The 72089-nt window shown below is 29.8% G+C and overlaps 2 protein-coding genes across 2 annotated transcripts; both read left to right on the forward strand.

Annotated features, from left to right (window-relative positions):
- Window positions 1-27638: 27638 nt before the first annotated feature.
- On the forward strand, window positions 27639-34770 carry LOC116766579 (cytochrome P450 4d2-like). The gene is made up of 10 exons (XM_061522795.1): window positions 27639-28082; window positions 28230-28339; window positions 31349-31442; window positions 32186-32371; window positions 32471-32540; window positions 32847-32973; window positions 33083-33295; window positions 33399-33642; window positions 33823-33990; window positions 34500-34770. Exons 1-10 carry the CDS (start codon window positions 27923-27925, stop codon window positions 34664-34666), a joined length of 1539 nt encoding a protein of 512 aa, XP_061378779.1. The 5' UTR covers window positions 27639-27922; the 3' UTR covers window positions 34667-34770.
- A 9814-nt stretch (window positions 34771-44584) lies between these two features.
- On the forward strand, window positions 44585-49167 carry LOC116766376 (cytochrome P450 4d2-like). Its single transcript, XM_032656218.2, has 10 exons — window positions 44585-44807; window positions 44933-45042; window positions 45321-45414; window positions 46636-46821; window positions 46891-46960; window positions 47030-47156; window positions 47350-47562; window positions 47639-47882; window positions 48142-48309; window positions 48602-49167. The coding sequence occupies exons 1-10, from the start codon at window positions 44648-44650 to the stop codon at window positions 48763-48765; spliced, it is 1536 nt and encodes a 511-aa protein (XP_032512109.2). The 5' UTR covers window positions 44585-44647; the 3' UTR covers window positions 48766-49167.
- The last annotated feature ends 22922 nt before the right edge of the window (window positions 49168-72089 follow it).

The raw sequence follows: 72089 nt of genomic DNA on the forward strand, positions 1-72089 counted from the left end.
TACGAGTTTCTTTTACAAATTTGTATATAAATTAAATATGTCTGTAAACTCATAAATACAAAACTGTATGAATATATCCCAATAAGTAGTAAATAACGATAATTACATTTTAAATTCTTCAATCGCGAATAAAATTTGAATTGCAACTTGCGAGTATACGTCCAGAATAATTTTGTTCATAATTTTATGACAACTGCGTCGATATTGATCAAACCTAAAGCGTTGTTCTGGCAAAATGTCCTCCGTTTCATACGTGTTGGACGTGTCCGTTTCTTATGTTAAAACCAAAAGCAGTCGCTAACAAGACACGTGCGTTTGCTTGCTGTAAACGAGCTTAGAATTCAATGACGACCCTCCAACTTGACGAATTTCCGTCAAATGAAACAATCGACAAGTATGGCCTTTGTTATGTTATTTGTATTAAAGCTAAATTGGTATTATATTGTGAAAGGTTTTCGTGACTAGACTTCTTTTCAAGACTCCTTTGTTTGTTGAACAAAAATAATAAAGATTAAATTAAAGCGTATAAAAGAAAAGCAGTTGTATTTAATTTATTTTGACAAAATTATAAAACGTAACGATCTCGTTATTTAAAATAAGGTATCATGTTTCTGTCATCTCATTTTTATCGTATTGAATGTTATAAAATATTAGACTTTGGAGATGAAAAGGGAAAATGTTTTATGAGTATGACTGGGATGAAAGAAACAGATACGATTGGTTAGAAAAAAGTATTGATTTATTTGTTACTTACGTAAATGTTACAAATTATTTTCTTTAAATCAGAATTCGGTTCTGACTGTTATTTGAGGTCGATATAGCATTTTCATCAAATGATTTTTATATGGTTATTTTGGTACTCCATTTCTTGACGGTTTGAGATTCTAAAGATTGTTTTTCTAAAATTATTAACATATAGTATAAATAAAATAATTTCATAACATAATATAAAATGACAAAATATACAACATCTTCCAGCTTTCCACCTGTCACGAATGAAACGAAACTGTACAGGCCATTCCGGAGTAAATTTATTTTTTATATTTAATAATTATGTTATTATAACCTGTGATTTTCATATACTTTTATTTTTGCTAAATATTTATAGTCATTTAATACAAATTATAAGCACTTTTATCAGCACTGAATTATATAAGGTGGCAACTGGAGGTTCCAGGAAAACTACGAAACTTACTTATATGTATATTATAATAAAAAAATTACATATTAAAACTTATAACCTATACCTAAGACTACATGATTGCCCCGATGTTAGGATAGCAATGCCATTCCATAGCTTGTGTGGTATCAGGAATCTTCTGGTTCACACGGCTTGGTGTTCGTTCCGAGGAGTCAGCGGCGTCACTTGTTATATGATATCTTATCCATACAACGATGTTGCCCCGGCGATGTTCATTTATTTTATAATATGTAGCGCGTACGTAACAACTGTGTTAACTTTTACAAAACTGTGCTGTTAGCAATATATACCTAGTGTAAAGCAATATGTTATATAAAAATTCTGATACTCTTTAATCTTTTTAGATATAGAGATTTAAACGAAAAAACTGTTAAAATGACAGACGGAACAGGTTTAATTCATAATTTAAAAATCTCTCCTTCTCTAAATTTTCTACAATAATAGAAATGCAATATTTTCGTTCAAACAGATAAATGTACATTGTACATACACACACACTCACACCGCTGATTTGATTCATACCTACAAACGTCTTCCCAATTTATCTTCTTAGAAGTTGGAATACGCTATATACTTTACAGTTCTGTATCATACTAAAAACGCCTGCATATAGAACCATGTGACTTTATAATGCAAAATAAAGTATTCGATGACATTAAATTATCAGGTATTGAGCAAGTAAGTAATTTTAAAATGTTCCACGTTAAATTCCTCACCGTAAAGTTTAAGAATGCGGGGTAACATAATCTCGTTAGGCAAGCTTACGTCTGATTTTAAATGTTAGTTATCACTGATCGATGCTAGATGAAAAAACTACTCTTCATAGCGTTAACTCCAAAAAATCTTAAGGAGATGCTCCAGATACGGCTCAATACAGTACAATATACAAATATATACAATACAATGAATCACATAAGTAGTGGCATTTGAATGTCCTTTCTTTTTATATCTTCCAATATTTTTTGTAGCCAACTACTATTTATTTTTCTTGATGATTTTATACAATTTTTTCCAGATTTATCCAATGAAACAAAAGCTTAACAAGAGGAAATGACTTATAAAATGTTCATAAAAACTTTATATAACAAACAGACCAAGAGCCTACTTGATGGAAAGTAGTCACCCTCACCCATAGACATCTCCATTTTTATTGTGGATGAGGGAGGCAAGGGAAGAGGAAGAGGAAAGGGCGGGAAAAGGGCAGGGCAACCGGCTTTCTTACTTATCAGACGAAAGACTGCCATTTAAGACTACTTCACGCCGATCTTCTGTGAGAGGTTGGTATTTCCCCGGTCGAGACAGCCCATGTTCGATCTGTAGAAACTTGAACACGGCTAGTCCTACCACCTTAAAATAGATTTAGTAAAGCACCTAGATTTTATCTCTTGTAAAAAGATATGCTTAGATTGAGAAAAGTATTTCTAAAATTCTTAAATCAGTTATTCGTAAAAGTGAAACTCTTAACAACGTTATCACCTCAAAGCTCAATATTAACATTAAATATTATGTTTAAGAAATATATTATTTTGCTGAGAAGTATTTTATAACAGTTTTGTTGCTTGACTAAGATTTTGAATATTGATTTAACACATGCAGTATCCAGTTTTTATTCTTAAATATATCCAGATATATTGATCATTACAAACGAAGTATATCTATATTAAGTTTGAAGAGGCAACTTTACATGTTCTAGAACCTATTCGAGGCTAGAATTCTACAACACTGTCATTAAGAATTTATGGGAAACAAAACTTTCTTAAAATAATGGAATATTCTATATAAGTATATTACTCTGACTTAATAACAGAATGTGGAACTTTTCTTAAAACAATGAGCGTAGCATTCATTTACCGTTTACTCATAAATCATCTAATGGTTATATCGACTGTCTTCATCTTAGAAATGTATTTAGCTTAACAAGTGCAAAGTATATTTTTCAACTTTTACCTCTCTTTAGCTCAACTACGTCACGTTCATCAGTCTTGAAAATGTGATGAACTGTTAATACTGATGCTATTGATTTAAATGATTCTTATTGTTTTGTTTATATCTAAATCTTTTGTTTTTACTGGAAATTCTATTTGTATATATAGATATTTATAGGTAGATATGTATAGATTTTCTAATAAAACAAATTATATTAAACATATTGTGTACTTATGAATCATTAACATTATATATTTATTATTCTGTGTTAAATTCGTTACTTCTCATGTTATGTGCGAAAATCGCTTTTTTACTTATGTGTATGATGATGATTATTTCTTTATTTCGCCTTATTTTTATTTCAATTTAAGTTATAAAAATTTTAACATATGTATATTTATAATCACATGATTTTCATTTAACATGCCAGGGGTTACTCATTTGGTATGCATCCGAAAACACTAACTTCCCAATTTAATTACTTTATGCAGAACTTATACTATATGCAGCGTCTGCGCTTTGAGACTCGCTGTCTTTCCTCGCTAATAGAATGAAAATTATACAGCTAGATTATATTAAAAAGTCTTCTATAACTGATTTCTCTCTTTTGATTTAGGAACAAAAATAGCTGTGTTTCTTATCTTACATAATAATTCTTATCTTACATAATAATTCTTCAAATATGGCAGGTTATTACGAAATAGTAAGTAGCTTTGAATCAGTTCTTTTGCTATCATAATCCAAAGCAATTACAAGCATAGCAAGCCATTGAGGATGGCCACTTTCGACACGGACAGCCCGATATGCTCCGAATACGAGTCGTTATCGGAGACTTTTTCGCTGACTTCTGACGCCCAAGAGGATAACGACGGGTTCAGGCCTGTTGTATCCAAATCGGGAAAGAGGAAGGCAGCAAAGTCGCTGAAGGCGCCGCCGAATGTTAAGAAAATAGTGACGTCACCCGCAGCTGCTAGCGCAGCTGCGTGCGCGCCTGCGGGCACACCTGTGTCTGTACCTGTGGGCACATCTGTGTCCGCACCTGCTCCCATATCTGTTCGCGCAGCTGCGGGAAAAACCCAACCGACCACCGCAAACAATAACGGATTAAAATCAAACTACCCGCCGCCGCTCTATATTTGAGCAAACAAAAGCTGGAACGATATTTCCAGCTTATTAAACGATAAGAAGATAAATTTTATGTCAGCCCAAAATAAGGCAGTAGGGATCAAAATCTCTACGGCCACTCCAGCTGACCACCGTGCCCTGACCGCGATGCTAAGAAAGAACAACATCGAGTTTTACACCGACGCCCTCCAGGAGGAGCGTAGGCTTACCGTTGTTATCAAGGGCTCCCCGCGGAGATACCCGTGAAAGTCATTAAAGAGGACCTTCAGTCCCAAAACCTGCCAGTGTTGGAAGTGCATCGCATGCACAGGCTCAACAAAAAACCATTCGACATGGTCTTAGTACATTTGTCCATTAACTCGGAAGCCGCTGAGCTGCATCTTGTGCGGCCAGTAGGGTCATCCCGCGAAAGTTCGCGGATGAAGACGAGGTCCCGTTTCTTACACGTCGCTCCGGCGTTCTGCCGTCGGGGGGCGTCATGCAATCCCATCTTCCGATGCCATCCTCCACTTCAACGACGTCCTAAGCCGAGGTCCGGCCTCTTAGAGGCACCCTTGGGATGGGCATATCCCTCCGTCAGGCCCTTCGGGCCCGAATTAAACGGGAAGATCCCATCGGGCCACCCACCCCTTCCGGTGACGCTGTAAAAGCCAATAGGGCTAACAGCTACAGTCAAATCGAAAAGAAAAGGAATTTAATACTGATAACGATAAAATAATTTTACTTTTGTCAGTATTTGAGTATGTCGGTATAACAACCATAACCTTACTAGATGAAATGTAAAAATAAATTTTGATTATTTTAATTTATTTATTGTGTTATTTTGACAAGTTTAGTTTACAATACAATTTTATGAAAATATTACACATAAAAACGGTGCTTTGTTCTTAAAACCTTTAAAATGATACATAAACTTTTAGCTTTTGTTGGACATTTGCATACTTTTCAGGGGCTTTATTAAATATAAAACGCCTAAAAAATTACGTGAAAATTTGTTCATAATAAACTTGTAAGTATGCACTGTAATATATATAGTTATAATATAACAAGTTTATAAAATTGCCAGGTCACGTTAAAATTTGATCGTAAGTCAAATTATACTTTATTTGTATACACCAATATAAATAAATCAATTAATTGATTACTATTAACCCCAGTTACATCACAATAAAGTATAATTACCAAAAAATATTAAAAATAACAATAAGTAAATCAGTAAAAAGCTGTCAGTTTTTATTTATTGACATTTAAGGAATAAAATTGACATTACGATCAAATCAATAACAGTAAGACAATATCATCCTATCATTGATGGTTACTTTACAAAAAGCACTTAGAATAAATAACTACAATACACTAAGGTCAAAATTCTGAGACATAAAGATAAGCACAGCTGTTACAATAGAGTGCAGACCTGCCTCATCGCAACTTGCCACAATACGACTTTCCGAAACCTTTCTCATTTCGTTTTTGTTTCACTACCGGAAGGCCGCAGATGTTACTTTGAAAGCGACGGCTCATCTACGGATTAGTATCCGTTAGGTTTTCATATTATGTGTCGTATAACAAACAGCGATATTCTTACAAGTATGGTAGCTGAGATTAAAATGTTTTGATATAGATAGATTTCTGTAAGTAACGCTATGACACCCGGATCTGTTCTTGTTCTGTTCTGATCTTATTAATTAGTTTTTACTTCTTGAGAGAGAGACAAAATAAACGAAAGTAATGCTCACATTTATTACAATTAAATTCTATTATTTTATTTCTATAATTTTATATTTTAATAGTAATTAATGTATATTTTATAAAATGAATAAAAAGTTTGAAACAACTAGTTACTTTCTTTTACATGAAAAAACTCTACGGTAATTTCAAATGTTAGCACCGAATAAAAATATACAAAGGAAAATAATTTCAAAATTAGCTTACCATGTCACTTTGGCCCAGCAAAGACAATGTACCGTTTTACAGGACATTGTAAAAATGTTATGAAGCCCAAACAGCTCAGGTAAGCATTAACGAGGCAGCGCTCGGGTTACAAAGTCTGTCCAGTGTCGGAGAAAATTACGCGAAAATTTGCATAATAGAGAATCCGCGGCTGCCCTCGTCCTTTGAAAGTTCCAACGGGACCGCGTCGGGTGACACTGTCGCACATTGAATTAACGTCCCTCTCACTTTGTGTGAGAATCGCCAAACTAATTTGACACGAAATATGTATATGTTATAAAGAATGGCCATCTAAATGACCTTAATACATAACACATAATAGCATAACATATAACAGCCCAAACGATGAATAGTAAAATTATTAAAATAAGATAAAATTTTAATTTAGAGAAAAGTGCGCATTATATAAATATTCACCATACCACGCTAATGTTAATTTAGGTGTACAATATTAATATATTTACGGATAAAATCACAAAAACACGATAAATATCAACAGTATAGGAAAAACCGTAAATGCAGCAGTTACCCTAATTGGGTAACCGTTGTGCATCATTAGGTAATTGCAGCTGCGGCTCAGAGCATGCCTCACACCTACAAATAGAATTGAACATACTTGTCCGCAACATGTTTTTATTTGTAGCTTTCTCTCTATAAAAATAAAATTTATATTTGTTATTGGTGACTTTATCGGTTTTTATTCTAGTATTTATTTTATCTTTTGATATGATTTTAATAAATAAATTATTATAAGGATGATTGCAAAGAAATGAAACAATATATAGTATAGTGTCTGTTTGCAATTTTTTCCAGTCAGGCGTTTTATCTGTAACTATGCCAAAAAGAATTCATAATTCTAAGAATATTCGTAGAATTGAGGAAATTTGTTTTAAAATACAAAAAAAAAAATTGTTAATATTTTATAAGAACTTTTATAAAGAAATACTTTTGACAATTTCAAAATCTTTGTATCTTATAATATTTTATTACACTACTTGACTAGTTTTACAGTCACCTACATATAAATAGCTCAAATGAACTTCTTGGGTCCTGGATTAATATCTACTATTAAAGCAGTGTTCTGTTTAACTATAATATCTTTGAGAGTAAGTTACGCATTCCATTTCTATAAAATTATCTATGTTGTTAGTTTCAAGTGGCAACAATTTTTTGACAAAGACTCGATACAAGAGTATTAACATGTTTTATAAAACAATGAAACAGTCTTTGCTATATTTTATCCTCGCAACAGTAAACATCGCAATGAACTCGGTGATAAAGTTCTACTTTTATAGTTACATAAATAATCCGTCAGTAATTGGAAATCTGTTACACGTGTAGCTTCAACAGGCGTTACAGAACATTTAGTAGTCTCAAGTGTGATAAGGTTTTACGAGATTGAAATAACATCGTGGGCCTTCAAACGATAAAATGAAACGATATTTTTATTGTTTAATTTATGTCAGGGTTTTATGAAGTGTTTCCTGAACATTGACAACGAAATTAATTATAGATACTTTTGTTTAATTATAAAATTAATGCCACTGAAGGACGTAAAGCTCTTATAATTATAATTAATTAAAGTTTGAATAAATTTGTTTGTTTATGACTTTTGAAATGTTTATGGTAATTTGTCTTTCTTTCTTTTTTCATATTGTAACAAAGAAAACTTAATTAATAGTAAAAGTCACGAATTTTGAGTTTATAACAACTTTCACAAACTATTATTTATTTTCTTCTACTTCTACGGAGCAGCGAAGACCAAATTTCTACGATTTTCATAAATTGATGTATAAATACAACAATATATTTTAAAATGACTCTTGAATTTATTTTAACTTTATATGAATGTTTATTTCGATGTTTCAGTTACTTTACAGCCAGCGTTATCAGGAACAGACGAAACTAAAGTCGATTAGTCTCGTACCGCAAAAGATTACTTCATTTTCATCATTTTGGTCTGAATGCAAGAACAATTAGTTGATTGTAAGAAATAGTTATTTCTTGACACCTTGAATTGTAATTAGGGACAAGAAGTTTTATATTTCTGATAGGTGAATTCGAGCTGTTAGGTAATAAATTGTCGAAGGTCCTTACTAAGATAAGGTTTTTTATTTACATAGCCTCACGAATTAATCTTTCCATCATTCTGGAACATATGTATCATGTTCCTATTGATTGGAACTATATACGTACATATTTATAATAAAGATCTTAATGTATTTCTTTTTCTTCTTTCGAGTCACTTTTTGTAAGCTTTTATTAACTGTTATTTTTATCAAAATATACAAAGAATAAATAAACAACTTTTCCAATTATTGCTATAATTATTAAAGGGTTCATTAATATTTATTAAAATATATCATATCTATAAAAAAGCTATATTTTTAATATTCAGTAAATATTTTTTAATATTCAGTCATACATATGGTCATAAAATCAGTGTCTTTTGACGAGTAGAAATAATTTATAGAGTTAAAATTCAAGCCATATTAATTTTATATGGAATGATATTTAATGGTAGTACGTATCACTCATAAAATTAATAAAGCTCAGATATATTGATTACAATCAATATATATTTTGAGGTAGCAATACTAATGAGATTTACCACAACAATTTCGGTGTTTGTATCATATAGGTTTTAATATTTGCTAAGTATTTTGTGTTTTGATATAATAATATTAATTTTAATATTAATCTTTGATATCATTGTTACCTATTATTGAAATTACTGATTTGGAATTTTGTTTATTTAAGTTGGTATTCTATATATATCGGATTGATTGATTGCTTCAAATTCGTTGCTTAAAGAGAGAGAGACGCCAGCCTCGCTGACGTCACATTAGTGAGGCTGGCTGGAGTCACTACTGTCACTTCTTTCAGTACGTTCCACTTTATTTTAAAATGAAACTTCAATTCTTCTAAATGTCCTTGTATTTCTCGAAGGTTCTTTATAATCACATTCTTCGATTGTCCGCACTCACTGAACTCTGCTGTCGTGCGTCCAGACGTCGTATTTATACCAGAATTCAAACATAGTTCTATTGTCCTTTTAAATAGTCTTTGATTTTGTTTTTCTTTTAACAATAGTAACGACTAACAATAAGTTTTTATAATAATTGATGACAGCCTCGTTATTTTTATGTTGCATTCGTCATTAAAGCTGATAGCGCCGATATATAGTATATTGATATTATTCTATTTAATAATAGACTGTGTGAAGACTTAACTTAATTAAACTTTCAGTATAATAATGTCTAACAATGACTATGAAAACAATGATGGAATAATTTAACATTCTCAGCAACAGAAGTGATGAATGTATAAAATATCAAAACATATCCGATATTTATTGTTCATTTTTGTTATCTCGAATTCATTAAATAAATTAAAAAGCTTTGTTGTGAAATAAAAATTGTATACCATTTCCTATAAATGTTTTTAAAGTCAACATTCCACTCACAATATTAAAAATTAAATTTAAACTTGTTTTGTATGGTTATATTTACTCGTATATATTTACATATCCTTGCCTCGAACTAGCAAGATATATAAAACTAGTTTAATTAAAAGGGAATCAAGTACTCCGATGCAGTTAAGCTCTTGTTTTCTCTCCACCTACATTTGTATTCACAACCTTCAAGGCGAAGTAATATAAAAACAATGTGATGATAAAATTCTAATGTACAAGTGATTTGTCAGGGGTTCCAATAATCCTTTCTCTGAGGGAGTAAGTCCGGTCTTTGCCAGGACCGGCCAGTCGCTGGTGTGCCCTGTTGCTGACAGATCCGGGGTGCACCAACATAGCGGCCGATGGCTTTCGCAGTGGTTTTAGTGAGTAGGGGCCTGCCCAGGCCGAGTCTCACACATCCTATCCGGCCCCACCAAGGCCGGTTAGACGGCTCGTAAAAAGAGTTTCCCTGCGTCATCAAAAAAAAAAAAAAGTGGTTCCAATAATATTGTGATTAGCAATCAACGCGATTGTATACCTAGTAAATATTTGTAGCCTACACTAGATTTACTTTAATAACACTTATTTAAAACATTTTAATGACATTACAAGACAAGAATTTATTTTACTTTTTATTTACTTTAGATCTTCTAAACCTATATCGGTAAATTAGAGGTTTCATTTAATATTAAAATGAATGTGAATTACAAATTGGCGAAATCTATAATTAAACGCCGATAACTAAAAGGAGAGAGAGAGTGGATTTCAAATGCCATGACCTAATTGTAACTGCGAAATCATGACATTTCCTAGGACAAGATACGTTTGTTTTATTTAGTAACTGATTAGCAGAATTTTCTTTAAATGAAAATGTTTGCAGTTGGTTTAATTGGGTCATTTCTTTTTGGTGTATATCTTTTTGTTTAAATGTGACTTGGGCTGTAGAAAATTAAAAAAAATCTATGGTTTTGTTAAATCAAGGTAAAATTATTTTAAATAGAGGTGTTACGCAACGAATCAAGTAATATACGTAGCTTGAAGGAAAAAATTAACTCTTATTTAAAAGATAATTAAAAGGAATTATTTATTAATGATACATTATTTTCGCAATTGATTTCAAAATGTGAAATTTTCAATATAAAAAATATATACCCAATTTTTATTTCGAGCTCCAAGAATACTACAAAATAATTTTAAGTTCGAAATGTAATTAATATGTTGACCATCCAAAAGACGATTATAATAAGTCACTTTTTACTGGAATATAATTTGTGAAGATATGGATAAAATAAATCTATGACACACAGTCACATATATTCTACCTTCTTTCTCAGTTCTACGCTATATAGGTATAACTTAGTTTATGATTTTAAACCGATAGATTTAACGGCTTTATATGAATATGCAGGACAAATGGTTTGTCATTTTATTCAATTGTATAAAGGTTTATTTAAGTAGGAAACATGTTTGAATCATGAACAACGTTTTGCCATAAAATTAAGTGGGTTTCCGTCTCTATTCTGCCTTGGATTACACTGTTTCCTTAAGCGATAATATCCAAATTGATTTCTTTTAAAACATAACATCATTGAAATTTGAAAAAGTGAAATAGACTTATATAATATCTGCAATTGACAACATCTGTTTTATGAAAATATTTTCTGTTGATAATGCTTTCTTTTTTTAATTTAACTGATATGAAACTATATTATTAATATTTACCTAAATTTTAATTACCTATATATTACAAATCTAAATTGTACACTCGTATTACTTATTAAGGTAATTTACAAAACTTATTTTATCTTATTCCAGAAAAGAACCAATCCAAATTCCAAAAAGGACCAAGGATTGGTTTTAAAACCGCAATGTATTCATACCATTTTTATTTGTAAAATTAATAATTTATCAGTCACTATTCTAAAAATTGTAATAGTTAGTATTATGGTTCGTCAGGCAGTTTAAAATAAATACTCCACCAATACACTTAATTTTAATAATTTAAAACCTTTTGCGATTTGCTGCTAGAACTTATCTTCGAATCGTAATTATGTGTATAAAAATTCCAATTTTGAATTTGAATTAAATTGATACCTTTTAAAAGATAAAATCTTCTGATAGACAAAAATATATAATCTCTACACAGTTGTTTATAGAATGGAAATAATTGCTTACCTTTATTTGTAATTCAGTTTAATATATTGCTCTACTTGTTATTTCATTTCAGTCTGTTAAAGAAGCGGATCTTTAAAAGTAAATAAACAGATCTACTTTACTTAATTTACCTACAACGCCGACAACACATTTATAATATTAAATTTATATTTTAGGTGTTCCGTTTAAACTAACAACAATAATTAAAAAAAATATAGGGTAAAAAAAATTTCAAACCTAAAAATAATTTTATAGTTTTACATAAATTCAAATATTTAGAAGGTTAGACGAATATTTTTTTTATTTTTTCAAAAGTTTATTTACTTTTAATTAAAATTAAAATTTTGTTTACAAATAAAAAAAAATGGTGTCCTTTTGATAAAAGCCAATAAACTTGTATAAAACCTCAAACTGCGAACGATTTAAAATGGTCTAAAATTTGAGACTATTCAATCTAAAAATACAATATTGATAACAATAATAGAAGCTGCCTCTTCGCGGATGGTTTAATTTAATTTATTTGATAGCATTAAAATTGTAGGCGTTCTAAACGAGAACGATGAAATGTTAACAATGTTATTATTTTACTGGATTAAATATTACATCGGGGGAGCTGATCTTGATGTTCATGTTTGATGTAAACTACACAGAAGGTTAGAAACCTTGTTAGAAATATACATAGATAAAAAGTTAGTTTACCAAAATAAATTGCTTAAATTTTCATAAGGTTTAAAAGATAAATTCCGATTAAATGTTACTAAAAGCATGTACGTGTGTATATTTAACTTTTCAAAACCATCTTAAAGTTGTAAGATAATGTTGATTTAGACATTTTTTATAATACATAATAGTTTTTATAAAATAAATCTTTTCAAAGGCGTTCTTATACGTTTTAGTAAGATGAGTTGAAGTTATTCTCGAGGAAGAATTTTATTATAAAAATATAAAGTTGAAATCACAGTTTTTGAAAACGTCCAACGATAGAAAGAAAATTTCCAATCGCTGAAATTATCTATATTGTGGCTTTGAATCATAACGATCGCATTCTGCCCACAACGAGAGGGACTTGCTAAGCTCTGAATGGGTTTTAATGATCTTATCCCGTTTAATGCTGCATACTAAAAAGCAAAACCTTGGGGCCCTGTTTGATGCTGCAATATAAAATATATATATTTTTTATTGCTATACAAATAAATAGCCGATGAAAATTTAAATTCTGATTTAAAGAAAAATTAAGTAAAAATTACTTTATTGCACACTCTTTACTGAAGTGACTCGATAAACATTAGAATTATTTATCAAACAAAATTTTAAAACGTAGTCAATTATTTTACATAAAAAAAAGGAAAAAAAGACTTACTTCCGGATTTTATTTTCAAATTTAGATACATATTAATACTCATCAAAATTTATATATTTTCTAATGTTTGTTAATTTTCGTACTCGGAGTAACTTAGTTGTACTGATTGGGTTAAGTTTGTTTAATTTTTGTGAATAACCTATTCCTTATGTTCCTATTTGTATCAAGGCATGTTGTATTTTATCTTTCTTGGTACCTAAGAGTGTTAATTTATTTACAGAATTAAAGATATCTGGGAGCCTTATATTTGTTCATTGTGACAGTTATTATTCTTTGGACCTAAGTGTTTTCTTAATTGTTGTGTTCGTACGTTTTCTTATTATTAAAAACAAGTGCAAGTTATGTTTATTATGATTATGTTAATAATATAATAGTTTTGTCTTCATTTATATATATAATTTTTATTTTTTTTACTTTACAGTGGATTTAAAACAAACAAATCCCAGCATCTTTAATAATTAAACATAAAAAATATTTGTGTTTTTGAAATTAAAGTATTTGTTTTTATATTTATTACAAATCCTTTTTCTAGTTTAAGAACACCACACAATGGAGTCTAATTTATTCTCTTATTTGTTAAATTATTATTGTACATACTTCTTTATTATTTAGGTTTAGTGCATAACAAATTTCCTTTGATCCTCTGAATGGTGCTTCTCTATGATCTAAGATAAATTTAACTATGAGGATACTTTTGGAAATATTCAGTACTACAAGGAACAGTACATGAACATAATGACCCGTGAAAATGTATATATGGCAAATGAAGTCAAATTGCTAATATTTTAAATAAAACTATTAAAATAACAGCAGTATGTTTTTTCTATTTGGCGACATCATAATACAACAATAATAACATGAAAACACCTTTATTAGGTTTAAATTGCCATGGAAATATAATCGTCTTATAAATAATGGCTCCATAAAATATAATAGCAAAATAAATATTTTTTTGATTAAATAATTTAACATTCAGATTTTAAATATTATGTTTTAGTAAGAAAACCACATGGACTTTATCGTCCCCTGGACTTAATGGAGAATGTGTATATGATGTGCCTGACTGCTAATTGCTAAGCTCAACACTAAGGATATGCTTAATGAATGATAAGTCAAGGAATGATAAGTCTATTTCTGACAGAGAAATAGAAGCCAGACAAAGTCCTTACTGTGCTAACCTTTTATTTCAACATATCTCAACTTCACTTTTTGATACCATATCATGTGTCTTCCAGGTACTGGTTGGATCGCTGGAAATTTCTCTTTGAAGAAGCCCAACATTTATATACCCACTATTGTACCTACTATTTAAAAAAAAATATTACAACTAAACCACTTATACTCCCAATTCAACCCTTCAAGGTTACATATCTTTTTATATTAGTTGCTATAAAATAATACTTATTTTTTAAGAGATGGAGGTAAGACAGAACTATGAACACAATTACTTAAATAATCTGGAAAATTCCCTGTATACATCCTCGGCAACCGTGATCACGGTTGTTGCAAATTAACCGAAACGTCGGGAGTATTTAATTATTATTATTGTTAAAGAAAATAAAGCGTAGTAATCTTCAAATCTTAGTTTAATTTGAAACTTATGTGTTGTTTTTTTGTGATAATATTTGGTTTAGCAATGTAAAACTGTAATATTTCCTCTCGTATTGAGATTGCTTTGACAAAGTCGAACAAATTTTATTATGAAAATTAAATTTAGACATAATATAAAATGGTTACATAATAAATTTGCAAAATAAAATTAAGTACAATGGTTAATAAATATGAATTAAAATATATGAAATTTATAAAATATGTATTGTAATTTACAATGAAATTATTTTATTAATTAAAATATATTGTCAATAGTCATTCATATACTGGATTTAGAAATCACACTTTATTTGTCAGGTTGAAATAATAGAAATTTTGTTTTTGTAAAAAATGACATTCGAAAATACAATCGCTAATGAAATCAATAAAGCTATATATAATGCACTACAATCAATATACATTTTTAGGTATTAGTACTATCGTTGATATACCACTACCACTTCATCGTCTGGACAACGTTTATTTTAAATCTAGTGTATTACGTACTGAACTAGTAATATAATTAGTCTGGCTATAAATGCTGTTACATAAAAAGTTTTCTTTTTTCAACTTTTTTATTATGTTGAATTTGGAACAAGTAAATTATTCCAAAGAGATTCTTTTAATTATCAAATAACAACATGAAATGAGGTGTTAAAGAAAAATGAACTGCAGTGATCGCTTTGGACATAGTGCATATGAATCCATCGGTCATATTCCTGATATTTCAAAAACTTGGTATAACCCGTAAATTTGTATATTGTACTATCAACAGATGCAATGACACTTTGTCTCTCGATGACCAGAAAAGATCGAAGCAAACACGTGATATTAGAACTACAAAGACTGTTAAAGTTAGAATTCAGCGAAACTCCATTAAGATGCCAAAGATCTCATTGCGAGAGATGAAGATTACCTCTAGGATTCTGGAGAGTATTATAAAATAAGACGAGAAGATCGGTGCTTATTGTCAATATAAAAGACGTCAATATAAAAGATTTCACTTATAAAAACATTTTCACTACTAAAGGACATTACAATAAGCAAAATAATAAAGTGTACGCTCAGAGTTGTGAGGGAACTGCTCAAATGGTCAGAAAGATACAACGTGGTTCCCATTTTGCGTCAGTAATAGTTTCGTAGGGCATATTTTATCAAGATATCCAAAAAACTACGTTTTTGTGAAAAAGAAGCGAAACCTTCAGGCAATGTGTATCAAGATACAGTCTCAGTTTATCTTGTGAAACCTATCAGCAACACACTTTTTAAATATAATTTGTAGATTATCCAGCAGGACCGCATCTATTCAAAAGGCATGAACTTCTCAAACTTTAAATTACAGCCAGTTGAAGAGGCCATGTCCTGTTCTAAACGACACCTTGAAATTGTCTCATAAAAAATCATTGGACCATTGATTTGGCGACATTTCCCTTGGAAATAGTGAGCAAATCCATAGATTTTTGGCCTGATATATTAAAGGCCTGTATAAAAGCCAAAGGTGAGCATTCCGAATATTATTGTTTTTGCAGACACTTTTATAAAAGTGTATATTTATAAAATAATTTATATATTCAGGTATATAAATATTATATCTAAATTGTATATTTTAATTAATTTATTTGTATGCTTTTCTAAATATACCCCTTTTCTTTATTCTCTTGGTTATCCGTACCCACACCAAAATTCCCGCTCTTGTTTCCTTTCTCAAAAAGGTTTCTTGCAGAGTTCGCTGTTAATAGATAAATTATCCTTTGTGCATCATATTTCTTTTAAAATATTGTAATTATTAAAAATTTTTGGAACATTAATGAACTATTAAAAATATGTAATTTAATAATTAATTAATTAAATATGTAATTTGTAACAATAGGTATAACTGCACTAAATAAATTTCATTACTATTTTAATATTCTCGTGGTTTGTTATAGAAATTTTGGATATGAAAATGCTACGTTTCTTTCAGCGGATTAAGTCACTAACAATTTTTGTATAGTATTAAAAGTGACGGCTTTTTGTTAATCCTCTTTGTTCGTTTAAATTTTTTTAATTTTTTTGTAAATAAAAGTATGTATGATTCAAATAAACAGACAAGATCTAACAATATAATTTAAATACATTTTCCAACATATATAATATAGACTCATATACCTTTAATATGTTTGAAAAGGTTTTTCTTGGGAAATAATAAATGTAAGTCATCCCTTGGAATAAATGTTTTTAAGAGCATCTTAAATTAAAACTTACCTTATATCTTTACGATTCCTTGTATCTATTTACATATCCTTTCCACTAACAAGCAGGATATCTGAAACTAGTTTAATTAAAGGGGTATCAACTACTCCGATGCAGTTAAGCCTCTGTTTGCTCTCCATCTGCATTTATTTGAGCAAACTCCTTGGCGGAGTAAAATAAAACTTTCCATGGTCCTTACAAATATGTAATAAAAAAGAAATATAATACTTTTTCTTTAGTATACTGTAAATTATGCAATGAATTACTTTATTTTTTGTAAAACTTTAAATTCAGTACTTTAATTTCACATATCAATATAGTTGCAAGAGAAGAATTTATTCAATACAACTTATTTTACCTATTTCGTTTTTCCTTACAAAGCTAGTAATAAAAATTCTCGTTTTGAATTTATGCAATCTTTAAAAAACACGAGATAATATCTTTATACTAAATAAATATGAATCACAAATCGGTCATTGCCTAATTAATTTCACCTGAAAGATCGTAAGATTTCCTTGACCGAGAATGGTTTTGAATAAACGACATTTATTTTAGTTAGCTACGTAATAACAGGGAACAACAATTATGCACTAGATTTTTTTATAAGAAATTGAACCTAAAGACTCTTATTAACATGAAATACTTCTTCCCCTACATAATTTTACTTCTAAGATTAGTATTTTGTAAAACATTATAAACAATTACTAACCTGTAAGATGTGTTCACATTCTTTTTTCAGTCCTGTACTACCAAGCAAGCTTAGTATATAGCAAAATATAATTTTAAATTTATATATTCAACAGCTACGAGGCTGCGCTGGAATATATAGGTCAAACAGTTTTGTTTTCATATCCAATTTTAAGACTTTTTCGTTTAGTGAACAGAAAGGACTAAATTTCCTGTGGTAGTGGATTTAATGAACTGGATTAAATTTCTAATTATTGAGCAATTTTGTTATAAGAAAATAAATTTGTTTATGGGTTTATCCTTATTGAAAGAGAACTAGAAATTTTCTTAATTTCTATACCACATATTACAGTATTTGAATTTTCAATCTAATAATTTATAAAATTGTTTAATAATTACAAAATTATTGCTTTTGAGTATAATACTTATTTGCCACTCTCAATAAGATAAAAAATATATATATATATAAAAAGTTATTGAGGTGAATTTTGACTTTCTTTTACTTCCCGCAAGATTAGTAAGACTTAATATTAAAATAAACACACACACTAGTTTTATCGATAATAAGATAGATATTTATAGATGTTTTGAAGTTGGAATTATGGTATTTTTTTTTATTTATATCGTGAGATAGACCGAACTTTAAATGGGCAAATGCTACATTTATTTTTTATCCCTTGTGCTATTTGTCATAAATGCTTTTCGACGAATAACTGCAACGCGATTTACTTAACTCATCAATATTTGTTCCCTTATTAGTCGGTAAAGGAAGCCAATTTTTTAAAGTAACTGACAATAGTTCTGGAGCTATCTGAAAGGTTGATTACACATTCCTTACATCAATTCTATATAGAAGAAATTTTAATAGTTAAAACTAAGTCATCTGAAATATGCTTTAAAAAATATATATATTTTATGGTATTATTGTGCTTGAATTTAGCTTCATTCAATTCATAAATTCATTCAAATTCATCAATAAATATATATATTGTAGGAATATGAGAGGGTAGGAGAGACCCGGACGACATATAAGCAGTTGTCAGAGAACATCAGGGCTCTTTTTCATTCGTAACGCGCGTTGGTATGATAGATTAGTCGTTAGTAGATTTTCGAAATGTGTTTAAATCTATCGATTGTGTTATATTCGGATTTCATTTAACGATTAGTTTAAATCAAGATAGTTGAAAGTTATTCATTCAGAATTGTTTTTATTTTTGTGTAAATTTAATAAATTAGTAGTGGAATTGTATCGAATGTTATTTTTTAAAAAGTCAATTCTTATCTTGTTTCTAAGAATATATATGTGAGAGCGAGGGGATCCTCGTGGAACCTTGGCCAAGACCCTAGTCCTTTAAAAGGCTTTCGAGTCTGGGCGTTAAGTACCGATGACGATGAACAGGCTTCCATTTTGAAGCAAAGATAGTCTTTACTCAAAATGATACTTGTTTATTGCTAACAAATTCTTACAATGAATGTCAAGAATTGTATAGCGGAGATTCTACCACTGTGGCTCCTAAGAGCGACCAATGTAGAATGAATTCAGTACGATTATGCTTTGACTTTTATATGGTAAATTCTGTATTACAATTGTGGGTACTTGGAAAAAAGTAATCACCTGATGTATTAATAAAATTATTAACATCGGTGAAGTGGGTAATTTGAAAACAATTATAATGAACGAAAACACGAAAAGGAATATTTTCGATACGAGAAGGCTGTCGGCGCGACATATATATATACATATATATTTATATTTTTGTAATAACACTCGAGTTTAACGAACCTTTCTAGGTGTTTACCTTAAAACCGAATAATATTTGGGACTTCTGAATCTAATGTACATCATTCATATGATAATAGAGGCTGCCTGTTCGCGGGTGGCTTAAATTAATTAATTTGGTAGTACTAAATATTATAGGCGTTCTAACCGAGAACGTTGAAATGTTAACAATGTTATTATTTTAGTGGATTAAATATTACAGCGTTGGAGCTGATCCTGATTTACGTGTTTGTTGTAAACCACATAGAACGCCTGATAGTTGAAGCACTAATAGTGATATAACAGTAAAAAGTTTAATTGTAAATGTATAAACTGGCTGTTTAAATATATTACGTTACTGGTTGAAGCACTTTAAAAATAATACAGTCCTCCGAACTATTTAACTGACAAAAACGTTTGCAAGAAAATGTTGTATCTTTTATAAAATTGATAAGAATGATTCTCAACTCCAAAATCAATTATGCATATACATGTGTTGTAATCAAATAAAATTTAGCGGTAAAAAAATGGAAAACAAATAAGATGTTGACATTGAGGCTCTGAAGTATAACTATTTATAGTCCTTCGCGAACTACTGACTAAGCTGTGAATAAGGCTTAATAAAAAATAGTTAAAAATAGAGTACGTCAATACTTTTGTTGGAAAAAATGCGGGTTTCCAATCCTTTTCATCTCTATATAAGGGACATTTAATCAAATATATATTTTATTACTCTATTTTTATACTCATTTTTTTTTATTCTGGATGAATATGTTAATCAACTAATAAAAGAGAGCAAATAAGTACGTATTTCAAATAATAACTTACCTCAAACGAACGTGATTCCTCTGAACTCAGAATAGCATAATATGGTAGAAAATCTTCTTGTTCATGCGGCGGGTTGATACTTTATTGTATTTGTTTCCTTGACTTTATTTCCATTTTTAATACGTGTTAAGTTATGAAATTGTTAACAAAACCAGGTTTTATTTATATAACTTGAATTCACAAATGTTATCCTCTAGCTTCCCATTAAACAATTATCTTATTCCACCAGGATATTAAACAGATTGAAGAAAGAAATTCAAGGCAGTTAAACCACAACTTTTTCAGGCAATCGCTATTGAGGTTTAAAACGAGAAAATCATTCAAAAGACAAAAGGTATCGTTAAAAGTTTTATGACATTTTGTGCTGAAATTTTATAAGGCGTAGGTTTTTTGAGCTTTTTTTACGTAAAAGGTAATAATAAACATAATTTACATATGTAAATAAATTCAATGAATTTTATTATGCGTCTTTAAAATAAAATAAAATATGTTCCGGTTTCTTAATTTTTATATTAATTCAGGAAATACTTAAGAGTAAAAAAGAGAAGTTATGAACGGATAATTTTAATTTATGTTTTAATAAACAATATGTATAAGCTGGAAATTATGGTATACCTAAGCTATGCATGTATTTTTTATCTGTGAACTATTAAAATTTATCAGTAAGAGTACAATATGAGCATATACTTGGTAAAATACTGACATAAATTAAAAACAGAAATTGCATTATACTTTCTCCTTATATTATATTTAACTTCTAAAGTCTTACATAGCTTGGAAGCATTAAAAGTTCTGTAAAACACTTATTTATATATACCGAGTACATTATCATACAACTCTTTTGTGAATACAATGCTACAAAACTATAACTTTGGGAAACTGTATTATTAACTGAACTGATGCCTTTGTCACAACTTCTCGTGATAAATTCGTTATTACTTCAAACACAAACCATTGTGGAGGTATTCCTAGAAATGAAGATAATCTTATGCACAAGGATATTAATGCTGAGTTGTTCAAAACGTGAACTGACTAATAAGTGTTGATGCAGGAACTATGAAGTTCACTTAAGCGTAATGGTAAAGTCGGTGACTGGAGACCAGTTGAATAATATTATAAGACTTTACAGACTTTATAATAATGAAAACTATTTCTTTGTATATTATTTACTTTGTACACATTTCGATTATATTATTACATATATATACCTATGCCAAATCAGGCGGCTGATTAGGATTGACGGTAAAACCGATGGACATATACATACATATATTGCGTATTTATTCCATAAAGCTATTTGGATCTTCCTGTTGTCATATTATCTACAAAGTAATAGAAACGGTTAGTCAAGTAAAAGGTAAAATAAGAAAATAAGCAAAAATAATCCGAAGAACATAGTTTTATCTATATCAATGATGAATTTATGGTTTTATTTATGAATTTATATACCACAGTCTTTTATAAGCTTTAAACTGAAAGAATTTTTTTTCATATACACTTATATAAAACTATGATAAGGTAATTTCATCGGGATACATCACAATCATCATCATCATCATAGCAGCCCATAATGATCTACTTCTTTATAGAATAGTAATAGCCTACTTCTACCACGCTGGTCAGACGGATTGGCAGAGGGTTTTATTTAGAGTTTTCCTTCCCTTGCACAGATCTTAAGTGCGTAGTACCAAGTAGTAGCTTCTACGACAACCCGGGATAGTAAAGAGGTGGCGACACTGTATTCTTACGCAGTTACCACTCGGGACGTACAGACGTATAGATTTTGTTATACAAGCATGCAACCCAATAAAATTGTAATAAGAAGTTACATAAATTTTTATATTACTGAAAAGTATAATAATATTTTTCAACGACATAAATATAACTCTGAAACCATATTGCACCTGCGAAATCAAAAGATTTCCCAGCTCAAGAAATGTTAATTTGACTCGGCTACTGATTAGCAGAACTTCTTTAGACGGGAAATGTTTTGAAGTGAATAGTTGAAACATTTTTTTCGCTGCACTGTTTTTCAGTAGACAACATTTAAAAAGTAAAAAATTTGTAATATAAATTCAGGACTTGACTTTAATTTTTAATTATAATTAACATTATACATACTGGCTCATAAATTATTCATTCATTACGTTCTGAACTCCTAGTAAAGTAATATTTTATGTAACAATGTGTTTATGCATAATTTTATATATATATAAATACACACACACACATCTATATATATATATATATATATATATATAGGTTAGAAATCAAAAAATTTTTAAAAAATATTTTAGCAAACACACATCTTGTAAATCATTTAAAATATTTGATATTAGTGTAAATATAAACTAATTTGTTTTGCGCCAACCTGCTTTAAAATATTTTTAAGAAAAAATATCTAAAATCTATTGATTTCTTAATAAATTACAGTATTCTGGCTCGGTATATAGTCCCAAAGTGACTTTGTCATTGATCACAGAGCTATAGGACTTGATGGTGATATCCTAATAAGTTGGGGAGTAGCAGCAGTCAGAATAAGCCCTTGCTAATACTTAAAGCCACTTTGTCATAAGTTACATAGGGTTTCCGCTTTATGGTAACTTGGTTTTTAAAATTTCTAAATTTAGTTATTTTATTATGGTTCTAATTAAATAAGACAAACCCAATATAGATACAGTGTTATTGTGAATTAATAATAGAAAAAACTATAAATACTTTGTTTGTGCTACTTTGATTTTAACTCCAGCGATTCTTAAGATCAATTTTAGAACAATAAAGATTATAAAAAGAGAATGTGAATTAATTATAAGTTTTAAAATAGCACTGTTATGTTGGCGTCTCATAAAGACCTAACAGAAACATCCAAAAGAAATTAATTATAATTTAGATTATCTCAAAATTTTGTGAAATAGGCAATGAAAAAAGTTAAAAAGTTTACCTTCATTACAAACAAAGTGATTTGAGGGACTTCTTTAGAGAGTCAAAGAAGATGTGCCAGGAAATACAAAAGATCATAAAGAGAGAATCTAAAGAAATGGTAAACAAATATAAAAGATACAACGGAATGAACTGAATTATGTATATGATCATAAAACGAACTGGTTTGTAATGGACACAATCAATCAATCAATCAATCAATCAACAATAACTACTGAATGTTGCTTTTGTTTATGATTGTGTCCGTTATGTGCCATGTAAGAGAATGTAGTACATAATTTACATTTACATAATAAAATTAAGAGGCACCTATAAAACATTATTAAAAAAATTTCTGAGAAAAAACCATTTCAATTCTCTAGAAATTATAAAAAAAATAAATAAAATGTCAATCCGTTTTAACTATAATTAATTCAAGGTTTAAATTCGCAAACCAAGAGGAAGACGAAATTAGCGACATGGAGACATTGAAATTGATTTTATTTTGCACATGACTTAGCTGTAAATAAAGTGTAATTTTCTTATTACTGCCTCACTATAAAAATAGTGATTATTTATTAATTCAAGAATTTACCAGGACAGAAGTTTAAATATATTTATGTCTTTTAAATTTAAAGTAATACAAAATGTATTTTACTTTCGTAAAATTTTGGTGTTATCAAATTTTATATTAACAAACAACCCACTTGCCAAACATAATTTTCTTAATAATATATTAATAGATAGAGACTACAAAATAATGTCTAATATCAAAATCATGCAAATATCTTATCGAAAAGGTATTTTTTTTGTGAAGTTCATAACTACAGCGACGATTCAATGCGATCTATTCCCGACCATTGTGACACAGATCTCCATAAGACGTGCAACATTAGCTAGAAAGCCTTTACGTCACCCCAACCAGTTCCCTTATGAACCAGTTCCATCGTTTTGAATTTTTTTGACTAAAAATAACAACATTTACTAAGTTACTTTTATAATTGAAATCTTACTTTTATAATTGAAATCATTAAATCGACTACATTACACTGACAATTACTAAAATTTATTTTTTAAAGAAATAACTCAAAAACACAATTTCAACGGCTCTTCTGAGCTAATCCTTAAGAAATCACTTCCATTTTATATTTATAAGATTCGTCCGAATCAGATCATCATTAGGAATCCTTATAATTTCTTGCTAGAATACTTTTTGCATAATTTTACTTGGTAGTAAGCAAACCATGTCATATGTTTGTCTGTTTTAGCTATTAATACTAAATTTAAAATACAGGCTATAGAGTGCATAGACACATTGACATTTTTAACCTACAGTGTTTAATACATAACTTCTGTTCTTTATATTAGGTAAAGTAACTCTTTTGTATCATTTTTTTATTGAGTCGGGTTATATAGAGTAACATAGATAGTTGCGCTTTCATCCCTAAAGGCTATGTTTTATTTATAAACACTTGGAAAAAAGTATTCCAGGTATTAAATCAAACTATGAAAGATATAATATTGAATGGACGTAATAGAAAAAATTCAAACCATTGCTTAATTTTGTATTTTGCTTGTTGTAGCTCACAATATTTGTAAATATTACCTTACAAACGTTGCTCCGGTAAGTTTTTTCCCTCACATTTTTTGAGTCGCAAAATGACTTGGAACATATAACCATTAAATTATTTTTCCTTCATAAATTGTTCTCCAAGAGTATTATTATAATAGAAATTAAATCGGAAAACTTCTTTTGATCTTTTTGATCACCGTATCACGGATTCCCATTAAAATACGGACTCCAGAGGTATATAATCACTACAAAAACATTCATACCTATAATCACATTAACAAGCTATATGTAATTTTTCTCTTTTGATCTCTTTTAAATTCTTAAAACTTTAAAATATTTTGTAATACAAGTTGTGGGTTACAAGCTAGTTCATATTTAAAGTGCGGGGTACATAAAAGTAGAGAGGCTTGCTTGTTGCAATTTGGAATGAAGTTTTAATGGTATCATCTCGAATTTCCAATGAAGTCAGCATAACTATCAAACTCTAACTGCCTACTAACCGTAAAACTAGTTTTTAAATTGTTGCTTTACTACATATTCCAGCATCAAAAGTAACATTAAGTAAACCACAACAAGAATTTTGAATATTTGGATTATTTACTATAAACCAATCATTTCACTCGTTTTGAAATAAATAAAATAAAAAATGTTTAGACCTAAATATTGAAAGGTCTCTAAAGTTATTTGTAGTAACATACGTTAGTGATATAAAAGAGGAATCGATTTAAGTTCGAACTGAGAACATACATAACAACAGAGATAAGTAGAACGGTCCTGACTATACAGTGCAATGAAGTTTTAATCGCATCAGCTCCAGTTTCCAATGAAGCTAACATAAGCATCATACTCCAACTGACAACTAACTCAATTATAAATTGTTGCTCTATATTATATTTAACTTTTTAACGACTTAGACAACAAGACTTCCTACGAGCGTCCATTTGTTTTATTTTATGAAATCTCCAATCTACAATATTATTGTCTCCATACTATTTTGTAATAATTTTCTCTTTGCGATAGTTACTCTTATAAACCCTTATAAAGCGAACAGAGAATATAATATATAATATTGAGCTTTTACCCTTATACATAAAATTTTCAGAATGAAGTTAGTCATAATTGAGATACGGCTTTGCCCTGCGGCGCACTTGTAACGAGACGCGTATCTTGCATATTGAATATATTTAATACTAGAAACTCTTTACAATACATTAAGATTACCGATTAGTACTGAATAAGTAATTATTAGTAGCATCCTGTCTGAAAATGGTATTTCTGGAATCGTTTATGTTTTGTCTTGCTTTAAACTCTCATCGTTTCTTACAACAAAAAGCCATCAACAGCTACCCAATGTGAGAGAGAAGATTTTAAATGAAAGAAATAACTACAAAAATATTTTAAAATAGTACTACGCTACTAGTAATTAATAAAAAATATATGATATATACTTGACATAATAAACAAAATAATTAATAAAGTAGAATACAGAGAAATTATAAGTATTAAAAAACATTACATAATAAAACAAAACGGACAAAGGTAAGATCTGATTTAAAACAAATAATATAGCTTTAATCTTCCCTTAAAAGTAACAATAGAAGGTCTGTTTCATATATGGCCCAGTTTGAAATTTCTTAACCACTTTGCATGGACTGTAAAGTATAATTCAACAAAGTGGGGTTGTATGAGGGAGTGTTGATAGCCTTTTCCGACATCTAAGAACAATTAAGGAGGTTAAAAAGCTGAGTCAAGGCGAAGTCGTTCAAGTAAATAGTAAGCCGATAATTTTGTAAGAACATTATAGATTGCATTTAGTATATTTATATATTCCCCCGACGGAAAGGAAGGTTGTGAAGTCACTTGAGTTAACATCGAAAATTAGAGCCGTTGTCAAACTTCCGCAACCTGAAAATAAAACTTATAGATAAGTGAGTCCAGTGTACAAAGTAGCTCCTCGGAGGCATTCAAATAACAAATATCAGAATATTCAAGAAAGCATCACAAATAGTCCACAACTACCAAGGGTACCGCTAACATAGCACATTATTAAGAGTTACTTAGTTTCTAAAACAGACGTTTCGAAAAAGTTTGATAAATTTGCGTGGAATCCAAGTGCAAACAGAAAGGTTCGTGAACTTTACAAAAACTTATTTATTGAATCGCTAATCTTGCCAACAAGCCAAGTGCTCCCACCACAAGCGGGAATGATTCTCTCCTTGTTAGTGCCAGAATCCGTGAAGGCATAGCTGTCACACTTTCTATTCTTCCTGAAACTAAGTTCGCAAGCTTAGGCTTGGTGCACGCATGCCTTTCGAATCTGAAAAAATCACAGGTTCTAAAGGATAAATTCAAATGTGCTCTTATTCATTGGACAATCGAAATTCCTAAAGCCATTTCCAACTTCTTACTATGGCCCCCAACACACGCTCTTGAAAATGTTCTTAGAAAACTTTAAAATTAAAATCCACTTCTTAAAATGTTCAATAATTGGCTCCCCCCCTTTGTTAAAAGTCCTTCTTAACTATATAACGTTCTTAAATTTTGCACTGAAACTTTGACTATAAAAAAAAAAACTAACAATACAGACTACCTGTGCATTCACACCACACATCCAAACCGTCTTCGTACTCACATAAGATGTAAAATTTAAAGTATTCTTTTATTTGCTGATTATAATTATAAAATAAAAACCAAAAGTATGTTACAATAAAGAAAAACAAGTGATAAGATTTTGTTTTTGTTTAAATTGTCGACGTTTTTATCACAACTTCCTCTTGCCTGATCTGTGTACCAAGATAATTTATTACAATGTTTGGTGGTTGTGTAAATTAAATATTTCATTAAACAATTTTGCTGTTTTATACGTACACAAAGTTGTAAATATTATTTATTCTAAATTTATCTGAAATTGTATTCGTAGATTAAATATATCAAATATCCGGAAAGTAGCTGTAAAAACAAGAACAATGTCATTGACATTGCTTATCAGCTAAAATAACTTGATTTTTTTAACGAGGCAATTCACACTTTGACAATACCGACATTTGGTTGATAACGGTCTAAAATAATTAATACTGATACATTTAATATTTTGGACGCCTGTTCTGTTCTTATTAAAAAATATTGTGTATGAGTGATTTTTAAATGATCATTATTTTCTAAAAATGATTTTTCTTTTTATAGTCAGTCTTTTAATTTTTTTTGTAATCTGTCGTGAATATCAAAGAAAATCTAGCCTCCGTTGGAAAAAACTACAAGCATTCCCAGGTGATAAGCCTTTGCCCTTGATTGGAAATAGCCTTCAACTTGGATTTGATTCCGATGGTAAGCATGCAACAATATGCATATAAATATAATTATATATCTAATTTATTGTTTGTGCAAAAAAACTTTTATATGGTCTTAGTAATAAATTAATTTATGGTTTAATAAAAGCGATTTTTAAAGAAAGACAATCTTTAATTTTCACAGAGGTTTCTCAGAAGTTAATGGCGATGTGGGAGAGACACGGGAAACAAAATTTCCGTGTGTCGGTGGGCTCTGAAGACTGGATAATGATATCAGATCCCGATGATGTGGGGGTAATCTTTTATGTATATTACTTTTAATTTAAAAAGATAAATATTTATCTATAATTAATACAATATAAAAAATCATCAAATTTAAATAAATAGACAAACACGTTTTCGTGAAATTAACCAGTAACAAAAATTAATATAAAAAATCATACTAGCATCCATTCTTAAAAGGTATAAAAATGAGTTACAGTAAATATATAATAATATATATTTATATATTATTATTTAAACTAACCGGTTTTTCCTTTATTAGTATTAACATTTTCTGGTTATCAGTATAAGAGCACATGTACAGTGATAACAAATAGCTCTAGTTTCTATTTCATTGCTAAACACCATATCATTATCATATTCTTATGTGATATAACAAAATGATTTGTTTATTTAAATTGCGTTCTTAAATTTACAAAACAAATGATTGAAAAACATTTAGTTAGTTTATATCAAGTCATCAAAATTGTATTCATATAAAAATTAAAAATAATATATACGAAATAAATAGCCGTAAAGTAAATTTGACCGTTGCCTATTTCAGACTTACATATTTCATTCAGAAGAATCCATAGAAATTAGTTATCGTGTGACGTCAGACAAAATTATTTTCTGTTTAATCTTGTCGGTAATTATCGTAGATGTAGTATAGCTTTCAGATATATCGTAGTAAAAAAAAAAGAATCAGTAATAAGTATATAAATTAGTAATTACTTTTGAAGAGTGATAACGCCAATAGATACATGCATCTTTTATACCTTCTATCTGAAACTGATTATTTGTTAATAAATAAAAAAAGTCTGTATTCCGAAGAAACAACGTAATGAATAAAGTGACGTAACCCCGTTCTTTCAACTGCAATGTTAGAAAATTATATTAAAAATATATAAGAAAAATATAGAATAGAAATTAAAAAATCAAAATCTCATTGAATATGTTGAATTTATTTACCTTGAAAAAGTAGTAATATCAGTGATTAAGTTTTTTAGTAGAAACGATGGTATATTTTAATTTTCTACAAATTTTTGATTTTTTTTTAAATATTCCTAATGTTTGAATTTAATAAGGGATTGAAATTGAATTCAAACAGAAAATAAAGAATAAAATTTAAATCGTCACGAGAAGTAGTCAAAAACTGCAACCTTTAGAATATCGGTCTGATTGACATTTGAAATAATAGAAGATATACTTCACAAATTCACTTCTATTAATTAGCTAGCCGTTAGATCGATAAATATTATATAACGTTAAAAACTTTAATAAGAAAATTAAATTAAAAAAAATATATATTTTCATACGTGACCAACTATGACTAAGTAATTAGTATCACTCGTAAACATGCAAACTCGTCTTTTTATTAGACAGATTCCAAAATAATTTAAATTATTTTGGTCAGTCTATCATGCCATAACACTTTTCCGCCACACTTATACCGCATGAATAGATGTCATTTATTTCATGCCACTCTCCAAACCAAAACGAAGAAATATAACAATCAATCTTCAGCGATATTCCAACGAGCTACATTATGAAGTCTTTCAGATTTAAATATCTACAAAATAATAAAATATAACTCTCATAGTATAGGGTTTTCCATTAAGGGCGCTTGATCTTTGAAATGCAAAAAAAAATACATGTTGGAAAGATATTTGCAAAATTTTTTTTTTATTTGGAAGGTCTATCGACCCCATTATGTATGGAATATGATATCATTCAAATGACCGCCACGGCTTCGGTTGGTGGCGCGCACACGAAAGGTCCAATTTTCGATGACTCTGGCGCACAAATCGGGCTGTATTTGATCGATGGCGTGGCGTATGTTGACTTTGAGGGCATCGGTGGTTTGCGGCTTGTTGGCATAGACCTGCGACTTAAGAAAACCCCACAAGAAAAAGTCCAGCGGGGTCAAATCGCACGATCTCGGTGGCCAGTTCACGTCGCCTCCGCGCGAGATGACCATGTCCAGAAATTGCTCGTGCAGAACTTCCATCGTAGCGTGTGCTGTGTGGCACGTAGCGCCGTCCTGTTGAAACCACATGTTGTCCAGATCCATATTCTCGATTTCAGGCCAAAAGAAGTTGGTTATCATCGACCGGTATCGCTCACCATTGACGGTGACGGCCACACCATTATCGTTTTCGAAAAAATACGGACCAATCACGCCTCCGGCCCAAAATCCGCACCAAACAGTCACTTTCTGCGGGTGCATTGCCACTTGGTGAACCTCGTGTGGATTGGTCTCGTCCCAAATACGGCAATTTTGCTTGTTGACATAGCCATTCATCCAAAAATGCGCCTCGTCGCTGAAGATGATTTTTTTGCCAAAATCGGCGTCAACTTCCAACTGCTCTAATGCCCAGTCAGCGAACACACGGCGCTGTCTATGGTCATTAACCTTGAGCTCTTGGGTCAGCTGGATCTTGTACGGGTGCAGGCTCAAGTCACAATGCAAAATTCGCCAAGTTGTCGTCTGCGAAAGGCCGAGTTCCTGTGCGCGACGCGGAATTGACTGCCGCGGGTTTTCGAGGACACTGTCGCGCATAGCGGCGATATTCTCGGCAGATCTCGCGTTACGTTGACGCACGGGAACCGGCTGATTGTTAACTGACCCGGTTGACTCGAATTTGTCCACCAATCGACGGATAGTCGACTCGGCAGGACGATCATCGCGACCGTAAAACGGGCGAAGTGCGCGGAACGTTGCTCGAACTGAAGACCCATTTTCATAAAACAATTTTATGATTTGCACGTGCTGCTCGACACTGTAACCTGCCATGGTGGTTTGGGAGGACGGAATGAATATAACACACTGCATTTAACAGCTGTCACTCAAACAACATGGCCGCAATCAGCTGTCAAAGTTTAAGCGTCCCTATTGGAAAACCCTATAACTAACGAAGATGCCACTAAATAAAAATTCTAAAATTTTTTCATCATCCCTAAATCTCAAATCAACAATATAGTTTTTACAATAATTGTCCCTACTTTAGCATGTAATATTTAAAAAACATTTTTTTTCAGGCACTTCTAAATCATCCAAGTGAACTTTCGAAACCATTGGAAAGAAATACAGCAATAAAACCATTTTTTGGAAATTCTGTGTCATCATCGGATGGTATAATTTCATAATTTAAAATATATATATGTATATACATATAAGCTCAACTTTTAAACCAACCTTCATTGCTTAAATACCAAAAGTTAAAATAAAAATGGAATGTTTTTACTATTAATATTTTTATCAACATATTACTTCAAGTATGACCCAAATATTACAAAAAAAGGACAAGAAATATTTTAAAAGTGGAAATTAGAGTGCTGTAAATATTTTTTTTATATTAAGTCCATATTAGTAAAAAAATATATAGATTTTAACCAACTTAACTTTCGTTACGATTAACGAAGTCAGAGCTTGTAGAGTTGGATTACTTAGAGTACTTTTTCCACGAGATTTAACATTTCCTGAACGTCTGACAGCTCCTTACAGTCTCGACCTCGATAACGTTTTACATGAAAATGGTTTTGGTGGAACAATAATTATTTGTGATTAGCAATTTTCGTATACGTTTGTATTATTGGTTTGAATAAGAAAAAATATATGGGTCAAATGAATTGCTTAAGATTTTCTTAAGGCAAGACCTTCTATTAAGTTATTACTCACAGAAGAAAGTACGTCAATTTATATTATGTTACTTATTAAATGCTAAATTTCATTTATTCATGAGTATTCTGTGCTTTGATATTCAAAATAGTTTTTTTCCGACTTAATGTAAATTTAGACTAGACTTAAGGACATAACGTAAGCTTAAATAATAATAATTCCTGTTTTGGTGAACATAAAAACAATGTACTTTTAAGGTGAAAGATGGAAATCGACGAGAAAATTGATGACGCCTAGTTTTCATTTCAAAACATTGGAAAAGCGTGTTATGGATATAAACAACCACTGTGATAATTTGTTTAACATCTTAGACGTCTTTCAAGGGAGAAGCTCCGTAAATTTATATACTTATCTAAGACCTTACATGTTTGATATTTTATGCAGTGAGTGATAAAACATTACTTCTAACATTTTTTTGTTTAGATAAATAATAGAAAATCTCATTAGCTATTATAAATTAACATGAACCATTCAACTTCCAGGTACACTTATGGGAGTTGATAGTAATTTCCTTAATAATCTAGACCATCCATACTTAGAAGCGAATGGAGAGTATGAATAAATATTTATCATTTTAAAACCTTATAGAAATGCAAACGTACACACTTTAGATATCAATTAAGATGTTCAAAAATTTTGAAAAATTTGTCTCCAATTTGTGAAACAAAATAAGTCTGGTATTTTAAGAGTTTAATTAATAAGATTTATTTTTTATATTGAGTGTATTCGTCTGATCCTCAAAATGAAGGAAAACTTAAATACACAATCTATAAACATTTTATACAAATTAATATAGGAAATAAATTTGTCTTTTTATTTTAACTTTAACAGGCACTTGAATAATATATGAGTTTTCAGGGTTGTAAACATAATTACCCAAAATTATTTCTCGTATTGGAGAAATATTCCTACATTTTTTAAGATATCACCGCAGTATCGCAGAATGATGAAAACTGTTAAGACCATTATAGACACAAGCACCGCCGTATGTTTAATTTAGTATATTTGTTGTCCTATTATGACCTAAGCCATTAAATTTATCGTGAATCCATGAAAGTGTTTATCATTTATAAATCAGAGAAGTTACATTTTAGATTCTGAATCAGAGAAAAAAAAAATTAAATAAAATTAAAGAAGCGATGGATCCAGATCATAAAATTTCTGATATAGAAATTATTACTCTCTTGAATAAGAAAGCAGATGATGATGGATGTATGCTAGACAAATTTTTACTAAACAAATTATCCAATGGAAATCCGATTCCAGATGATATAATTGAAGAGGAAATATCACTAATCTGTTTTACAGTAAGTTTACCTTAAAGGAGAAATCAATTTTTATTTGATAATGTTAAACAAAACTGTGTTCAATTATGCTCTTCTCAGGCTTATAAAGTCAAATTTGTTTAAGGGACATTATACTACAACATTGACGATTTGTCATACATTATATTATGTGGCAAAATATCCAGAAATACAAAACCGAATTATTGAAGAACAGCAGTGTATATTTAAGAATGATATGTCAAAGAAGCCTACTCATAAAAATCTTAATGATATGAAGTATCTCGAGGCCGTGATAAAGGAAAGTATGCGGGTACTGCCACCAGTGACTAAAATCGGAAGACAATTGAAGAAGGACTTTCGATTCGATGGTATTTTTTTTAAATAATAACAGTAACCTAAAATTAAATAGCTATGGAATATGGATGTACGAATGTTTGTGTCACTTTCAGTAGTTATTTTTTTTATTATTTATTTTTTATTATTATTTATTTATTTTTTATTTGTTTATTAGTATAAAAAAGATATTATAATTTCACACCCTCTTTCAGATGGTCGAATCGCACCCGCGGGAAGTTCAGTCATAGTTTTTTTCGAAGCCATGTATCAAAATCCAAATATATTTCCTGAACCGGAAAAATTTGATCCTGAAAGATTTTTCAACAGTATGCATTTATTTTCCTTTGTACCATTTAGTGCCGGACCAAGAAACTGTTTAGGTATGATTAGTATTATATTAGTTTAGTAAATTAGATTATTCAATAGGAAAGAAATAAAAATTAATAGTTTAGAATTTAAATACTTACAGTGTTAAGCGCAACAGTTGTCTATTGAAATAAAAGAACAATTGTTTTCAAAAGCTGATGAACTTAAAATAAAAAACCTTGTGTATAGACTTCACCATGGTGGCCTGGAGGTTAAATGTCCGCCTCTCATACTGGAGGCCGCGGGATCGAAACCTGGAAATTACCAATGTGATCTTTTCCGAATCATATGTACTTTCTAAGAATATTTAGATCCCACTGACGGTGAAGGAAAACATCGAGAGGAAACCTGGACTTATAATTTCAAATTATAAGTTTGAAATCGCCAATCCGCCTTGAGCAAGCGTGGCGATTAATGCTCTAACCTTCTCCATGTAACAAGAGGCCTTTGCTCAGCAGTGGACTCCGATAGGTTGATGATGAATATACTTCATAATTTCAGTAGTACGCATTTATTTTTTTAGGTTTTCGTTACGCTTGGGTGGCCATGAAAGCAACACTATCCAACATGTTACGAAGGTATGAAGTAGTCCCTTGTGATCCTGCTGACGAACCACAATTTGCATATCGTATACTTACAGAATCAAAAAACGGAATTCATCTTAAGCTTAAAAAAAGATATTTTAATTAAAATGAAACAAAATATGTTTAATAAGGGTTATTTATGTGTATTGTGTTTTTCAATTTTAGTCGTAATTTATAAAATTTGGATACACCTATCGTACCCAGAATTTATTTATTTGTTTAAAACAATAAGATCATTTTATCTTCTTATATATCATCGCCATAATAAAGAAGTTTGGAGCACTCACTGCATAATTAAGTTAAAGCTTTGAAGATGTTTGAAGGACAAGCTATATTGTAAAAATAAGCCAAAAATAAAAAGTTCCTGGCATATATATATTTAAATTTTACTGTTAAACATATTTCGTGTTTATTATAAAATAGATTTTTTTATCTGTTCGCACAATAAAAAGTAGAAAATATTTTCTGAGTTGATTAAAAAGATTATATATCATTCAGGATAAATAGTCTGCTTTAAAGAATAAGTATTGTTCAATATTTCGTAATTCAATATGAGACGAATAAAATAAAAAAAAAAAATTTAAAACACTTGTCAAAACAAAATTTCTTATACCGTTAATACAGTTATCACCATTTTTTCTATTAAATTTAAATCCTTAAAAGATAAACTTTTTGGAATTAGAACTCAGAACGGAAATATATAACACATCAAACATTTTTGGTTTTTATTACAAATAGGATTTGGGGATTAAGAATTTGCGTTCTCAATGAAGATTATAAGTACTAATATAATCCGGCTATAGTGAGGCACAGAATTATGTGGGATTATACTTTTACACTTAATGGATCATTAAATATGATTAATTTATTCTTAGAATTGAATACATATTTAATATAAAAATAATCCAGGCTCATTTAAGCGATAAGCTAATTATTCTTAAAACGTGATTAGACAAAAAATATATTAGCCTTAGTTTTATGTATTCTGGAAAAAGGCCCAAGGTCATCAAAGTCTATTATAGAAGTATATTAGTAAAATACTAAATACTACTTCACCTAATAAAGTAATCTGCATATTTGGCTTTTGAATTAATAACTACAATTAATAAATATCTTAAAAAATAACAAAAGAAAAAATCTAACTGCTTTTTCTTCTCCATCAAAGACAATGTCAAAGACATTTTCTGTTTTTAAGGAATATAATTATTTATTTGTTCTGAGTTAGTTTTTATCTATTGCCACTCACTGGTGAACTTAAACTTCAAAATGCCTACAATGTTTAATATATTTTGATTTTAAAATACTACCACTGTTACATTGATTCTGTGTATTACAAATACCATGAATTATAATAAAATATTTATAAACTAATATAAACCAATGACATTTAACACATTTTTATAAATTACGAAATAAATGTAAAGTTAGATTTAATACAATAGTTATTGATAAAATTTATCTCCAGACAATAATTTATTATTAAAAATATTTTTTAAATTAAAAACAAAATAATACTTCTTACGTCAATATGAATCATAAAAATGTTTTGTCATTCACACTTATAAAATATAAAGATTGTACTTATAAGTAAGAATTATCAATTCAATTAATTATTAACAAAACTCATTTTTGTGTTGTGAATTTGAGAGTTGTTATTCAATTCTGAATTTTTATTCAAACCAGCATTATGTATAACCTTAATACAGTTATACTAAACTATTTAAGACAGCAAATAAACAACTTGAAAGTCCTTAATTTAGAGTAAGTTCCCTAAATAATTTCATCATACCTTTGGAAATTGCATCTTCGTGAGCAGTTGAAGCTACACTAGAGAATTCTGTTTTGAAATAAATTGGATAATTTAATCCTTTGGTTACTTACTCTATCTACTTTTGTACGTGTTACAACCGAAGGAAACTTTAAGAGCTTATTTTGATGATTAAGGTTGATTGCAATGAAATACTGATTTTATAAATTATTCATTATTTTTCTGACAAATGTTATTAAAAGAGAATGAAGATACGGTATATTGATTACGATCACTATTATCGTTGACTATAGTTCTCGTTGTTACAGTTATGATATCAACGTCTTAAACAGTTATTCAATTCTGATGATTAAATTGTATGAAATCATTTAATTGTATTAGAATAATCATAATGTAATAATTTTTTTAGAAAAACCAATAGCAATTTTTTCATCGTGTAACAGTACCTTCTGTTTATGTAATTTTGAATTAATATATATTTGTTTTTGCAATTTTTCAGTTAATCTATCGATTAGTATTAAAGATAAATTAATTTTTTCTTGATTAGAATTGATAATTTTAATTCCGGTGACGCTATTTCTCGCTCCACTTAACAATTTAATCTTAATCACAAGAATGACTTGTATGTATATATGTGTATTTTATTTAGGTTTCAAAATATCATCTTTTTTGCTTTCTGGCTCGTCAGAGTGCTTTGAATTTAAACATTGTAGGCGTCAATAAGCAATTTTACAACAAGTTATCAAAATTAATAAAATGTGAGTCTTTATAAATAAACTTACACTTTATAAAAAGAAAAACTTTTTATTTGCTCCAAAACTGATCAAGCTAGCTTCATTAAGTTCTTTGAAGTTTGCACTTATCCTCACAACTTTCAAGCTTTACTCAGACAATTATGGCAAAAATCTTACATTTAATTACAAAGAAAACTTAAGCCATTCCTTTCTAAATTAAATTCATTTAAATTTAGATTTATTTTCATAAAAATATCATACAAGCTATAACAACAAAGGCTTTTACAGAAATTTTAATCAAGCTTTAATTTCAAGTAATATTTTTTTTCCATAACATCGGTTCTAAGACAAGACTATCGGCATTTTTAACACTTTTATCAACACAAGAGACCCACATTGTAGAAGTTAACATATGAACCAGTATGTAATATTCTATGTGTTGTTTTATAATTTAATTTTTAACCCAACGTTTCAGTTTTATGTATAAGCGTATAACAAACTTTTTTTAACATTCTGCAAATTAGATCCAAATCTTACACTACGAATTGAGGCGAAAAAATTATTTTTACTAAGAGCGTTATTTGTCTTTCTAATCACCGACAATAACATAAGTTTTCAAGCATAAATTTGTTTCAATATATTTGCAATGTTGTTATCTCTGATGTAAAATATTAAACTCTAGGTGCTAAGTTGACTAAGTAAACTATTACTGGGTAGAAAAAAGTCCTCAGGTGCAAATGGTATGTGTGTTCAGGAAAGTCGTCTTAAGGGTTAGTTATTTTGATACAAATTTTATAACGTTAAATTATAAAAAAAATAATTAAAAAGGTCGTAATAATTATTGATATATTACTTGCCTGACTTTTATCATAGTATAAAAAAGGGTGGAAAATCTTCAATCATATCAAGACTTGTTTTTTCTTTAGTTATAAAACGTTTGTCCGAAGACATTGAATTTAATTTGCAATATGCCTAATATAGTGAACCCATCCAACTTGCTGAACGAGTACTACTACTAATGTGGGAACTCGGGTTTTCCTAACATAATTATAAACTTCAGAGCAACGAACGCAGATTAACAACGATAGTAAATTTAGATAAAAAGAGGACAGGTATTTCTGAGTTCTGATTGTCTGTGATGATTGATGATAAATGGATACTTAGACTGGCAAAATTTTCTTTTTTCAGAAAATAAATTTACTTTTACTCTTGTCGCTCTCAAAAGTGTATTTTAAATTTTAAAATATATACGTTCGAAAAACATTTACATATTTGAGATATTTATATTTTATCAAGGAGTATTAAGAGTTAAATCACCGAAAAATTAAAGATATTATTGACAAAAATATGACACAAGCAATATAGACCTTAAATTATACATTTTGAAATATGGCAAAGATAAATAAAACGAAATTGAAATATGTCTAGAATAGAACTCGTCAGATATAATCATTTCAATATAAATATGATATATGTCAATATTTTTTTTAATAATACCTTAGTTTCAGTGGATTCTTAAACTTTTAAATATGCCTAGTAAATTTTTTTTTTTTCAATAGTTTTTTGAAGTGAAACAATTTTTTTTTGAGCATTTAAATTATGTTGATCTGAACATAAGCAACATTTGTCTCATTTTTCTTTAATTTCCCTCTCAAGTTGTTATCACACTATCCAATTACACCTGTATTGGCTTTAAAATAACATAATGTTTAGTATTTTTTTTTTTATATTTTTTTTTCCCTATAAATCGATTACAAACAAATTTTGTTTGTATACATTTTGTTTTACCTCTTACAAAGGCGCCTGGTAGATATTGCTTAAATACAATAGATTGCACTTTTTTCATATATATAATTAGATGTATGAATAAAAAAATTATATTCTTATATTTATGTTAAATCTCGTATATTTAATAAAGTTCCACTTTTACGCCAAAGTAATAATAATGTAGGGCAGAACAATTACAAATGTAATCAATAAGTGTAAGTGATATCTAGAAATAGAAAAGTGTACGGATTTTATGTTTTCGAGTTCCAAAAATAATGTAGGACTTAGAACTCAAGCTTGAATAGCTAAAAAATACAGAAAAATATTTTCACTTAAACGTTTTTTTTATAATATTAGTATGGAAAAATATTATTCATGATATTTATAGGAAGATTGTTTATATAATGGTACGCCAGGAAATTTGGAAATCGTTGGCGGAAGATAAATAACAAGACCAACTGACAGACATTCACATCTCGTCTGCCCGTGATCACGGTTGCTGCAAAGTAGCCAAAACATCGGGAGTATGTAGTTTTTTAGAATAATAAAATACGCGTAGTATAATACAAAAAATATTAGTTTCATTTACTTGACTTTTTCATGTACCTAAGAAGTAAACAATAGAATATATATATACATATGATATATAAATTACTTTTTAACAGAGACAGGTTTTATAAAACTTTTAATTTTTAATTCCCGATTATTTGAAGTGTATAAGAAAGCCTAATTTCGCAATGTATTCCAGTCACAAGTGCGGTAAATCCCGCGGCGTTAGCTCGTTGTAGTACGTTCTAACTTTCAACAACAACTGCCGCGGGTCGAGACCGCAATGGGATTACCGACAGTCCTAGAAGCCGTGAGAACTGAGTTACTAATTCGATTTTATTGTCATTTTGAAACTTTTTAAAAGCTTTTAACGTTCATATTAAATAATAACTAACCTGAAGAAATTTATATTACTCTTAACAAAATTTTTCTTTCTTCGTTTTAATTCCAATTTTTTTTAAGTTAATATAAATAACATAAAGCACATGTTAACGATAAAAATGGAATATTTAAGACATAAGTTTTTAAAAAAGAGACAAATTATTCGAAAATGTCCCTCTTTCTAGTAGTACAATCTAATAATATTAATTTAATTATAAAAAATAGTTATAATTTTTGTTAAATAATCTTTTGTTCATAAATATAAAAGAAAGGAAGTGTAGTACCTTACTTCCTTATACCTTGTACCTTGTTCCTTAATTGGTAAAATACATAAAGGTGTCAATTTGCATTTACCATAACTTCTTTGAGTTTTAATAAAAAAAATAAACGTGGAGGCTACTTTTATATGTAAAATAAATAAAATAAATTTACCACCGAGTATGATTTAATCTTATGAAAGAATGTTGACATGTGATTACAGTGTATGTCCTTTATGAAAGCCAAGGTTTATGAATTTATTTTTTGAGATATTCGAAAAAGTTTTTTGAATTGCGAGTTAATAAATTTTTGATTCGTACTTACAGTTATTTTAACGATATGAAATGTTTTTTATTCTACTATCGTTTTGTAAATTAATGAAAATAGTCTAATAATATGAAAGAAATCATCAATCTTATATTAATCTTATGCAAAATATAATTAGTAAATATTAGATAATGTTCATGTCTTTCTGGTATTAGTTGCTTTAGATTAATCATTAATAATATTGGGGTTTTTCGGTATCCTAAAACGATCAGTATAATAGTTATTCATTTACTTAAGCCTTTAAAACTATTAAAATATTTCATTAAAAAGAGGATAAAGATACTAGAGAATAATGAAACACAAATGAAAAGAAAAATTCCATTCAATAATTATTTATTTAAACATAACATGTTGTATTAACGATTTATATTTATAATGTTCTTTACACATTTTGAATTTGGAATTATTCGTAACAAGATATCCAGAAAAATTCAATCTTCGAACAATGGTATCGTATTAGCATACAAGAGGCTTCACATATTTCACACAAATCCGTTATATTTCAGTTATCTTTCTCATAGAGGTTCTGATCTAAGAAAGGAATTGTGTTTCGGTGTTATATTTGCAAAAGAGTATTTATTATATTTGATATTTTTGTATGGATTGCTGGGTCTAATACAATAATATCAATTAACTAATATACAATTATCTTAAAGCAACAAAGCACTTGTATATTCAATATAAAATATATAATCAAACCTTATAATGCCTAAATTAAAAATAATCGCTTAGAAGTGTTTGATAAACTTAGTCCTAATCTTTCTAATAAAATATATTTTTTGATCTTCACTTTGAAATAGCTATTTCATTTTTAATTTTATTTTATGATACGAGACGACACAACACGGCACTTAAAGATATGGATGACAAGATATGATATGATATTATAATATACTAAAATCCTATTATTCCTATTAACATAATAAATTTGAAAGTGTATGAGTTTATATGCATATTTTTCACTCAAAAAATTGTCGAAGAATTTTAGATGAAAGTTTACAGAAACACCTTATACATTTCTCTCTGAGTCTTATTCCGAAGACTTGGGACTGAAGTCGAAGATCAAAACTAAATTCTTATAATATATAGATATACTTAAACATGAGTTTCTTATTAAGTTTTTTTTTCAAATTCTAGTGAAACAAATAATAATAAAGTTCATAGGATTCATTTTAGATTTATTGATTGATGAATAATACATACGAGGATTAACTGTAATGATTTCGCTACTTAAAAAACAGATATAAAGTGAATTTTATTCGTTTTGCATTATAAGATGATATGATATTAAAAAATGAATCACTTAGATAATATTTGGTTTATATGAGATTGAACTTTCATTGGAGTAATGTTAGAGAACTAAAAGTCATTACATGTATATATCTAAATATATGTAAAGTTATATCTTAATTATTTTGCAAGAACACTGTATGGCTATTCTCCATTGAGAAAGACGAGATTTATATTACAAAATCTTTTAAATTCCACCCAAAATGTGCTGAGGTAAAATCAATATCATTAAACTCAATTCATCAACTTTAATTCAATATTAATAATATTTTCCTCTCATTAATATATCATTAATATTCTTCACCACAAGTGTTTATATACCTAAAGCTGATGGTACAACCACATATGTATATCCAGAATAATATTTTGCAAACGCTTCTCAGACCTCAGTTCGTTATATTTAAACGAGGAAAACAAGAGCCACAGAAATGTATGCGGTGTCTTTTCAACTAAACTCGCACGCTTTTATTCCTTTTATTCAAATAATTTTGAATTTCGTAATACTATTTTTCATTTTACTACCAGTTTCAGTAAATTAAATTCCAAGATTTATAACTAAAATATATACATTCATGTCTATTAGTTATAGCAATATATACTTTTTCTATGAAATAGATATATACTATGAAAAGGATTTTTAATAAATCTTAACGAAACAATACGTAATGCATTCTGGCGGTTAAATATAACGTATTGATCAAGTATAATATATTTAAAAAATTACTGATGCTTAAGACCTATAGCCAATATTTTTGACCTGATATATAGAAATAAAACATAGTATATACTCAACGCATTACATTCCTGGAGGCGGGCAAGCTGTAAAAGAAAGCAAGCGAACAAAACCATGATTTTAAAATGTATGTATAAATTATGATTTTCTTTGTATGTAAAAAATTTATGTATGTGAAACAAATATATTTAGTTTACAGCTCAAATATCTTAAGGCTGTGTTGTCTGATAGAAAATTATGTTCACTACTTTAAATGTGTATATAATGCAGATGATATATGCCGATGTACTAAGAGAATGTTTGTTTGGGCAAACAAAAATTCTAATTTATCTCTAAAGCGCTTTCACTGGCATGTTGTTAGATTATTTTTTATCAAAACCTATTTTTTATTGAAAGCTCATATTCCATTACATACGAATAGTTGTTAGATACATATTTCTAATTTGAGATGGAAGCTAATCTAAACATCTTTTGATTGCGATAAATAACTATTTATTTAAAAACTAGGACATTCGTTTATATAAATCTATAATAATAAAGTATTTGGGTATATAGATGTTTACATTAGAGGGTATGGCAAAATAAATGTTTTTTGAAACACCTCAACCATTATGGACAGTCCCCATAAGAGCCTATGCGTTTGATAATTTTTATGTTTTAACCCTTAAATGGGTTACTGTTTTTTTTATGTTGTTATCATTAAATAGTATCTTTTATTGTTAATTTTGTAGTGAGGGTTGTTATGTTAAAAAAGCTAATATTTTCGGATAGCCACGCGTATTTTATCATGAAAAAAAAAAATACTGCCCTCGTTCCGGTTACATTGCAGCAATCGTGATCACATCTCATCTGCCCGTGATCACGGTTGCTGCAAAGTGATCAAAACGTGTGGGGTATGAATTTTTAAAAAAATAATAAGTTACGCGAAGTAATCCAAAAATATTCGTTTGATTTAAATGAATACTCGCGAAAGTGTAAGATCTCATTATTAGTATTTTTATTTTAAAAATTTTGATTGATACATCCAAATCAATAAACATAATTAAGTATTATATGAAATGTAAATAATATAAAAAAGCTATTTTGAAAACAAAATAAAAGTATGAACAAAAATTTAAGTACTGTTTTTTTGTTTACGATCTCTTATACATATTTTGGTTAATATTTTTATTTTTATAAAACCTTCTAAGAATGTTTTGTTGTCCAAAAACAGTAACAAATTATTTAAGAATATAAAATAAACATTGTTATATATTTCAGTACATTTTTGTAATACTTTTTCATTACTTAGCTATTATAAGCGTTCCTACATTTTCATAAGAATGAAATTGCCGTAGGGCCATCTTAATGTGGATTGTTTTGTTAATATAACATTTTTTTAGTAAAACAGACATAAGCAAGTGCTTTTAATAAGAAGGTAATTAAATTTAAGAATAACACAATACTCACTTATTACATTTTTATATCGTATAACCAATTTCTAAGTTTGTCACCTTTTTAAACAAATGTCATACTCAGGAGGTAGGAGCATTATGAAAAAAGCTACTGAAGCTAATAATACACTTTTGGATATAATCGTGTGATATTTGATACATTTGAAAACGAAGTAACAAGTTTACCAAACTTTTGTATAATGTTCGCGTAAAATTCGAATAGAAATAAATTGCAGAAAATATACCAGCAAAAATATATGAATATCGCCTCATTGTTAAGATTGTAATAAGAATACACGGTCATCGCGTTGTATTGTGACTAGATTAATGTATAGTATCGTCAAAGAACGGAATTAGAAAGAATTGTTAATGAACTATGAATGGAACTCTCAAAACTAGATCTCATTAAATGAGCTGTGCTTAACCAAATACACATAAAGTATTTCATACAAAAATGGAGCAGTTTAAAGTAAGACAGAAAATGTTTAAGAAAACCTAAACCTGAACTCATCATAAAAAATAATGAGTACATTTAATTCATTATCATCCTCTAAATAAATGAACTTTTTATTATCTGACAGAAAATCTAAATATTAAACATTTGTCGTATTATTCTTTCGCATAGCTAGATGGGATGGAGATGAACGATTTTATATTACTTATAAACATACTCGTATACTATTAATTACAAACTTTATGCCCTCTTATCGATGCCAGCCAGATAACAGCTATTATATATTTCAGAAACACATTTTCTGCCCTCAGTATACACTAAATATTTGCACACATTATTGTTATTGTATAAACATATATAAACTTAACTAAAATTTAAAATAGATCCCTGAAAATGATCTTATTTATTTTTGTAGGTTTATTAGTTATTGTTCTATTATTTCATGAATATCAACGAAAGTCTAGCTATCGTTGGAAAAAACTTTCGGAATTCCCAGGTGATGCACCGTTACCTTTTTTTGGGAACGGCTTACAACTTGGTTTCGACGCTGATGGTAGGTTTCAATACTACATTCATTTTTCATTTAAATAACTACCAGATAAAGATTTAATATTATTTTAGATGTATACTCCAACACCAATAGAATTTTAAATATTTTGTATATCCTTGTTTTTATAGAGGCGTCACCCAAATTAATGGAAATGTGGAATAGACATGGAAAACAAAATTTTCGTCTGACAATTGGCTCTGAAGACTGGATAATGCTTTCAGATCCTGATGATGTGGGAGTAAGATTAAAATTATTTACCTATTTCTTATTTTTACATTCAATAATTTGTTTTGACGAATTTATCTCTTTTACTTATAACTACTCCAAGTCACTATTTTTAAAAACTTATTCCAAATTTTTGCAATGAAGGCTAACTAGTACTTAAGATTTTTTTCCGGATCAAGTTTATACTTACAGCTCAACATCGTGGCCCTCTTTTTTCTTTAGGTCTCTCTATTCACGGTCCTAATGGAATTAATATATAATTTGAATAACAATTTACGCTTTTTATTCCAGACCATTCTCAATCATCCGAGTGAACTTTCCAAACCCTTAGAAAGAAATGCAGCTATGAAACCATTCTTTGGGAATTCAATTTCTAGTTCGGAAGGTTTGATTTTTTTTATTATTCTGTATATAACATTTTTATATATAAAATTGAATTTGATTGAACTAACTACTCTCTTCTGAAATATGCTGATTGGTTAAGAATTCTCGATACAAAAGTGTTTCCAATTTAGATTTAAGAATTACATTACCCTCATTTTACATTACATAGATTACACTCGTAATCTAGGTTTGAATCCAAGCAAATCGACCCAATGTATTCTCTGGAATAAAAAGGCTCAGAAAAACGTTTCCTAAACTAACCTGTATTATCAATTTATTGAAATTATTATTTGTAAACTTTTTGTGAACTACCAAGAACGATCATCTTTATACAGCTTACCTCTGCTTTTTTTTAATTGATTATAAACATTTGCTAAATTTGATAGATTGCTCCAATCTCTTACATTCTTACTGACAAGGAGATGAAACAAAATCGCTTTTATGATACAAATATATATTATTTATTCTTATTGCGAAGTTTCTTCCAGCAAATTACCTATAAAATAATAAAAGTGTAAAGATAGTTTTGAGATATATTCGAAGTGTCAAAGTTTAAAATAAAAAAACATACAAGATTTTTAATTTTTCTTGTTAAACTCTTTTCATATGTAACGGCTGAAGAGCGTATGATTATATTTAAACACAGATCTTCAAGCCTTTTAAAAACAATACTCAGTTTTTTTATTTTCTAAATTTAATTTTCTCTACATCTAAAATCATAACCAAAATGCGGTCGGTGGTTTTCTGTGGCGGACAAAACAAAGCCAGTTTTATTACATTACGTTGCGGTACGCTTCCCATACACCCTGACAAAATGTCACTAACTAGCAATTACTATTCACCACTGGTCATCAAACTGTAAAGTTGAACATTATGAATATTTTATCCTATACTTCATAAATTAGTTTTTTTAGTAGAGCTCATAGATAATATATAGATTTTATAAACAGCATCTAGATCCTAGTATGACGTTTAACAATATAGATCGCTTAACTCGCCCTGCACGATGGGTTAGCTGGCAAAGCTACTGGATCGTGATATTCCAAAAGTTGCCAGTTCAAAATTGCTGTGTCATTGATTTATTTCTTTGATATGTTCTATTGGCGTTTTTATTAACGCCTTATCCCAATTAAATAGCCTTGTTTAAATTCTAAATGTATACACACATATATATATATATATATTTATCTAGAGAATTAACTATTAATTGACATTCTTAAAGGTGAAAAATGGAAATCGACAAGAAAACTGATGACGCCAAGTTTTCACTTCAAAACATTAGAAAAGCGGGTGGAAGACGTGAACAAACACTGTGATCGTTTGTTTAAGATCTTGGACACCTTCAATGACAAGAGCACTATAAATTTATACACTTATTTAAGACCTTATATGCTGGATATTTTATGTAGTGAGTGTTCAAAAGACCAGTTAAGTTTTTGTATTTAATTAAAAAATATTAAATATTTTTTGATTTTAGGCACCCTTATGGGGGTTGATAGCAATTTCCTTGGTAATATAAATCATCCATACCTTGAAGCGAGCGGAAGGTAGGTTTGTTTAAAACAATCACATTAAAATTTTTAGATATATTATTTTTATGTGAATATTTATTTCAGAACGATAAAAATAATTACCCAAAACTATTTCTCATATTGGAGAAACATTTCAAAAATTTTTGAGTTATCGCCGCAGTACCGACTCATGATAAAAACTGTTAAGGCTCTTAGAGACACAAGCGCAACCGTACGTTTTATGAAGTATTTCTTCTATTTTGGCCATTTCAATTTATTTTTATTTAGCCGTTCCAAGTAAATAAAAATAACTAACATTAAAATATTAAATATATACAAATTATTAACTCAGGAAGAATTACAATGTAAATATTTATCCGTTTTTCATAATTCGATATGAATAACCTGAAGGAGATACGTTTCAGATTCTTAAGGACAGGAAGGCAATATTTAATACGATGAGAGAAGAAATTGCTGCCAACAATAAAATTGCCGATATGAACATTAAAACACTTTTGCATAACAAAGTATCTGACAGTGGTTGTTTGCTAGATAAATTTTTACTTGTTGAATTACCAAATGGAGATCCAATTCCCGATGACATAATCAATGAAGAAATTACCTTATTGTGTTACACGGTTTGTACTTTTTAACTGAGTTTAAAAGTAGAAACAAATATTGTATTTTGCATTTCTAAGTCCACATAAATTTTAGGGACATTACACAACAACAATGACGATTTGCCATACATTATATTGTATCGCAAAGTACCCAGACATCCAGAACCGTATTATTGAAGAGCAGCGTTCTATATTTAAAAACAATTTCTTTAAATGTCCAACTAATCAAGATCTCAATGATATGAAGTACCTTGAGGCTGTATTGAAAGAAAGCGTTCGAGTAATACCAACTGTGACTAAGATCGGAAGACAATTACACGAGGATCTTAAATTTAAAGGTGAATAAAAAGTAATTTAATAAGAATAAAAAGCATACCAGGAGAATAACATGAAATGTTTGAACTTCTTATATTTTAAGAACAATAGACATTTAAATAAAACTGACAACTATTAAAGTTTCGTTAATTTTTTATATAGCGTAATCATAGTAATACGATATGGAAATGGAGGATACTTTTTCGTTTTCTTTCTGTTAATTTAGTTTTTTTTAGTACACCAAAAATTAGTTCAAATTTTATAGACTACAATTTCTTCTAGATGGACGCATAGCTCCGGCAGGAAGTTCAGTTGTTGTTTTCTTCGAAGCAATGTATCAGAATCCCAAAATATTTCCTGAACCGGAAAAATATGATCCTGAAAGGTTTTTTAACAATATGCATACTTTTGCTTTCGTTCCATTTAGTGCAGGGCCAAGAAATTGTATAGGTAAGTATTGATTAATTGATTTCAAAATTTTAATAACCATTTTAAATAATGTATAGTTCTGAACTGAATGTATAGTGTACAAAATTATAAGATTGTCTCAAAGACCATTAAATACAAACACACTAAACTTAAATTTAAACACTTCGAGTTAAAATTTAATAATTTTATCTTACAGTTTGAAAGAATTCTACATTTTTCGTTTATAATGATGTTTAAATTTGTTCATTTAAACATGTAAAGAACTGTTAGTATAAAACAAACTTCAGTAATATATGTATATTTGTTACCCTAGGGTTTCGTTACGCTTGGGTGGCCATGAAAGCAACACTATCCAACATGTTACGAAGATATGAAGTGTTCCCTTGTGATCCTGCTGACGAACCACAATTTGCACATCGTATCATTACTGAATCTAAAAATGGCATAAATATAAGGCTTAAAAAAAGAAATCAATAGCAAAAAAAGTAACACGGTTTTCATTATTTATTGATTACTAATTTAATAGTAAATATATATATTGTTTAAAGTAACTCTATCTCTGATCAAACTTTATTATTTTATAAAATAAGTCATGTTACTATTTATTTTTTTGTTTGTTATACAGACTCTGTTTCTAATTATTACTCAAAAATAAAAGAAATAAACCCCTGTAATCCTCGAAACCTTTTAAAAGAAACATAGAAGTGAAAAGTTGTTACAGGCAAATATGTGAGTTAAACATTAATAAACAATTTCCACTTTGGAACTTTTTTAATTTAAGAGTTAAGAATATTCTATGTTTATTATATTCACTTGGATATCTCTTTTTTTGGAGTATTAAAGAATTGAATAATAATAAATTCATATTAAGGGTTAAGTCGTGGGTTATTAAAATTCGAAATACTTATATATTTATATTAAAGAAAAGTGTGCTAGCTAATATAAATTATGTATATATATATATATAAATTATGTATATATATATACATAACTTTTTACGGCCAATGATTTTATTAATAAATAAAATAATCGTTTGAACACTTATTTAATAATTTTACACTTTTTCACTATATTTTTTTCAAAATTTCTATGTAGATCTTAATCCAACTAATAGAATGAGCTCTCGTCAATTTGCAGATAGTAATGAATTATAGTCTCGAATTGCTTATGGTAGGAGAAATCGGTAAGGGGATGGGGTTGTTTTAGTTATCCACACGGCCTCTTCTGACAAAACAGCGTCCTCGCGGGTACTTTACCCCGCTGTGGTTTGTTAATTGTTACAATCGAATTCACAGCCTTAAATTCTCATATACGATACTTTAAAACAAACATTTTTATTACGCAGTTTTACTTTCAATTGTTATAGCGTAGTGTTTTTAATGCGTCAATAAGTTTGCGGCGAATGTAAGAACTTTTACAATTAATAACTATAGTTCAAGGGCAATTTATGTATGTGGGCATAGAGTCTTACACAGGTCTCTTCCAACTATAATATTAAGGGGTTTAATACAAGTCGCTTCCGCGTCACCCATCTGCTCATTTAGAGTCTTATGAGAGTCTCTTTTCAGTCACCCTATACCCTTCTCTGTATTTTAACAGAACTTTACCGAGTCACTCGAACGCTCAACATGTATTATGGAGGCTAACATGGGTCTGTTCTCGGTAAACTTATAAAACAAATTACATATAAGGACATTAATTCTCTTCACTGACAGTTATCTTTAAACATTTTACCTTTATTAAGTTACGTTGATCTATTAAGTAGCGATTAAAAATTGTTGAACTTACTCTCAAAGAAGACTGCACAAGCGTCGTTGTCCACTCACCATTCTAATGAACTACATACTCGGCGGCCGCTTGGGTTACCTTGCCATAAGAGTTTGATAGCAAGGTAAGCTCATAGCGGTTGTTTGTCAGCGCTTTGGTGATGCGGTACGGTCCTCTCATGCCACTATCCAACTTTCCAGCTCTTTGAGGCTGTTTTATAACATAAACCAAATAATTATCTTTATATTTCTAGGCGTATTGCCATATTTATTGAAATAGGCGTTCTGAAGTTCTCGATTTTTATCCAAATTGTTTTCAGCCGTTTGTCTTCTTAATTCACGCCATGCCTCACGATTAGGCGTGAATCCCTCTTTCGTTATATCCTTAATAAGAAAATTGATTAACGGTGTAGTTAGTGGCCTCCGTGCCAATGAGTAAATTGAACGCTGAAAACGAAGTAGAGGCTTGTTTAGCTATATGTAACGTTAATTGAACCTTCCATAGAACTTGTGACCATGACTTTAGTTTTATTTCTACTGTAATCATACTTAATACAATACGGCAATACCTCTCAACCTGGCCATTACACTGGTGCATTTCGGGGGTAATTAAATGCATTTCATTGCCATCCTCTGGAAGGAAGGATTTTAGAATCCGCGTTGTCGATAATTCGATCCCTATCACAAACGAGTAATCGTGGTGTACCGAAGACACCTATCGCTTTAGTTATATATTTTTTTTTTTATTTGAAAGAATCTTGTTTACTCATTGGGAACAGTGAAAAAAATTTTGTTAAAGCGTCTATTAAAATTAAAAGGTATTTATAACCATCCGATTCCGGCAATGGTCCTAAAGAACCGGCATGTATCGTTTCATATGGGACTGAAGGTTTTTTCTGTGATGTGATTGGCTGGAGTGACGCACGCCGTACCTTTTTATATGTTAAACAATTTACACAATAAAAAATATACTTTTTAGTAAAACTATGCAATCTGGGGAACCAAAAATGTTTCAAAATTAAATTTACTGTATTTTCATAACACAAATGCTCGTGGTCGTCGTGAAAACCACGCAGCAGGCTAAGCCTGTAAGCCTTAGGTACGTTATATAAAAGTCGCGACCGTTCACCTTTGACATCATATTTGTAATACAGCATTTCTTTTTTCTTATTATACCGGGCGTCGTCCAATTGACCATCATTCACCTATTCTAATAAAGTTGCTATCTCGTCATTTGCAGATTGTGCAAATTGCGCCCCTATTTTAGGTTTAACCAGAGTACATAGATTAACAGGACTCCTACTGAGGTAATCAGCATGAGACATCATTGCACCCTTCCTATATTCTAATGTGAAATCATAATCTTGAAGATATATCCACCATCCACCATACCACTGTAGGTTGCAAATCCTTTTTTTGCGTTTACTTAGTGCATTGCAATCGGTAACTATTTTAGAATGCTTACCAATCAAGAAATGCTGTAGCGGTCTTACTACGGCAAGGGTTTCCATCTCTAAAGACTGGAACTTTGGTTCTGCTCCTACTGTGACCTTGCTGTAGTAAGCAATGACACTGTTACACATCTTATGATCCACTTGTAGTAGAACCGTTCCATAGCCTCTAGAACTGGCATCTGTGTGAAATTCAGTTCCTAAGTACGAATCTATTTTTAAAATCGGTTCACTCGTTAAAATTTTAATTATTTCCTTGCTTTTTGTCCTTGAATTTGTCATTTAGTTTTGTTAATGTTAGTTTTAGGCCTTTTGTTACTGGATGATGCACTTATGTGTCCCCATTTATTACACTCATAGCATTTAATATCATTTGACGACCGCTTTCTAACATTGTGATTTTGTTGAAATGGTTTTTTAAACGGTTGATCTGATTTTATATAAACTGATAAAAAATCTACTAGCTTAGATGATTGCGATTTCAAATTAATGGCTACAGCACGAATTTGAGGGTCCTTAACACCACGTAATACTATTGCAACCAGTAATTCGTCACTTAAACCTCTCACTATCTTTAACCGCAATAATACACTTCGAGCGTACACCGCATAAGTTGAATCATAATTACTATTACATCGCTATTAGTACACATGACTTCAAATAAAATATTAGCTATAGCTTCGGGCATAACGATATAAGTCCGTCTTTGAAATTAGACCATAATATATCTCCGCTGGGCCATTTCGAGAGTAAAATATGAGCATCACCCTTTAGACAGTGAGCTATACGCGCTAGACATTCTGCATCGTCCCACTTATTACGTAATCGCGACTGTTCCACTTCGTCTCGCCACGATAACTACCACTACTACTACTACTATTTCAGCCATGTGAAGTCCACTGCTGGACATAGGCCTCCCTCATCGACTTCCAAGAGCTTCGTTCGGAAGCGGCCTGCATCCACCGTGAACCCGCGGTCCCTAGATTAAGTCGTCCATCCATCTCGTTGGTAGACGTCCGACGCTACGCTTTTCGATCCGTGGTCTCCATTCGAGCACTTTTCGGCCCCAACGGCCATCTGATGTCCGGGCTATATGGCCTGCCCACTCTCACTTCAAAGAGCTAATCCGTTTAGCTATGCCGGTGACTCTCGTTCTTCTAGGTAAATCCTCATTTCTGATTCCCGTAGAGAAACTCCGAGCATCGCTCTCTCCATAGCTCTTTGAGCTACTCTGAGTCTATTCATAAGCCCTTTGGTGAAGCACCACGTTTCGGATCCATATGTCATCACTGACAACACACACTGATTAAATACCTTCGTTATGAAAAGGTATACCACGATAACAGGTCATGCAAATTAGGTACAAAATTTGAGACATAGTACTGGGTTGGTCATCATGGCCAAAGAGGTTATCACTTCTTAAATCTTCTCAGCAACCTCTATATATATATGAAAGTAACAGAATTAATCAAGAAATTAAACAAGAAGGAAGTTTGGAAATATAAATCCAAACTTATTAACCTGAGGATGAGGAGGTGGAATTTTTTTCAAATAATTTAAATCCGATGAATGGTCAAAAACGAAGGGATTAAATAAATACATGGAAATATTAATATTTTGTATTTATTTACACGTATATTTAGAAATTTCACTATCGAACAAATTTCCACGTGATTTAGAATTCTAAATCTGCGAGCTATTTTAAATATTTCAAGTATCGCCTGATGTAGGTGTAGCCTCCCGGGAAATTATTGCCAAAATCTCACGCCTTCCTATAGAATACAGACAGTTTGCTCGCTTCTTTTGTGCTTTCAATCAATTCCCGTTACTTATCTACATATTCCATAATGTTGGACTATATAAAAAACGTATCTTTTAATAAGTTAATGTTTTGTATCAACGATAGTAATGTTATTGCTCTAAACAATTCCAAATACTATTAAAATTACTGTTAAAATAATATTCTACAAATTATAAAAGCCACAACCAATAATGTAGATACCTAAGTCATTGTCATTACTAGGGTTATTGATTTTTTTGCCATATCCAATATTGGTTTTTGGATTAGCACATAAATATATAGAAAATATCTGCACCACATAAATTACGCAGAACACTTGTTAAGAAATGGTTTTTTTTATTCCTTCGTATTTTTATGTTTGTCTGTCGCCAAAAAAAAAACAAATGATACAAACATAAGGAAAATATCTGCCAGGTATTTAAAAGAATCGTTGCAATAGTTATGATTCTATATCTTAGTGTGAGATTAATAATTCCATTTATCTTTAATCTCGTTCATTAATACAAACTGGTTACTTTTAACTTTACTCAAACCGGAAACAATCTTTTATTAAAAATATATTTCCTCTTACATCTCTTTTCAGAAATAAGAAATGGAATTTAATTGGCCTCTTGTTCTAAATGTTTGAGAGGTAATTTTAACTTCAAGATTTGTTTTTGCTTCTTGTAAACGACAGACCCTTGATCTACTTCATTTCAAAAAGTACTGTTCCATAACTGAAAACACGATTTTTAATTGCAATGATTTAACTTTTTATTTTAATAAAATACAACCCTCTGTTTCACCCTTGCAGTGCTTATCGTAGTAATATCAGATTAACAGTACCTAATAAATATCTAGCTCGCAACGTAATCGGCTTAACTATTAGTAATTTAAAATTGAATCCCATAGACTTTCAGAATTTAAAGTATCGTTGGATAAACGGAATCACGAAGAGAATATAGTTTGCTTTCAAACATACATATGTAATATTGTAATAAAACAACTTATTATAATAAAATATAATTATTATTTAGACTCAGTTAAGGAGTTTGAATAAATTCATTGTAGAACTCTCTGCCAATACATAAAGCTTAAAAAGTAAACGATGTTTAATTTTTAGGGTTTCTTAAATAAATTACGTGGGTGTTACTTTCTGATGAAGTCGCTTTTGTTTATTGAAAAGATGTTAAAATCGTGCCCTTACTTTCAAAGATGGCAGGCTAAAAACGAATAAAGAAATATTTTTTTTACTAAATAACTAACTAGTAAATAAGTTCTTGATATTTACAAAGATGAATCTACATACGTATACATACATACATACATACATACATACATACATACATACATACATACATACATACATACATACATACATACATACATACATACATACATACATACATACCTACTCAAATGTAAGTTGTTAAGGCGCTTAATAATACATAATTAATAATAATACAATACAAGTTACATGATGTGTAAATTATTGCTCTCAAACATTTATTCTAACAACTAAATAAAGAGAGAGTTTGAGTGAGTTTGAAGCTGAGACTAAATAAAGATAGAATATAAGTAAATGAATTATACATTATTTCTCCTAAAATTCGCAGGTTTGTTTGTTTGAACTGGTATAGATACAAGAAATTTGCCTATGAATTTGTGGCCATTCGATAAACAACGCCGACTATACGGCTTCTAACTTTTGTACATTTTTTATACAGGTTCTCAAAAGTGGAAACCGTAAAAAAATCTTTATTGAAACAAATGACGACTTTGCGACTTCAGCTTGATTAATATGGTGTTACAATTTGATTTGATCTTGCAACTTTTTGTAATTTTGCCATCTTGTAATTTTAAAACGTTGCCAGTTGAAGAGTTTGTGTAAATTAATAGAACCCTTAAGGAGCTTGATTCGTCATTTGATTTTATCAAATTCACAAGGGCGTGAATATATGTAGTTTTTATGACAAAACATAAAAATTTTCCTTCTTATTTTGCGTCTGTACCTATCATTTCTATTATTTCATATTTTGTCTCTTGGCTTAGCCTTATGTGTCAAATACGATCTTTATAGACTTTTCGTATATAATATGCAGTGTTGTACGTAATGTTTGATTGGATTTTTTACTGTAAGAAATCTTCTATAAATAAAAAATAATTAATTTGTTTTGTTATCGGTAAATAATTCATATTGGCTTTTATTCTTTTCTACCGCAAGAAATTATGATTCGGCGTTAGTGACACTTGATTTTACGGCAATAATAGTTTATTCTTTCAAAACCAAACTAGGTTCTATTTCGCAGTTGTTAAAAACGTCAAGGATATCATTAAAATGGTAATTGACTTCACGAGTTTAGTAGAGCTCCTTACGGCCTTACCCCCGACTAATTACCTAGTCTTCAGTAGTCATAAACGATATATTTCTATAAGAGTATAATTTTTTTCATTTTTTCAAGTAAATTTTAAGGACCACAGAACATAGTCTCAACAAACTGGTGAAATTTCTTACACTTAAAGATAATAATTCTAGTTATCTTCATGATTTGAATTATTATTTATAGTAATATCTTTCATAAATAATGTTTTTTTCTTTGGATACATTTAAGAAGTTGCAAAAAAAATTACTTTTTAATAGTATCCAATAAACATGAAAAATACTGCTGAATATCGAAATTATTTAAAAATAATCATATTTTTATTGTGAAAACAAAAGACAGAAATATACTCACTAACCGAAACAAAACAAGCACGAAGCTCAAACATGATGCGCCGTAATGAATTGAGTTAACAACTCTCGGAACTGAGGACTCTTCGTGTCACACATACTTACGCAATATACAATTTTCTAGATAATGAAATTTATAACACCTCAGTTAACTAAAATAGTCAATTGTTTAACTAAACTAAAGACATTTGGATAACGGGGGATACGCCAGTTCCAAGGTTGCCTCTAAGAGGCCGGACCTCGGCTTAGATCGTCGTTGAGAGGAGGATGGCATTGGGTGATGGGAATGTATGACGCCCCCCGACGGTAGAACGCCGGAGCGACGTGTATGAAACGATGCCTCGTCTTCGCTGGCGAAGGCGGTGTGTGTGTATATGAAGTCTTAGTGTGTTTTGGGAACATTTGTGTTTGAATAGTCCATCATATGTTTATTGTCAGGGTCTAGGAGAAGTGTCTGGGACGCCTAATCCTTACTATTAATTGCCATTGGCTTGGAACGCTTCCATGGCACTCAAGATGCCCGTATGATGGCACATTGCCAGTATGCATCGCAAGCCCTAAGTCTGGCGGCGAATGTCTGCACCTCCGCGGGGTCTATAAGACTCGCAAAGTCACAGACTAGCTGCAAGTCGGCTGCTAAGCCGATTGCCGGTGGTTGGGCGGATGCTTGAGGAACCTGTGTGGCCTTAGGTGCCTGGGGTGCTTGAAGGGCTGTCGGTTAGTTTGTAACGCTAGGCCTTTGCCAGGCGGTAGTTGCAGGGGGGGCAGCAGGGATGGGAGCCGGTTTCCGGGCTTTATTGGAGTGCCGCCCAACTTTCGCCTAGTGCGGCGCTTTGGGACATTTGCGAAAGTTCGCGGGATGACCCTTCTGGCCGCACAAGACGCAGCTAGGCAGCTCCTCCATAGGCGATTGAGAAGTTGCACCCTTTTTTTTGCTAATTCTGAAAAAATACTTATCGCATACCAGTAGGTCGTGGGGACGGCAGCTGTAGTTAAACCTGCGTAATCCCTCCTCCCCTTAAAGGAGGAGGGTGGCTGCAGTAACGCTCTCTCCCATTTCGCGGCCTATCAGTACTGGCTATGCAATCACGGATCCAATGTGATATGGATTTGTAATACAATATGGTTATGCATAAGCTTTCAGAGGCGTGCCAGTATAGTAGGGCACGCCATCCGACTCGAGGACCCCGTCGGAACGGGACGGCTGGCTCTCCGTATCGCCTCTACCTTGATTGGTGTTAGCATTTCTCCACGAACTGTGACCTGCTCAAGCCATAAGCCTCAACCAAGTATAGTAAAGCGAGGGACCTCGCCTCCAGATTCCATGGGAAAAATTCAACCAACACCTGAAATAGACGTTACACTCTGGACCCAAACCTGCTTAAAAATTAGTATGCCACCCTTGTCTCCCGATTTAAAAATACAAACCCCACAAACGAGATTTATACAAATAATCAATAAACCCCGTCACTGTGCTACAAGAACTTACCGAACGAAATAACGTAAACGCCACTTTAAGTCAGGTCTTCTGTGAGGGGATGATATTTTTCGTTTTTATATGAAATCTTCGATGTTAAATGGTTTGAGTATACATCAGAATTAGTAAAAAAGAGGAAAAAAATAAATCAGTGATAGAGGAAGATTATTTAGAAGCAGAGTGAGTTATTTGGTAAGACAAAATAAAGAAATAATGTAACAATTTACATATTTAGGGGGGAAAGAAAATTCTACAAGATAGGGTTTCTGCTGAAAAATTTTAACAATTTTTGTCTGAAGAACTGAACATATTGTAAGAAAAATGATAAAACTAATTAAACCTGTATATAGAATATACCTACAAAGACGGGAAACTGAAGTTTAAGTACATTTCAATTTTTTTACATTTTATTGTCACGCAGTAATCAAATGGAAAAAGAATGTATTAAAGGAATATTTAAAGATGGCTGAGACGTGTTACGTAAGTGATGATATTAAATAAAAAATTTAAACTTTACTTCTCAATATGAAAGAAAGAAACTAAGGTCATTTTGTCTGTATGAAATATAAAAAAAAAAATAAAAATTATTTGGTTAAAGGAAGCGAGAGTAATTTATTTTGCCACTAAATAATTCCTGTGAAGCAACAATCAATATCCTCATTAAACGGTAAGAAAACAGAACCACGCGATAATATAAAAAACAAAAAGTAGATAACAACTAGCTATATAATCTTCAAAATAACTGTTCAAAGTGTCCATAAAAATGTTATTATGATGGTTGATTTTAAAGAACCGAAAGAATGAGGAAATAGGAACAGTTTTAAAAATGGTTATTATAAACAAAGTAAAAAGTCAAAACTAAGGAATTTAACTGTAGAAAATGAACTTAAAATCATAAACACTTGCCGTAGGATATTGACTTGGAGTTTTTACTAATAGATTTACGAGGCACGAAATTAATTTTGCCATATGTCTAACAACTTCAAAACTATTATATCAGAATGCGTACAATCAGAATTTCGTTTCCGACCTTAAAATAGTTCCTAGTTCCTACTAAATTATAAGAAAGCCAAATAAAAATGAAAAGGTTTTAAAATATTGCAGGTATTCTGCGCACCGGCAATAATCAAGTTAATTTAAGAACCCTACACAAAAGGTAAGAAAAAGTTATAACTTAATTTCGATTTCAGAAGTTAAGTTCTTTAACAATTATATTAGAGCAAAGATAAATTACATTGCTATTGATGATTAGAACTAAAATCACAAACATGTCGAATTCTTTACAATCATGTAAAATTAAACAATCATGCTAGAATTGGAATACGTTGAAGAAAATTCCTACCTAAGAAAATTAATAAACTTCGGCGATACCACCAATAAAAAAAAATTGCACAAGATAGCCAACAGCAAGAAAATGAAGCGTATATAACTTTAATTTATGTTTTTTTAGATGTGGACGCACCCGGCACCAGACAGGCACTAACTGACTGACAAATAAATAAAATACATGCATGTTAAAATGCGGTAAAAAGAAATACAAATACAAACAATATTGGTCACTTAATTTAAAGACGCGATAAGAGGAGGCAAGAAACTTAAATGGCAACTAAAACTGACGAATGAACGAAAAATATGTCGGTATAGTATTCTAGAGAAACGATAAGAAGTAAAAGGTGACAAGCAAAACTTACGGAAATGACTTCAAATAGCTGTTGGATCAACTTGGATGAAAACGGTGAGGGATAGATATGAATGGAAATCTTTAGAGTAAGTCTGTACAGAGCTCAAGCTGCTTGGAGATCATAAAGATCAAAACGACAGATATCTTATTACTTTAACTATTGAACATTATACTTACTTTTTAATATGAAGTTAAAATTAGGTAAGTTAAAGATGATAAGGTGATAAAGTTTTAAAATTTATACTTAGTTTATTTTTAGTTTTGACACTTTTACATGTAATTGTACTTGCATTATGTACTATATTGATCAATGTCTTTGACAAACACTAGCTTTATTATTCTAAATTGAATTTTTAAAAATTTGATACTATGCCTTTTATAAGTTCCACTCTAACTGGTTAGGCCATAGTTTAACATTCCCTATGTATTATATCGTAGGAGTATAGGCTAAGTATAAACAGACCTTAATATAAATTCATATATTCTTCGTATGGTTTCGTATTGAATCTGTTACCAATGTATATTAACCAAAATATATGTTGTGGCTTACCATATCTATTTGTAATCTTGAGATCAATAACAACCAATGTCAATAATATGCAGACATATGTATATGAGTTTAAGCCATGATATTTGAGAGAAGTCGAATTATTTTATGAAGAATAAACATAAAGATATTGCATTTTGCAATTTAATATACTGCTCTAATGATTTTGAAATTGAAATTGAAATTCACTATTAAAGTTGTTTATTACAATTCATAGTATACGTATAAACTGTATGGAAAAGTTTCCTCAGAAATTCCAATAACTTTAAATATATGCTAAAAGAAAAAAAAATGTATTTGAACACAAAAATCTTTTACAGTTAAGACAAATTGTACTGTAATAAGATAAAATACAAAATATTTATAGATAATTAATATTTGTTTTCGTCTCTCTACATTTTTCAATAGACAACCTTATTTGCCTTAATTTATATTCTAACAGAATCTGCTAAATAATTATTAGTTAAAAAGCTATAAGAAATTAAATAAGATGCTACTTAATAATTTTTTTTATTCAACTATCATCTTTCCAAGGTTTTTACTCTTTTAATCTGTTTTCAAATATTAGTGTGTTGCTGATTATAATATGACACCGCTGAAATACTTTGCGAGATAGATTCTCATTATTATATCTGTTATCTCTATAGTATGTTTAGTATGACTAGAATTTATAAACGATTTCAGAAGACGTTAGGAATTATATAAGGTAAGTTGTATGTTTATTGTGGGCTTATGACACGGTCGTGCCTTTTTCATTACAAAATAAAGTGTAGCATCTCAATAGACACATGGATAAAGACGGAATAGGTACTGTGCGAAGTTATGTCTGGCAGCCTAAAATCGACAGGACAGTAGAAGCGATTTAGAATCAAAGTGAAACTTGTGCTGCAGAAGCGGATGATCATACCATAATTGTCCTTGTCCTTGCTGTACATTTATTGTGTCGATCCTGACAATAATTTATAATTTCTTACTATTATTCAGTCTACTTTCAAGTGGATAGTCTTATTTGAGATATTTTGCACTAATTTTACAAATGTCATAAAAAAATATTTTCTACTTTTGCAAGATTCGATGTTCCAGAAGTATTTAATCACAAACAATGCCCATCGTTAATTAGATTAAAATGTAAAATTCTGTTAATAATGAGGTCATAATTGAGTTTTTTCATCTGCTTATTGTCGATTCTCTAATGGAACAGCAGAAGAGATAAATCATGTGATGAGCAATAAAAAAGTATGTAGTAATCACTGAAACTCCAGTCATGTTGTTGCAATAGCGAAATTTACGATTGAGGCTTGTTTTGCTAAGAACTAAACGTAATTCTCAAGTCAGAGTACGAGAAGTTCAGAGGCGTCAGGTGGTATACGTAGGAGGAGCTAAAAAAAAGATTTGACAGTGAACGCACTTTAGGAGAGGGAATATAGTTCTGGGAATAAATGGATAAAAGGTAGTTACTTACTTTCCGGGGATAGACAGTTTGCGTACATATTTAGTGTTGGTGGTCAGCAGTCAATTGTATAGAAGATATACAAATACTACGCACATCTCAATTAATTATCGAATATTATCTATCCAGAAGATGAAGACGGTGTAATCGAGCCCTTGTAAGGGCGAAGAAAGGTAAGATTCATTCCCTCCTATATGCAATAACATTATAAACGGACAAGACGATTACAAATAGTAATCAGATTTAATGTGGTTATCTTCCTTCTAAATAATCAATAAATTCATCTACTATACGACCACCACTTTTATGATCAGTGAATCGTATTTTCAGACGTACAAGCAAATCCTGTTGATAGGTTAAGAGTAGAATATTTAATTAAGAATAGTTTGTTAAAAATTCCTAGTTATTGAGATTTTTAGTTGTGATAGTTAATATCTTCTCTAAACGTATTTTATTATTAAATTGAATATAATTATTTAGTTTTAGTTTCTATATACATTATGCTTAATTACTATAGATAAACAGTGGGAGTGTGATGTATGTAATCAGTGGGTACTTTCTTTATGTTACTTTTGTTACCGTCCTCATCGTCATTCTGTGAATAAACGCCCTACCTTCCAATTATTACTTCTATTGTGTTGTTTTTATTATGTTTTTAAATCCATATAGATATTTTTATTCACAAATCGAGGCTATATATAATAGGATTATTATTGAAAAAACTCTATTTTTGTATCGAATTATTGCTATTTATATATATAATGTCTATATTACGACCTGCTTTAAAGCGCTTAAATAATGTAATTGCTTCTTAAAATTGTGTTACATTTTGCAAAATATAAGTTTTGTATTTGTAATAATAATAGTTGCAATAGTTATGTATTATTGAATATTATTTTTGAGAATGGTTCTCGTTTACAATGTTTGTCATATATGTAATAGTTGAACTTTTTTTTAGATCTTCTTTTCAAGCACTACATACTAGTATGTTCAATTAAAACATGTTTTAACTTAGTCTTCGTAATACATTCGATTTCCCTAGCATGATAAAGCTTAAATTATCTTTTTTGAGAATATTAAGCCATGCTACGTTCGCATTGTTCGTTAATTATTAGTTTCGTCATATATATTATACGAGTGGTTTGAAAGGAGTTGTGTGCAATACCTATTTTAAATTTCGCATATTTTTTGATATTAATATAAAACAATATCAAAATTTTCCCCCATCTCACACTCATATTTTATGCACTAAACCATTAAATCTTTTATATCGTTTATAACATAAAGATTATGAATAACTTTATACTGAAATAAGTCATTCCTATATCTTCGCAGTCCTTTTCATTCTGGTTAAATCTTGTTAAATTATAGCTAAGTGTAAAAATTTACGTATTAGTATCGAGCCATATGTTTTTTATATTTTTTAAGTCAACTTTAGAAAAATACGGTAAAGGAGGTAAGTCGAAGTAGTTGTCAAATATCCGTAAATTTTTTGTGCCATTACTGTCCACTCTAATAAAACGAAAGCTATTTAGAGAGTGTTACACGAATTTTGCTTTTTTGTTTGCAGAAATATACAGCCACATTCATACTCATCACCTGTTCGTTTATTTTTATTCTTATTATTGAAGCGTATAATGGGGTAATTGAAAACTCAGTCAAAAAATTTGTTATTTAGAGAATAACTTTCTGGGAAATGATTGTTCCAATTCAAAATCAGAGTGAATTGAAAAACAGGATTTTGATGTAAAATTTGGTTCTATAGGAAAACTGTTACTGCGTGGACTGTTCAACGCTCTTATTTTCTTTTTGTAGCCTCTCCATCCCATTTTCAACTGCGCCTATTTGTTTATTCCATTTTTCCATAATTTTACTTACTTTACTTATATTTATATTAGAATTGAGGAGATAGCTAAAGATCGTGCTGGGTGTCGTGATGTTAAAGAGGCTTATCTCCAGCAGATAAATGATTGTTAATGATAATGATAATAAGAAACACTTCAATTATTTTCAAATTGTAATTATATTTTTAAATGACATCATTCGTCGGTTGAGTGCCGTAGAATGTACTTCGGTTAGATTTTTGGCGAGTAATTAGTTTCCAGTTTTATGAAATTACTACAAAAACTTTACTCTCATATTTAAAAGACAATGATTTTTAATAAAATTTTATCTCATCCACATGCATTTAACATTCCCTTTAGGAGCTGATAGAGGTCTGTATCAGATATTGGCCTGTTCTGTGTCACGTTTGGCAGACACTTGCCAAGCTAGGATGTTAAGCTAGATGAGAAAACACCTAATTCTGTTAGTATTATTCCATCCTAATGTATTGCAGAAAATTGCCGAGCCATCTATGAAATTCAAAATAACATACTTTTGGAAATAAGGCTATGTCTGAGGCACTTACCTATATTACCCGATGACCTAGTACTTGTTGCCACACAGGGATTTTGGGGTCCCCTTGTTAGTTGGTCTGCAATTCTGTGTCATTTTTTGGAAATAAATGAGTTTCACTTCATTTCTGATGTATGCCACATAATACTTGTTATTAAGCCTTTTACATGAGACCATTACGCATTTTGAAGTGTTATAAAGAATTTTTTATATATAATTCCTAAAACTGCATATTACCTTTTCACGATCAACTTCTTTTACTCAAGGATTATTTAATTTGTTACTTGTTTTAATATCTTCTTATAACAGAAAAAACAACAAGGTTTTTTTCTACAAAAATTCGCTAACATTTTAAAAATACTCACCTCCTTACTTTATTATAAATATACTTAAATTTATTTTTACCATTCACTTTAACTTAAAAATATTGACGATAAATACTTAAAAAATTACTTCTTTACCAATATATAAGAAAGAGATTTGGCTTAGGAAAAATGTGATTAGGCAGAGGATATAATGGACTAAGGACGGTTTGAAAAACATTAAATTTTTGCCTGAGTTAGCAGTTAGTTATATTACTTTTGCAGTGATAATTTCTCGTACATTTTTCAACATTTTCTTAAAGAAAATAATATAATAGATCTAAATAGAATTTAAATATATCATTACATGTAAAAAGAAGAAAAAAGTAAATCTCAAAACATAATTTAACGTTATATTTGTAATATTAAAATAAAATTTACACTTTCATTTCACTCAAAATATGAAAATCATTTAAGTAACAATAATTTGTACAATAGAACAATAGCCTACTATAGACAAGAATATTTATTGAACATTTCCCAAAGTAAAATAAATGTATAATTTTATAGATAAAGAAAGTGAAGGATAAAAGGCCATAGCTTATAAGTGATATCTTCCACGTTACCTCTTTTGTAATGAATATGAAAAAGATTTGATGTAACTAGTATAAGATAATACGCCACCTTGTAGAACACCAGAAGTAACTGTTAACAAATGAGAGTAGAAGTTTCTTGTCATCCTGTGCCAGCGTCTACATAACTATGAAATTACTCAGTATCACAATTAGTCATAGATATGTTAAAAGAAGTTAAAATGGCAAGAAAGATATCAAAATCCATAGTATTAAAAACATCGTTATAGTGAAATAACAATGATACTGTTCCATGTTGTTTCTCTGTCCCTCAGCTTTGTTTAAAAGGAGAGATAAAGATGATTGTGATAACAAAAATCAAATGCTAAACATTGTGCATGCTTTTTGACATAATCCAATGAAAAAACAACAATAAACCAGTAGCTAAGGGGTATAATTTGGAAAAAATAGTATCGGAGCAAGGAAGAACATGTAAGTTAACGCTTCTATGAATACTGATACTGGTGATAGTTTTCAGGCAGGCTCGTATTGAAGTCTCCTATTATTAAAATGTTGATCTAAAAGGTGTTTGAAGTTATTTAATTAAAAACCGGTACTATTGGGGCTGTAAAAGACCCATAAGGGTACCTTTACATGGGAGGTCTACTCCAAAAAATATATAGGTATTCTCTATACAAATAATTTGTAGATTTGATTAAGATCAAGTAATAGGAATGCAAATAGATTGCTTTATCACCACCACTTTGACTTAACCATCCATTGAAAGCAATGTGGTATACAAGCAAGTAATAAGAAGTAGAAAGAAGATATGGTTTAAACCAGGATATGAAGAAGAAAACAACACACATATATCATTCCACAATGCAACCAAAATAAATAATAAATCACCATCATAATTGTCGCTCAGTCACAGCGGGTTAAAAAGCTTTGTGAGGATTTGTAAGATAGGAAATCTTTAAGTATGAGTATGGTATATTCATTCTTGGTGAGAGAATTTTAGATACGTTGATTATGTTTTGATAGCAAATCCATTTTTTTAGAAACCAATTGCATATCATGAATTTGATATGAATTCCAAATGAAGGTCTGATTATCGTGAATCGCGTTCAGATATTCTATTCCCTATCAATTTTTTCCTAAGAAACTTAGGATTACCTACATCATTTTATTTCATGAATATATTTTCTTGAAGACGTAGTTGCTAAGATTACCAACTAGAGTGTTCGATAAAATCATTCCTTAATATATTTAAAATTCTTATACTATAAATAATAATAAAGTATCTGTTATCTCTTAATTAAGTATTATGTATAATTTCTTTTATAATGCTGATTTGGTCGCCATATTAAAGATATAATTTTTCTTATTAAGATTCTCACCAACATGACTATTATTTTTATAAATTATATATGAAACAGATGTTACAATTATATGTTTCTATATATTGTTGTAATCGTTGTTGTGAAATATTGAGAAGTCGTACTAGACGATATAATGAACATTTTTAATCCCATTTCATACCGAGTTTCTAGATGCCCAAGTGTCTATTCGTGTAGTTCAACGCTTCATAAAGCTACTAAATCACTGTTGTAATAGACAAGATATCAAAAGCGGTCCCCACATTGGGTAAACATGAATACAGTCAGTCACGGTCTAACTATCTATTACTACAAATTATATGAACAAATGTATACGCACTAATGTTTTTTATTAAAATCAAGTTCTCTATAAGTAAATATCTCCCAAGGAATATAATAGAAATTTGATCTTTATGTTTAGTTATTATATTTGTATCCTATGTACCTATGTAGTATGATGTCAGAAAATTTTTGCTAGTTATAACACTGTCTCATTTTAAAGTTTTATACAACAACTACGTAACAATGCTCGAACAAACCCAAAATTGGTTTTGGAATACCGCGTAGTGTCTGTGCTATATCCCGTAATGATTTTTGCATTGTAACTGATACAAGGGAATTTTATTTATATGATATATATATATATATATATATATATATATATATATATATATATATATTTTTGTTTATTTACTTTTAGGTTTAAATTAGAAAAGAATATAATATTGTTCTTAATAAAATATATTTAATTGGTCGTTTTTATTATAAAATTAAAAACGATGAATAATAAATAATAGTAATTTTACTTTAATTTAAAACCGTAATAAAATATTCTGTACGCAATTTTTTTTCAGCATTAATAAAAAAAACAAAAGAAAAAACCCATTTGAAAGTTGTTAAGCGTTTTAAATTTTTATCACTAATAATTTAACTTTTTTTCTTCTGTAACTATGTATCTGTAATACTGTGATTCCACCTTATATTTCTTCATTGGTTCCTGTATCCGATAACCCACTTTTATATAATTAAACCAACTGAACAATGCATACCGAATTTTATCTCATTGGTATCTGCTATTTTATACTTGAATTGATCTGGAAAAAATCCTACTTAGATAACGGTCCTCATATCAATTAGAAATAATTTGAGTCTTTGTCCATTATAAACGAAATTTATTTGTTTGTTGCAAATTTACAGAAAATTTTAACTCATATGGTTTTTATTTAAATGATAGAATATTTTAGAATTGCGAAGAAACTTTCTAGTTTTTTTCGTTGTGGATTGCAAACAATGTAGGAAGATGAATATATACATTTATAACGATAAACGTTTTCACAGATTCATGTACAGTTTTTTTTTTTTTTTTTAAATTTCACTCCACGTGGTTCTAAGGTAGTTTGTTCTTTATTCTTCCTCACGTGTTTAATCTGAATGTTTGATCAAATAGATTGAAAAATTGATACAAGTATAAATAAAACTAAGAATTTCGAATATACTACGCGATTTATATTATTTTAAAACTACATACTCCCGACGTTTCGGTTACTTTAAAGCAACCGTGATCACGGGCAGACGAGATAAAAAAAATATTTAAAGTAATAGTCGCGAAAACCTTAGATATCATTATTTGATACAGGTATTCCAAAACAGAAAAAATTAACAAATCTGATTTTGTTTAAGTTAATATATTTTATTATTAAAGTTTTGTAAACTAACAACTGATGCTCTTAACAAGATTACATATAGTTAGTAATTGCTGTGAACCGAAACTTCGGGATTATGTAGTTTTAAATAATAAAATTCGAGTAGTGTATCCGAAATATATCAGTTTCATTTAGTAATTGCTCCCTATGCGACATTTATACTCAACCTAAATAAAATTTACAAAAGTTAAAACAAAGTAGCCGTAACTCAATTATAATTTAAACAACTTCATGCCTCTTAACTATAATCTGGAAAACTATTCAATGTAATTTTAATTTTCTTCTGGGAATTCAAAATATTGTTACAGTGAATAACGAAATATGAAAAAATGTGGTTTAGACATTACTTATGGATACTACATCAAAAACTACGGATAAACAAAGCATACATATACATATATACATATATATAAAATCAACGAAAACAAATGTAAAAAAATGGGAAAAACATCGGAACGTATCTTAAACAAGTAAAACCGTCTGATCTCACAATTCATTCCCGTCAGAGCGGAGGTAAATCCCGAGGCGTTAAAGCATTGTGTTATAGCTCGTTGAAACTTTCAGCAACAACTGACGCGGGTCGACGCCGCAATAGGATTACCAGCAAACCTAGAAACCCTCGCAACGCTAATTCAATCTTATTGTCAATATACCTACACCACCCTTAAAAGCTTTTAACATTGTTTTTAAAGTCTTTAAACATGTTTGCTTAAATACGGCTTTTCATTATTAGATTGTTCATTTCAATTAATATATTAAAAAAGTATTTAATTATATTTTCATTTCATAATAAAACTCGCTGAGGTAAAAAATGTACAGAAAGATTTGATCAATATCATGAAAACCTAAAACAGAATGGGACATTCAATATCCAATTCAATTAAAAAAGTGACATGGACGTTCCTTTGAAATGGCGAGTGCATATCCTAAGTTGACTATATCTAGTTGTGACTGAAGTGAAAGCCAATCAAACGTTTTTCAATTCCAGATCTCTGGCGAGCGAAATGTAGAACAACAGGAGGAATGAATCGGTGCAATGGTGGCGTGAACAATCGCTGCCGCTCAATACGATCTGGAACCGCAGTTAGCTCTACAAAATACACTTAATATCAGGATGGTAAATTGAGTTATGTACAACAATATTATTTATATGCTTAGTTTTCGTATCGATTCGACTTTGAGTCATTATGAATGCGCAAAACGTTCGATTTATAAAACTTAATGTTAATCTTTATATATAATTGTAAAGATATACCACTAAAAACTGAAGTATACAATTTTAGTTTGTTTTCAATTTTTGGTTGTTAATCAATTAAATTAATTTATTTTAACTTTTAATATATTATTTTGTCGTTGTTTTTACTTAAATATTATTACAGTTTAATCACAATAAATTGTCTCTCATTGATTATGGCCATGCAACAATGTGCTAAGGAGCTATAATTAAGCAAAACTATGAAACAGGTAACGATTGTTAATTCAGAACACGCGCCTCGAAAACATAGCGCGTTCAATCGCGTAGCAGCAAATAAGATCACTTAAATTCAGCTCCCGTACCACAGGATCCGAGATAGCTTAGTTCCTACACATATGAACTTCCTTATACTGTAATTACACAAAAGAAACTAAACGTTCTAATACTGCATTTAGAACTTGAATCAACAGCAAATTACAACAGACTGCTGCATCTGCTGGATTTAATATCAACCATACTATATATATTACGAGTAACCAGGTTCATAAAGTTGAAATATTGAATAAAAATTCAGTTAGAAATAAATTTATTATATAATTAATAATGACATTCAAAAAAAATCTATATCAAAAATATTTATTCTAAATCTGTTGCAATATTATTTATTATATATTATTCTAAAACGTTTAACATGACAAACATAGGTTGAGCCCGACCGAGTTAATAAATTGGTTTGGTGTCGATAAACGGATATATCTATTAATGATATGTTAATGAATGTAATCATTAATTAATCTGCACCGATTAGCATTGATTTCTGTCCACTAATCTAATCAGGGTTTAACATTCCGGCAGACTGCTCCGGCATTGTTGTTGATGGATCGATACATGCACCGCACTTAGTTGCCAGTGCTAATGTTTTGTGCATGATATCATTTCAATATAATTGTCTTCAATCATTAAGGATTGGTATAACATACAATTTCAGAAGCCATAAAATATACATATTTTATTCGAATACAAAACTTTGACGGTAAGGGGTTATTTAAGTGCTTAAAGTTGATTTAATAGCACGAATCGTGAACTAATCTAAAATATTAATGCATACCAATATTACCAAAATTAATTAAGTTTTATATTTTAAATTTATAACTTACAGAAACTATAGTTACTCTACAAGACTTGAATCCATTAATTAAATAGCAATCTTGAATACAAGAAGTGAAGCATTTATTGCGAGACAATGAATATCTATCACAGGTGTTTAAATGTATGTTTCAAAAGTAAAACCCTGACAGACAGAATATAAAAAATATAGCGAAAAAAAAGATATAGAAAAGCTGAAATACTTTGTTCAATCTTGACCCTAAATTAAATGAGTATCGGTGATTATCCCTCTGACAGGTTGGGGCTAAAAAGATTATTATGTTTTTAACAAACACTAGTTCTGGTATCCAGAGTACTCATAATTCATTATTTCGAAAAAAAAATGGTAATTCTAACGTCCTAGCCATTGCGTTAAGGTTAATAGAACTTTTTTAATATAGACAATTATAATAAAAGTAAAAATAGTTTAGTAACAAGTACAGTATAATGACCTATTTCAGCTAAAAAGTTCTGGTCTTAATTTATTGACAGAGGAAAAGGTACGTTACAAGTTTCATAAACATTTAAAACACTAAAAGTTAAAATACATTAATAACTAAAAACACTGTATTTTTTTTGTTTTAAAAAAAGGTAGCACAATAATTTTATCTGACTATTATAATAATACACTGTAAAATATCTTGGAATAGAATTTGAGTTTAAATTTTTGAATTGAATTTTTCATAAATATTTTTGAAATTTTTAACTAACAACATGAATTTTCATTTTATTTTTTAATTTGATCTCTTAGTGATCCGAATTTTTTGTCCAAATTTAATGTTTTGCATTGGTTGCTAAACTTAATGTTTTTTTTTTTATTCTTGTAACTGAATGTTCATATATTATGTAAAACATATAATCCATTCAGACATTAAAGAGAGCAGGCCTAAGAAATACCTATTCACATAAACAACATGTTTTTTACCTCGATCGCCTACGACAATAGAAAGCATATTTTATAATCTTTGCGAAATTAACAACAAACTTGTTAATATAATTAGTTCACGTCGCTTAAAACAAAGTCCTTTACTGCAACATCACTTCGCTTCGCTTTATAAAATATGCAGATAAGTTACGGGAATTGATTCTGAACACAAAGGAGGCGAGCACACTCTCTGTACTGTATAGGCAGGCGTGAGATTTTGGCAATAATTTCCCGGGAGGCTATACCTTTATCTCACGGCACTCGAAACATTTAGAATAACATTCTTTACAAAAACACATTTAAGTTTTAACACAAAAAATCTAAGTTTCGTCAAGTTTTCCCAGAGGAAAAGTACAAAGTGCTTTGATTCATAAATGGGTTTTTGATAAAATTTATTTTCTTTTTAATAAACATGTACAAAATAAGGGCAATAAATTTATAAAACATAAATTCAATCGGCGTAACGTATCATGCGTCGTGATAAATGATTACACATTTTAAACAATTTTCTCATTTGAAACTGTCTGATCTGCCTAATCTTAGGGTATAAAAATGGTAAACAATAAATTAAAATAAAGAGAGCATTCCGAAAGAAGGTAACGACACATATTTGAATTTTTTGTCATATAGTGTTTTCGTTATTACGCGTTACACATACTTAATTGATACAACTCCAAAACCATACATTTCAATAAAATTGTATTGTAATAAGTTTTACATGACTTGCATTCATAACAAAAATATATTTCTCATAACGTGTTTCTAACCGGTAAGACAGCTTCATAGAATTAAACATAAAATTCATTATCATATAAAATATATAAAAAGTAATTGTACAAAGTAAAAGAATGAAAAAACCAATTCTATATATTTTAAAAATAAAATCGTTCAATAAAACGAAATACCTTTTGAATTAATCTTATTCTCAAATGTTCAGGGCAAACTATACTCGATTTATTGACCAAAAAATTCTAATGGAGTTGCAATAAACATAGTTACTCTTTCATCGCCAAGTCATTTTTATGTTACTTAAATATTCTTTCTTATACCAATTTTTTTTTATATTATACTTTGAAGAAACTGACATAGTAAATGAAGCACAATAACTAAAACAACTTGATACCATTTGACATCCTTATCTGTTTAAATTTTAGTTTCACATATGTAGTTTTTTGCCGTCGATAAGCTACATCATTATATTCTAAATCTGTGTCAAAATTACAACTAGGGAAAAGATTAATTTATGTAAATATGAGTAAATGCAGATTCGTATGATTTAGATGAAATACTCAGAAAAAG

This window comes from Danaus plexippus, chromosome 15 (assembly GCF_018135715.1).
Source record: "Danaus plexippus chromosome 15, MEX_DaPlex, whole genome shotgun sequence".
Lineage (NCBI taxonomy): Eukaryota > Metazoa > Arthropoda > Insecta > Lepidoptera > Nymphalidae > Danaus > Danaus plexippus.

Excerpts from the sequence above, each read along its gene's own strand:
- LOC116766376 (XM_032656218.2), top strand. The coding sequence starts at position 44,648 with ATGATCTTATTTATTTTTGTAGGTTTATTAGTTATTGTTCTATTATTT. Across the intron at positions 46,961-47,029 it reads TACCTTGAAGCGAGCGGAAG|AACGATAAAAATAATTACCC; the intron begins GTAGGTTTGTTT and ends TATTTATTTCAG. Across the intron at positions 47,883-48,141 it reads CGAGGATCTTAAATTTAAAG|ATGGACGCATAGCTCCGGCA; the intron begins GTGAATAAAAAG and ends AATTTCTTCTAG.
- LOC116766579 (XM_061522795.1), top strand. The coding sequence starts at position 27,923 with ATGATTTTTCTTTTTATAGTCAGTCTTTTAATTTTTTTTGTAATCTGT. Across the intron at positions 31,443-32,185 it reads TTCTGTGTCATCATCGGATG|GTGAAAGATGGAAATCGACG; the intron begins GTATAATTTCAT and ends TGTACTTTTAAG. Across the intron at positions 33,296-33,398 it reads TATCACTAATCTGTTTTACA|GGACATTATACTACAACATT; the intron begins GTAAGTTTACCT and ends AATTTGTTTAAG.